The 72,089-nt window shown below is 38.7% G+C and overlaps 1 protein-coding gene and 2 pseudogenes across 1 annotated transcript; all 3 read right to left on the minus strand.

Moving 5' to 3' along the window:
* Positions 1-10,337: 10,337 nt before the first annotated feature.
* LOC142554649 (uncharacterized) lies at positions 10,338-15,389 on the minus strand (annotated as a pseudogene).
* A 4,927-nt stretch (positions 15,390-20,316) lies between these two features.
* Positions 20,317-20,913, minus strand: LOC142554650 (putative mitochondrial protein AtMg01110). Its single transcript, XM_075665316.1, has 2 exons — positions 20,604-20,913; positions 20,317-20,372 (listed from the first exon to the last, which is right to left on the minus strand). Exons 1-2 carry the CDS (start codon positions 20,911-20,913, stop codon positions 20,317-20,319), a joined length of 366 nt encoding a protein of 121 aa, XP_075521431.1.
* A 5,132-nt stretch (positions 20,914-26,045) lies between these two features.
* On the minus strand, positions 26,046-56,553 carry LOC142554651 (uncharacterized; annotated as a pseudogene).
* Between the last annotated feature and the right edge of the window lie 15,536 nt (positions 56,554-72,089).

The following is a 72,089-nucleotide window of genomic DNA, read 5'->3' on the forward strand; positions in this document are numbered from 1 at the left end:
GGCTTGTTTCGGGTAATTCATGCAAGTCTACGTGCCTTGTGCTGTAGGCGTGGGTTTGGTTGGTCCAGGAGTGAGTCCATGGTCTGATCTTGGTCCTAGGTAGCAATGGTTCAAGGCTGGTTCGGGTTGGTTAGGCCTAGGATCGATGATACGAAGGTTTAGCGCACTAGGGTTTTCGGTGCTTGCGTGCTGAATTAATTCCAGCAACTGTTCGGTCTATCCCGAGGGCCCTAGGTGGTCTGAATTAAGTGTTTTAAGGGCTGGTCATGTAGGTTTAAGTCATGGTGTAAGTTGGGAAAAAATTGGTTGAGTTTCGGGTTGATTTAGGTTAAAATCGGGACCCGGTCCAAGTTTTAAAACGAATCGTATAAGTTTTGAAACAAACTTGAGATTACGTCTAAGAAATGCTTATTATTATGTTTTTATGCGTTTTAAGGAATTTGGCTCAAGTTTTTAGCACTGGCAGCTCCCTAAACATGTTTTGAAGTATTTTAAATATTTATGTTATCATGAATATGACTTTTTATGAAAATATGAAAAATACGCTGCATGCTTGAGTTTAAAAAAAATTTACGTATATGCATGATTTTATTAATTGATGAATATGATGACATGTTTTGAAGGATGAGATTTGGTTGTGACTAATACGATGACACGATGACATGTAAGGCCAATGCTCAGTGAACGGGTAATGTTGTTGCTGATGTCCCCGTCGCCGGGTACCACAGTTACACGTAAATGGATCCATCGACTGACACGATGATACGAAAGTCACAACTAATTAACATAATTAAAATTAAGAAAAAAAAACGTATATGCTGATATGATGTGATTTGTTATGAAAATATTTATGCTTTGACAGGTTATGATTATGCATGCGACTTTTATGATCATGAAATGTTTTTTCATTACATTACTTTTCACTGTTGCTTGTTATGTATATTTACTTGCTATAACGTTACATGTGTGTTGAGTATTTAGGCTCCCTAGGTGTGATTGATGCAGGTGAGCATATCGATGAGAAAACTGAAGGCGCCGAAGACTGAGTAGGCGGGGCTGGATCTGCGCAAGCTAACCCGAGGACCTTATTCCTTTCGCACATCATGTTTATGAGATATGAATGAATTGGATATTTAATTTTATACGCTCTCATTTTTATGTGTTGATGGTTGGCAGAAACTTTACACATATTTCATATTTGAAACATTTTTAAAAAGTAAGCTTGGGGATGATGTTTTGTTATGGATTTTTAACCGCAGTATTTTACTTGCTAGTTGATTACTAATAGTTTAAAAAAGTGAATTTTCAGCAGTATTGCATGCATGCATTTAAATATAAATTACGAGTAATAGATTTTTTTAAAAAAAGTAGCATATTTTAAACAACAGACGTTTTAGTTGGTATCAGAGCAAGGGTCCTGTATATGTGTAGCGCCCTTACCCGAGCCACTACTAAACAGACTAATATACATACAACATTAAAGCTTAATAACAACAATTAAACAGCGGAAACCAATTACTTAATCATCTTACATCCCAAACGAAAACAGAACAATAACATCAGTCTTAAACATTATTACAACCATAACGAAAACATAATTCTGAACGAGAAAACGATAAACCACAGAAAATATCCACTGGATCACCACTGAAACCCAACTGCTCTAGCCACTGCCCTGGTTGTCCGAACCGTCCAACCTAAGACCTGCCCTGTGGAATGGGGTGCCCAAGATGAAAACAAGGACGTGACCGACAATCGCCCAATACGAGAATGTACGAGTATACAAACTGATATGATGCATGCAAAATGCAATATGCTCGGATATCAAGGATCAAGTCAAGAATCTCATGCTCAGTCTAGAGGCGCCTGAGTGTGTAGTCTCTGATATGCCCTAGGCATGTTTTGGCTCCCACACTCATCATCAAGACGTGGACCTGCAATGTCCAGATCATCAGAGCCCGCGGGTTCCGTCGGACACTGTAGCTATCGATACCCCATCGTCCACAATACATAATAGGGCTGAGCGGCCCCAACAAACGAGGTATATCTCAAAAGATATCAGGCTCAACATGATGTGTCATGCATAATATGCCAAAGCAGTAAAACATGTATCATGCAACAGATAAATATGCAGCATATAAGTGTGTATACTACGCTTGGATATCTTAGTCAGTACATCACGTACCTCACTAAAACAATCTGACATAAAGCTCTGAACCTAGACAATACCAACATAATGAAATCACTATCAAACCAGATCAAACATGCTACAAGTTCTCCCTAATGATCCTTAAATCACTATTTAAGGCTTTAGGATTATACCTGCGTCCGTCGTCAGCCCGCTGATGATGTCTCGATCTCAGATCACTGACCCTTCCTCGAGTCGACACTAACTCCGAAACTTCCCGACACCAAAGTGCCCTAGAAACTAGCTAGAAAACCTAATATAACTAGAACTCTCTCTGAAGAATGCGGTGAAGGAAACAAAAGAATTCGGCTTCCATTTATAGGCTGCATCCGCACTATTTCAGAAATCCGAATCAATCTTGTCTGCCACGTGTCAGAATCTCATTGGTCTAGTTGGATTTCTCGAGATAATGAAATCTGAAGTAGATTGGGTTATCTATTTAAAATTCAGTGGATACCAATAGCTTAATCTCGATTTATAAATTCCTTAATAATACTTAATTAAAAACTCATTAATTATCTCTTAATTAATACTTAATTCAAAACAAGGATTCTGGTCATTACAATATGGTTGTGCCACCGCCAGCTTCTGCAGCTAAGTCTTTAAGCCTCAACTCTGTAAGATTTTATGTTTTAAATGGTTTATTACTATCACCTGCATGATTGCATGTTATACGTTTTACAGCGATTTATAGTACATGTTTAGCTGCTTTCATGGTTTAAAGATTAAATGTTTTGAAAACTAGATTTCATAAAAAAAAAAGGTTATGCCAGTATTGATGCTACCACTGGTGCTTTGCCTCCCCCACTACAGGAGGTACCCCAGATAAGCTGTTGGAGCCACTACTCATGCTAGTTAATCCATAATGAAAGCACGAGTGCTAAAGCATTTGCCGCTAGCTCTATTAATGATGCTATAGGTTACAGATCTAGTACGATATGCCGTTACCCCGATAACATAAGGGATTTGAAACCCTTTTTCTCATGTCTAAGCTCACGTGCACAACAATTCTTATGTTCCAATCATCTTTTCCTCCTAGGTTTGGTCAACCATAGGAGACATGATGAATTCAGTCCCACCTCTTCCTCCCAAGATCCACCTTTCAATTTGGATCATAGTTTTATCATCCAACACATAGGGAGGACAATAACCCTGTGATGTGACCAGAGTCCCGCACCTATATCATAGCACTTCCATACAAGGCAATACAACATGAATTGGTAAAATGGCCTCTTCTAGGTTGTGGTACAAATAGGCACAGTGAATAATTCGGCGAAACTCGGGTCCGGCTTACATGCTATGGTGAAGTACTAGGTATTCCACTTGAGCCACTGCTTGAGCCAATTATAGATCAATGTGCATTCCAAGATTTCCCGTTCTCCATCAAACACCAACTCATCGGGGATCAGCCTTAGTTCTTTAGGTTTGAGTTCCCGTCTAAGTGTAAGGTCCAAAAATTTAGACGATGTAAATCTAGGAAATATGAAAAATTGTTAATTAAATTATTTTAATTGCTTAATTGATTATATGACATGTAGGATTATATGTTAAATAGGATTTTATTGTCATTATGCATTAAAATGTATTTTTAAAGGGTATTCGAGTTGCGATCGAGGAACGGAGACCAATGGCTGAAAAATAGAAAATATTTTTATTGGTTAATTGTTTTTAATTATTTAAAATAAGGGTGATGATTTTTTTTATTTTTGAAAATATGGAGTTTTGAGGTGATTTTATACGCCGGGACGTAAATTTTATCGGTGTTGTTTTTCAACAAAAATACAAACGTTTTGGCAACCCGACTAATAAATTCACAAACTTATTTAAGCAAAATTATTTTTAATATTTTAATTAATTCTAATTAAGCACTAATGTGCCTAATTTGTATGCTTAATGGGCCTAAGCTTAATTAAAGATTAATTAACTATATAATATGCAATTAACCTACACCAAAACCTTTACACTACATGCCTCTCTCCTAAAAAATAAAAAATTCTCTCCGCCAGCATCACGGCACACACCACAATTAGAAAAGGTAAAGCTTCGGTCTTTTGGAAGGAAATTCAGCCTAGGTGCCTACGTCGTCGTTCTTTGCATCGTCGCTTTGTTTTCGTGCGTAAAATACACAAAGGCACGCCATAATCTCCTTTTACTCATCATCACACCATATTAAGATTTTATGCATGAAAATTTTGGAAATCAAGTGTCACTTTGTTTTATTTTCGAAATTCATCATATGTCAATCTTTTTGCTTGTATACTCCTTCAAAAATCATGTTTTTGTATTGTTTAAGGGCTGCCATGACTAGGACACGTTCAAGTATGGTTTTACACGATTTTTAGAGTCCTAAGACCACACTACACACGCTGGAAATCACGAAACAACAAGCTGGTAAAGCGGGTTGCGGTTTTGGGAAGATAAGGGTTCGGTCTTGGTCCTTGATGGCTCGGCTGGGCGTTGGCTAGGTCCAGGGGCTAGCCAAGGTCGTGGGGGAGTCAAGGGAAGAGTCCTAGCCATGTTAGGACTCGAGCTAAAGGGCTTGGGAGGAGCTTCGTGCATGGATTAGGGGCTCGGGGCTAGTCTGGGTCGAGTCTGTGCATGGTCCAGGGTCACTGAGGGTCCGAGGTGGTCGCTGGTTAAGGGGCTAAAAGAGTTCTAGTGGCACTAGGAAGCTATAGGCGCGAGGATCTCCATGAGCGCAGGTTCTGTGGTTGGGTTCCAGGTGAGTTTGAGCGAGCCAAGGCTAGGTTCAGGGGCTTGGGCTTGGTCAAGAGGGTGCCTAGGTGGGTTGGCTATGGTTTGGCTCGAGTTGGCTCGGGCGTGGCTCGAGTAAATTGGGAGATGGCTCGGTAGGTTCACTAATGTGTCAATTTCAAAAATTAAACAACCAAAATTGAATCCATGGGTCCACGGGTGTGGCTCATGACTTGGAAGGGTATAATAAATAATAAAAATTCTATGTTTAAAATTGGGATCAAAATAATGAGTTTTGGATTTATCTGGGATTTAAACGCCTTCAAAACGTCTAATTACGAATTAATTAAAAAGTCTAGTTTTTAAGCTAAATAAAATTATGGGAATTTTAATTAAAGCCTAAATAATTATTTGGGACATGTTAGAGACAACTGAATTAAAAAAATGTCAAAAATGTAAAATTATACGTCCAGGGGTAAAACAGTCATTTTACACCTAGAAGTTAGTAAACGTCATGGCAGTGCGCTGAATGCTGTTTTATGTGCTAATATGATTAATTCAAATGTTTATGAATTTTTATGATGTTGATTTTAAAAATTTTATGGCTTTATATGATTTTTATATGTTTAAAAGTTTATTTTAAATGTTTACGGATTTTAAGATGTTAAAATGTTTATTTATGTTTATGATTTTAACATGTTAAATTTGACATTTAAAAGATATGTTGCATGCTTGGTTTAAAAGAAAAAAACGATATTATATGCATGTTTTTATTAAGTGATGGAAATATGAAATGTTGAAGGACGTGAAGGGATTGTGACTAAATATGTTGGAGATATCGTGAGGGTTATGTTCCCAGTGGGAGCCCGACGATCGTGTTTCCGTTGATATGAATACGAATACGAATACGATGATATGTTAATATGTAAGACCAAGACCCAGTTGACCGGTGAGAGTGTTGCTGGTGTCTCCGCCGCCCAGTACTGTGGTTATGTAGAAGGATCCATTGCCCAATACGATTAAGAATACGAGTCACAATCACGATCTGAATTCAACAAACACGAATATGAACACGAATATGAATATGAATATGAATATGAATATGTATATGTTTATGTTGATATGAAAATGTTTATGAAAAATTTTATGGACATGTTTATGTTTAAAGTGATGCATCATTATGAAACTGTTTTTATTTAAAGTTTATGCATCATGAAAATGTTTATGAAAATGGTTTTGTTTAAAGTTTATGCATCTTCACGAAAACGATATTTTAAAGTACAAGTATTTTTCACTGTCGTATGTGATCTGTATATGTAGTACTTGTTATCAAGAATATGAGGTGTTGAGTCTTTAGACTCACTATGTGTGATTGATGCAGGTGATATTGATTATGAATATGATAATGGAGGTCTTGATGGTTGACTTTGCTAGACTGAAGGTGCACATGACCCGAGGACCGACGCTAGTTTTCCGCACTAGTTATGATTTATGATTTTAAGTTATGTTAAAGATATTTTTACGAATTTTTATTTATGATATGAGAGGTTTTTGAGATATTATAATATGAGCTATATTTTTCAAATAATGTTTTTGGGTTTGGTAAAACGTTGAACGATTTTATGATTCAAACTATTTTTCTTTAAATTTTTAAATGTTAGTTGATTGTTTTATTTTAAAAAGGGTGTCAAGGTATTTTAAAGTATTTATAAATATTTATTTTTTGAATTATGAAGATTATAAAAAAAAATTTCTAGCGCGTTTTAAAAAAAGAATAGCTGACGTTTCACTAAGCCTCTCAAATAATAGTCCCTTAAGATAGGGATTGATGGGTCGTCCCCGACCAATCCACCATTCAATAGGTAACTGATAGGTGTGGTTTTTACGTGTTTTATTGCATTAGTTTGTGTGTGTTTGCATTGTGCATGCGTACATTTCGTTCACATTGTGTTCGTTTTAGAGTAAGCATATGCATTTGATCATTTCTCACTTGTGCGTGACGAATTTGCAGGAAAAATGGCCGGAAAACTAAAATCGGAGCCAAGTGCCAAGCGAAGAAGGTAATGTGAAGAAGAGGCGGCGCTTGGGTGGTGAAATTGTACCGCCCGGGCGCGAGAGAAATCACGCAAAGAGATGAAGTCCAGAGAGGTCGGCGCTTGAGCGGTAGTTTTCTACCGCTCGGGCGCGAGAAGTGATCCAAGAAGAGAAAATTTACAGAAGATGTGGCGCTCAAGCGATAATATTCCACCGCCCGAGCACCACTTATTCAAGAACGTCTTTGCGATTTTCGCCACGCCTAGTATTTCTGATCTAGTTTCTCTTCTTTAAACTTTGTTTTGTTTAGTTTTACTATGAATTCTAGTAGCTAATTTTATTATTTGTTGGGATTTAAGGGGATCCTACCCCAAAATTTTGATATAATTAATTTACACCTCGATTTCTGATTTATTCTTGATTATACTATTGTGTTTATCGTGTTGTTAGAACGTAGCTAACTTTAACAACGTCTTTATATTGCGAGTGAGTTCGAGAGAATAACTTGTGATAGGAACGAGTAGTATAATCCGTGGATCTATAATTTGCATAGATATATGAAATTGGATACGCACCGATAGTCATAGTCCTGAGGGTCGAAAACTAGGGGATTTCATAAATCGACATGCAATTCACTCTTGATAAATAATTAAACACATTTAATTACTTCATTGAGTAGAATTAGTTTGGCATAGCTCGAAAGAGTGTGTTCAATTGAATAGGAAATCCTTTCGGAAGCATAAAATTAATATCGAACGAATTAATTTATTAACGAGGGGTAGGTGAACCGAAATTCCCAACAAATTCATTTCTTATTGAATTTTAATCAACTATTTTAGATATTATATTTCATTATCTAATTTTTGACTCATTTTGTTTGCATGTTTAATTAAGTATAGTAGTAATAATCAACCAATCAACTTTCGTTGCTAAAGATTTAATAACTGAAAATAATAATTGTTAAATATAGTCTTCAGTGGAACGATACTCGTACTTACGTACATTATACTATTACTTGACATTGTGCACTTGCGATTAATTTTTGAGCATACAAAACCATATTGTATTAAGGATTCCAAAGTGCAAGTTTTGCTCGATCAAGTTTTTGGCGCCGTTGCCGGGGACTGTTAATCTACAATTTTATTTTTAATTATTTACTTTAGCATTCTCTATTTCACTTTGTTTGGCACCTTCGATTTCTTCGCAGGTATCTCTCTTGTGCATGCCAAGGTCTCTAGAGTCTGAACTAGAGATATTCGATCCCGAGATTGAAAGAACCTTACGCAGGAGACGACAACAGTAGAGGCTTAATGACATAATGAACAGGAACGAGCATGAGGAGGAGCATCATGAAGATCTAAGGGTCGAAGAGCCAAGGCGCATACCCATGCTTGAGTATGCGCAACCGTCACTTGATGGAGCACGTCCAAGCATAGTGCGACCAACTGTCAGGGCAAATCAGTTTGAGGTCAAGCCAGCCATAATTCAAATGATCCAAAACACTGTCCAATTCGGGGGGAATGCGCTGGATGATCCGAACACTCACATTGCCGACTTCTTAGAAATTTGCGATACTTTTAAATTTAATGGAGTTTCGGATGATGCTGTTAGACTACGTTTATTTCCATTCTCTTTGCGTGATAAAGATAAATCTTGGTTGAATTGTTTGCCTGTAGGGTCAATTACAACTTGGGAAGACATGGCTAAGGCATTCCTCTTGAAATATTTTCCTCCATCGAAAATCATGAAGCTGCGAGCGGACATAACCACCTTCTCTCAGTTTGAGCAGGAGTCACTCTACGAGGCTTGGGAGCGCTACAAAGACTTATTGCGAAGATGCCCACATCATGAGTTGCCTCTTGGGTTAGTTGTCCAAACTTTTTACTATGGTTTAATTTCATCTAACCGAACCATGATAAATGCTGCGGCCTGTGGAAATCTGTTGAGAAAAACGGCTGAGGAAGGATATGAGTTACTGGAGGAGATGGCTGCTAGCAGCTATCATCCTCAATCTGAAAGGAACAACCAGCGAAGAAGTGCAGGAGTTCACCAGGTAACTGACCTTTCTGCTATTACTGCACAACTTGATGTCTTGAATAGGAAACTGGACGGGTTGAATATGGGTGGCACGGTTATGCGTCTTCAAGAGATATTCTGTGAAAAATGCGGAGGAGAACATTATGTTAAGGACTGTCAAGATGGAAATCCCTTTTATGTGCCAGAAGAGGCACCTGTGAATCAAGTGGGAGTCCAAAACCGTCGAAGGAATGATCCATATTCGAACACATATAACCCTGGATGGAGACAACATCCCAACTTCTCATGGGGTGGTCAAGGCAGTCAGACTCGACCACAAGGAGGACAGCAGTATAGTAAGCAACCGATGTATCGACATGAGCTTCGAGATGAGAAATCTAGTTTGGAGCAAATGATGTCTAAGTTCATGTCAGCCACCGAGACTAGACTGCAAAACCAGGATGCATCAATAAAAGGCCTGGAGAATCAAATAGGTAAGTTGGCTAAAATGATCACGAGCAGAGAACCAGGAACCTTGCCAAGCAAAACGAAAACTAACCCAAAAAAGCAAGTGAAAGCCATAGCGTTGAGGAGCGGAAAAGTGCTTGAACAAGAAGAGAGAGAAAAAGAAGATCAACGAGAGGGAGCTGTTGACACATCTACAGGTAAATCTTCTAAATCTACACCCGCACCCACTGCACAATCTACAATTGCAATTCCCCCACCTTTCCCTGCAGCATTAAAAAAGGCGAAATTGGATGCGCAATTCGGTAAGTTTTTAGAGATATTCAAAAAATTGCACATTAATATTCCTTTTGTTGATGCTCTGATGCAAATGCCGAGTTATGCTAAATTTCTGAAATGCATCTTAGCTAATAAGAGGAAGTTGGAGGATCACAGGACGGTAAAATTGACTGAGAATTTCTCTGCATTGGTACAAAACCAGATCCCACCAAAGCTAAAGGATCTAGGGAGTTTTTCTATCCCTTGCATGATTGGTGATGTTGTTTTTCCTAAAGCTTTATGTGATCTTGGTGCGAGCATTAATCTTATGCCTTTATCTGTATTCAGGAAACTTGGATTGGGCGAACCTAAACCGACACAGATGTCCTTGCAACTAGCTGATGGATCCGTCAAACATCCACGAGGAGTCAAAGAAGATGTGTTAGTAAAAGTGGGAAAGTTTACATTTTCTACAGATTTTGTGGTGCTTGACATGGAAGAGGATAGGGAGATGCCTTTGATTTTAGGGAGACCGTTCCTTGCAACTGGCAAGGCCGTGATTGAAGTGCAAGAAGGAAAGTTGAGATTGAGAGTGGGAAAGGAAGAAATCACTTTTAATGTTTTTAACGCTCTTAAGCACAAACTGCACACTAATGATTGTTTTATAGTTGATTCATCGGATTCACTTGTATGTCAATTTGTGCAGGATGCTATGAAGGACCCAATGGAAGCCACGCACGCTCACCACTGAATTGAAGGAGGATGAACTTGATGAAGAAAAATCTGCAAGAGTGGCGTACTGTAATGCCAACCATCAATGGAAGAAGCCAGAAAGGATGAAATTGGAGGACACGGGGTGATACGAATCCTCGTACGAATGAAAAGCAAGCACGAATATCGAAATCGCAGCCTCAATTCAATAACAAACAAGGATCGATTATGTTGTCCCGATCTTTTGAAACAAGTAACGATTTTGTGATATTCACCTCTAAGCGATTATAACATAGCAACAAATATCAACGATAAAACAATTGAATTTCAAACGAACCTTCAAAGAACTTGTTTTGACAATCCGTGCGAAGAACAATCGACAAACGCCACAAAGATGAAAATCTTTGATAAGTTTGATTTGGTTTTCTTCTTGTGAAGAACAAACCTAAAAGCTTTGAAAATTGAGAGAACCTCAAATTTTTCTTATATCAATCAATTATTTCGTTCATCCCCCTTACAATACATTATATAAACAATAAAAATAAGAAAAGTTGTGTGAAAAGGCTTAAATAAGATAACTAGCAACTTTGACACGGAAGTGCGCCAAAAGACCGCGGGTGCAGTGCTTGTTTGACCGCGGGTGCGGTGTAGCTTCGGCAACAGACCGCAGGTGCGCTAATGATTTGACCGCGGATGCGGTGCAGCTTCGGGAAATTTTCTTAAATTTGATTATCATGGACCGCGGGTGCGGTCCCTGCTTTAGCGCGGGTGCGCTGGACCTTCGGCAATTGCACTTGAATAACATTCCAATGACCTCCAATATTATTCCCATGATTCCCAACCTCTTCTAATTTAGTCATCCAATTTGTAGATCCTCCTTGGTAGTTCATCATGAGTTCTTGAAGTGCTTCTTTAAACTTCTTGCTACGTCCCTCGTTATAGGTCCTTCCGGCAATACCATCGAATCCCATGTTTTCTTTGGTGCTTGATCAACCACGTTTGCATCATTCTCCCCTTCTTGAAAAGGATTTGTCCTCAAATCTTGATCATCTCCTACATAACACAACGAAAGATCACTAACATTAAAAGTAGAACTGACATTGTACTCACCTGGTAGGTCTAATTTGTAGTCATTGTCGTTAATCTTTTCAAGCACTTGAAATGGTCCATCACCCCTAGGTAAGAGCTTCAAACGTCGTTTTTCTGGAAATCTTTCCTTTCTTAAGTGCAACCATACCCAATCTCCCTTTTCAAAAACCATCTTTTTCCTCCCCTTGTTGGCTTGCTTCGTATATTGTAAATTCTTCTTCTCGATGTTATTCTTGACCTTCTCATGCAAACTTCTAACGAATTCAGCTTTCTTCTTGCCATCCATGTTCAATCTTTCACTCACAGGCAAAGACATCAAATCCAAAGGAGTTAAAGGATTAAAACCATAAACAATTTCAAATGGTGAATAATTCGTAGTAGAATGCACGCTACGGTTATAAGCAAACTCAACAAATGACAAACATTCTTCCCAATTTTTCAAGTTATTTTTGAGTATACCACGCAAAAGTGTTCCTAGAGTTCTATTAACAACTTCAGTTTGTCCATCCGTTTGAGGATGACATGTAGTAGAAAACAACAGTTTAGTGCCAAGCTTAGCCCACAAAGTTTTCCAAAAGTAACTCAAAAATTTAACATCACGGTCAGATACAATAGTCCTAGGCATACCATGCAACCTAACGACTTCCTTAAAGAACAAATATGCAATGTTGGATGCATCATCGGTTTTATGACAAGCAATAAAATGTGCCATTTTAGAGAATCTATCAAAAAAAAACAAATATTGAATCCCTCCCCTTCTTAGTCCTTGGCAAACCTAAAACAAAATCCATAGAAATATCAATCCAAGGTTCACTAGGAACAGAAAGTGGTGTACACAATCCATGTGGTTGTGTTATAGACTTAGCTTGTCTACAAGTAATGCACTTTTCACAAACACGCTCAACATCACATTTCATATGTGGCCAATAAAAATGCTCATGCAAACAACTCAAAGTTTTAGCCACACCAAAGTGCCCCATCAAACCACCACCATGTGCCTCTCTCACAAGTAACTCACGAATTGATGACTTAGGAATGCACAATCTATCTTCTCTAAATAAATACCCATTATGCAAATAAAATTTGTCATGTGGACCATGCATACATGTTTCAAATATCTCCTTAAAATCCTCATCCAACAAATACAACTCTTTCATATGTTCAAATCCCAAGATTTTCGATTCCAAGATAGAGATTAATACGTACCTCCGTGATAGTGCGTCAGCCACTACATTATCCTTACCTTGTTTGTATTTGATTATGTAGGGAAATGTACCTATGAATGCCACCCACTTAGCATGCCGCTTGTTCAGTTTCTGTTGTCCCTTAAGGTAATTTAGAGACTCATGATCGGTATGGATTACAAACTCCTTAGGCCTCAAGTAGTGTTGCCACATCTCCAAGGTCCTCACAAGCGCGTACAACTCCTTGTCATACGTTGGATAGTTTAGTGCTGCTCCATTGAGTTTCTCACTAAAGTATGCCACTGGTCGTCCTCCTTGCATCAAAACCCCACCAATACCTACACCTGAAGCATCACATTCAATTTCAAAAGTATTAGAAAAATCAGGCAAAACAAGTAAAGGCGCATTAATTAATTTTTGTTTAATAATATGAAAAGACTTCTCTTGCTCCTCGCCCCAGTGGAATGGAACGTTCTTCTTAATCACTGCCGTCATCGGTGCTGCCAGTGTGCTAAAATCTTTTACAAAGCTCCTATATAAGCTTGCAAGACCATGAAAGCTTCGAACTTGACTAACATTAGCAGGCGTTGGCCAATCTCGAATAGCACTTACCTTGTCCTCATCCACTTGTATCCCCTGTGAACTTACCACAAAACCAAGAAAAACAAGTTTGCTTGTACAAAAATCACATTTCTTAAGAATAGCATATAAATGTTCAGCCCTAAGTGTTGTCAGTACAAGTCTCAAATGCTCAACATGTTCTTCTAAATCTTTACTATACACAAGAATATCATCAAAATAAACCACAACGAAATTTCCCTATGTAAGCACGCAAGACATGATTCATCAACCTCATAAAGGTACTAGGAGCATTTGTTAAACCAAAAGGCATTACCATCCACTCATATAACCCATATTTGGTTTTAAATGCTGTTTTCCACTCATCACCTTCCTTCATCCTAATCTGATGATAACCACTCTTCAAGTCAATTTTACTAAAAATACATGCACCATGCAACTCATCTAACATATCATCTAATCTAGGTATGGGATGCCTATACTTGATGGTTATGTTATTAATTGCCCTACAATCCACACACATACGCCATGAGCCATCTTTCTTAGGAACTAGTAAAACAGGTACAACACAAGGGGACATGGACTCACGCACAAAACTCCTACCTAACAACTCACTTACCTGTAGTTGTAGCTCCTTAGTCTCCTCCGGATTGCTTCTGTAAGCTGGACGATTTGGCAATACACTTCCGGGTACCAAATCAATTTGGTGCTCAATCCCCCTCAATGGTGGTAATCCTTGAGGTAGCTCCTCCGGAAATACATCTTCAAATTCTTGCAAAAGTGAAACAACAATGCTCGGAAGGGATCCGGCTATATCACTTGTGTTAAAGAGAATCTCTTTGTAAAAAATCAACATAAGTGGATCATGTGTGTGCAACAATTGTTTCAACTCACTCTTTTGGGCCATATATGTTTTCTTTTTGACCTCTTTCCTCTCATTTTCTTTTCCCTCATTTTTCGTTTGTATGGCTATCTCACTTTTTCTTTTAGCCATGTCATTTTTGTTTTCAAATGTCATCTCACTTTTTAATTCACTCTTTTTTTCGGCCTCATCTCTCTTTTTTTTTCAATTGGTCCTCCAACACTTGCTTTGGGGACAAAGGAAGTAAAACAATGGGTTCTTTCTTGAGTACAAAAGAATATTTATTTCTAAACCCATCATGTGTCACTTGCCTATCATATTGCCATGGTCTTCCTAACAAAATATGACAAGCATGCATTGGCACCACATCACACAATACCTCATCAATATACTTCCCACTCGAAAACGCAACCAAAACTTGTTTGTTCACCTTCACTTCGGCACAATCATTCAACCACTGTAGCCTATATGGTTGAGGATGTTTCAAAGTAGGCAAGCTCAATTTTTCCACCATCTCAAGACTAGCAACATTGGTACAACTCCCTCCATCTATAATAATGTTGCAAACTTTGCCACTGGCAAAACATCTAGTATGGAACAAGTTTTCCCGCTGATTCGTCTCCTCTTCTTTGACTTGGGCACTCATGATACGCCTAGTCACTAATGCCTCACCCACAACTGCTTCATATCCCTCATCAAGATCCTCTAATGCAGGCATCTCATCTTCATCCTCTCCATCATCTCCCTCACTATGAGATTCATACTCCCCATAATTATTCAACATCATCACCCTTTTATTGGGACATTGGCTAGCAATATGTCCAACTCCTTGACACCTAAAACATTTAATATCTCTAGAACGATTAATAGGAGTTTCAGGTTTACCTTGCACTCCCTGCTTAGGCGCCTCCTGTTTAATGTCAACTTTGGGCTTGACCACTACCTTGCTTTCTTCACGTTTAACAACGTTGGAACGCCAAGATGTTGATGTATTACCAGATTGTGTGGTACGACCAAATCCTCTCCTCTTCAGTTGTTGCTCCACTTTTATCGCCATCTGCACCATTTCATCTAGATCCAAGTAATGTCTAAGTTCCACTTGGTCTTGAATTTCCCTGTTCAAACCACACAGAAAACGAGCCATAGTAGCCTCACTATCCTAATCTATGTTTGCTCTAATCATGACTACTTCCAATTCTTTATAGTAGTCCTCAACACTCTTCACACCCTGTCTCAAAGTTTGTAACTTCTTAAACATTTCTCTATAGTAGTGATTTGGTACAAACCTCTTTCTCATTACGCTTTTCATCTCAGCCCAAGTTTCTATAGGCCTCTCATTGCATCTTCTCTTAGTGTTCACTAATTGATCCCACCAAATAAGTGCATAATCAACAAATTCAACCACGGCCAACCTAACCTTCTTTTGTTCGGAATAATGGTCACAATCAAACACGAATTCAACTCGCTTTTCCAATTCTAAATAAGCCTCTGGATCCGACTTACCATGGAACGACATAATTTTCATCTTAATGCTACCTATGTTATTATCTTCCTTATTCCCATCATCGTACCTACCACGTAAGGCTTCTCTTCTTCCCTTACCAAATCCTCTACCTCTTCTGCTCCTACCCCAGTTCTCGTTTTGACTCTCCTCTTCTACTCCAATTCATAATCATCCTTTTCTTCTTCGACTGTACCCAAACCTTTAGGCTTAGATTTATTTTCACTAGTGCTAACTTCAAGCCTATCCAACCTCTCATATAAAGGATCCAACTCGGCCCTCATCATTCTACTAAAATGCCCAAATAACGCATCCATTTGAACCTTAGACAACCCTTGATTCGAACTCTCTCCTACTTCCCTCTCCATTTTAATTTCAGATTTTGTACCTGCAATAAAATGTTAGTAGAAATAAAAGATTTTCCTCACCCAAATTCTCACGATCACTCCAAAGAAATAACACTCGCACTCAAATGTTTTTCACTCGAATTTGATAGTTCTCTCAAAGGTGTGCTCAATCTTTATATTTTCTTTTTATCAAACTAACAAAATTCAACTTGTAACACTTGCAACTGTCTCACTTGGATTGCACAAATCCAAGAACACTAGAATAACACAGATTTGAAAACAGAACAAAGGATTACATAGATCTAAAACAGAACGAATTTTTTTGTTTTTGTTTTTGATAGATATGACAATAGAAACAAAAGTATAATACAGATCTGACGAATTTTTAAACAGATCTGAAAATGATAACTTACTTGAATCAAACAGAACCAGAAGCTCTGATACCAAATGATACGAATCCTCGTACGAATGAAAAGCAAGCACGAATATCGAACTCGCACCCTCAGTTCAATAACAAACAAGGATCGATTATGTTGTCCCGATCTTTTGAAACAAGTAACGATTTTGTGATATTCACCTCTAAGCGATTATAACTTAGCAACAAATATCAACGATAAAACAATTGAATTTCAAACGAACCTTCAAAGAACTTGTTTTGACAATCCGTGCGAAGAACAATCGACAAACGCCACAAAGATGAAAATCTTTGATAAGTTTGATTTGGTTTTCTTCTTGTGAAGAACAAAGCTAAAAGCTTTGAAAATTGAGAGAACCTCAAATTTTTCTTATATCAATAAATTATTTCGTTCATCCCCCTTACAATACATTATATAAAAAATAAAAATAAGAAAAGTTGTGTGAAAAGGCTTAAATAAGATAACTAGCAACTTTGACACGGAAGTGCGCCAACAGACCGCGGGTGCGGTGCAGCTTCGGCAACAGACCGCGGGTCCGTTAATGATTTGACCGCGGGTGCGGTGCAGCTTCGGGAAATTTTCTTAAATTTGATTATCGCGGGTGCGCTGGACCTTCGGCAATTGCACTTGAATAACATTCCAAAGGCCTCCAATATTATTCCCATGATTCCCAACCTCTTCTAATTTAGTCATCCAATTTGTAGATCCTCCTTGGTAGTTCATCATGAGTCCTTGAAGTGCTTCTTTAAACTTCTTGCTACGTTCCCTCGTTATAGGTCCTTCGGGCAATACCAACGAATCCCATGTTTTCTTTGGTGCTTGATCAACCACGTTTGCATCAAGTCAAGGTGGACGGGGCCTTACATGATCACCAAGGTGTTCCCCTCGGGAGACATAACTGTGAGAGATGGAAAAAATGAGCCATTCACAGTCAATGCTCAACGACTGAAGAAATATTTAGGTGGCACAGTGGAACGACAAATTGGAGTCACTCTATTCCAAAACAATCAGAACTGAGGGGAACCTGCAGTCTAGTTCTCGACTATAAATTGAGAACTAATTTCTTTCCCTCCCTACTCGTTTTAATTTTCTTTCTTGTACTTTTGTTGAGTTTTACAATTTCAGTTTGACTATCTTCAGCAGGGGGATGCAGTCGGAGTGCCACCACCAGAGCACGACAAAGAAGAACCTTGATCAGGGGAGTTCACTGTTTCTCCTTCTTTGCATTTCCATTTTCTACTGCTTTATGTTTTATTTCTAATTGTTGTTTCATTTGGGCATTTATTTTGCATTTGTTTCTGTGTCTGCATTAATGTGTGCATTTATGTGTTTGCGTCTTTGGTGCAATGGGGACATTGCACACATTTAGTATGAGGGGGTCGGTTAGTATGTGTCTCGCATGTGAGTCAGTTGATGGTGAAACAAGTAAATTGGTAGCCAATGATGATTTTGGGCTAAATGAACTGCATGTTGCTTAGTCTTATCACTCGTTATGAATCCCTCGGTGAATTGAAATTTTTTATATATATGCACATATAGTGGATTTTGATAGTGGTGTCAATGACAGTTAAATTCAAAATAATCTATGAGAGGAACTGGAGAAACATAAGATGCGAGTAGAACTTGAATGATTACATGTTGAAATGAATGACTAACCAGTAGCATGAAATCAAGTAGAAAATCAAAAATATCCCTCAAACATCCTTCATCCCAATCGTGCATAAGACCTAAAAATTCATCACTATGCTAGATAAATAAACATACCCTATATCCAAAGTCTAGGGAGTACGCATGAGAAAACTATGCGCAAAAAAAAAAATGGAATAAAAAAAAGGGGATGTAAGGTGAGAGGGAGCCAAAATGGGATGAAATCCTATCCCAAGGCAAAAAAGATGGAGATGTAAGGCATTGAGGAATGTCAGAGAAAATTTCTGACAAGTGCATAGTGAAAATGATCTACGTACTCCCCATCTTTCTAAACCACTTGAGCACGTTGGCTATTGACTCCCTACATTTTGTTGTTCAACTATGAAACTCTACCACTGTATGTGTTTACTGGTTGGTCCCAAACAGAAACAAGACTCAGAAAAGAGAAACTTGCGTTGACTGGTTGATTCGGCAACCCGCATGATTTGCGAATAAAACAGTCTGAAACACAAACTAGAAAGATCCACAGCACACACGACCACACCTTTTGGAAAAATACAATTGTGTTGCGATGTACTGAAAAGGGGTAGTAATGTATGTTGTGATTTGACTAAGTGGATGTGGTTCACAAACCCGCTGAGGCAGGAGATGCCAGTTTGCTATTTCACCATCAGTTTAGTTACTTTAATACTCTCCCTTTTGTGTTTGTTTCATGTTTTAATTGTAGTCTGTAACCTATTTTGCCTGAGGGCAAGCAAAAGGTTAGTATGAGGGGGTTGATAGGTGTGGTTTTTACGTGTTTTATTGCATTAGTTTGTGTGTGTTTGCATTGTGCATGCGTACATTTCGTTCACATTTTGTTCGTTTTAGAGTAAGCATATGCATTTGATCATTTCTCACTTGTGCGTGACGAATTTGCAGGAAAAATGGCCGGAAAACTAAAATCGGAGCCAAGTGCCAAGCTAAGAAGGTAATGTGCAGAAGAGGCGGCGCTTGGGCGGTGAAATTGTACCGCCCGGGCGCGAGAGAAATCACGCAAAGAGCTGAAGTCCAGAGAGGTCGGCGCTCGAGCGGTAGTTTTCTACCGCTCGGGCGCGAGAAGGGATCCAAGAAGAGAAAATTTACAGAAGATGTGGCGCTCAAGCGGTAATTCTCTACCGCCCGAGCGCGAGAAGCCGCATTCCCCAAGTGGCTTTACAGAGAGTGTGGCGCTCGAGCGGTAATATTCCACCGCCCGAGCGCCACTTATTTTTAGGAAGATTTCTTGTCCGATTCCCTACCTTATTTTGGAGGAGAGGATGATATGGAAAGAGGGGGAGGACGTTTTTGAGGAGACTGAGACATAATTTCAGAGCCGCAAAAAAAAGCTTTGGAGATTTTTCGCGCCAGACGTTGAAGATTTGAAGATTTTCGAGCGTCGTCTTTGCGATTTTCGTCACGCCTAGTATTTCTTATCTAGTTTCTCTTCTTTAAACTTTTTTTGTTTAGTTTTACCATGAATTCTAGTAGCTAATTTTATTATTTGTTGGGATTTAAGGGGATCCTACCCCAAAAATTTGATATAATTAATTTACACCTCGATTTCTGATTTATTCTTGATTATACTATTGTGTTTATCGTGTTGTTAGAGCGTAGCTAACTTTAACAACATCTTTATATTGCGAGTGAGTTCGAGAGAATAACTTGTGATAGGAACGGGTAGTATAATCCGTGGATCTACAATTTGCATAGATATATGAAATTGGATACGCACCGATAGTCATAGTCCTGAGGGTCGAAAACTAGGGGATTTCATAAATCGACATGCAATTCACTCTTGATAAATAATTAAAGACATTTAATTACTTCATTGAGTAGAATTAGTTTGGCATAGCTCGAGAGAGTGTGTTCAATTGAATAGGAAATCCTGTCGGAAGCACAAAATCAATATCGAACGAATTAATTTATTAACGAAGGGTAGGTGAACCGAAATTCCCAACAAATTCATTTCTTATTGAATTTTAATCAACTATTTTAGATATTATATTTCATTATCTAATTTTTGACTCATTTTATTTGCATGTTTAATTAAGTATAGTAGTAATAATCAACCAATCAACTTTCATTGCTAAAGATTTAATAACTGAAAATAATAATTTTTAAATACAGTCTCCAGTGGAACGATACTCGTACTTACGTACATTATACTATTACTTGACATCGTGCACTTGCGATTAATTTTTGAGCATAAAAAACCATATTGTATTAAGGATTCCACAGTGCAAGTTTTGCTCGATCAGTAACTGATACCGGGGGCTTCGTAGCGGCAATCCATAATCTCTCCCATCACGGAGAACGACGAGGAGAGTATAGACGATATCTCAATCGGTAACCTGCACCAGCTAACCAAAATAAGACATTCAGATTATATATCTTATATAGATCCCTTAGCTGCGTGAGGCCAAGTGTCGATCTAACTGTGAGTAGATCCCGTATTGATATCGAGGAGTGATCCTTTTGGATTCCTCTCACCCCATACTTCTTAGCGAACTCTAAGGGTCCGTTAGGGGAAATTAATGATTTTCCCACTGAAATAGAAACTCTTTATCATCCCAACATTTCCTTATACTTACCTGCCACCTTCGGGTGGACAATGACTATGTCATCACCGAGCATCGCATAACGGGTGAAAGGCCGGTTCTGAGGAAGAGTTAACTCCATCGCCAACCACAATAAATAGTGGTGTGACAGTGAGAAAAGAGCCCGAAAGCCGTAATAACCCAAAGGTTGACCAGCCACAAAACTCACAAGGGAAGGTCTCCTAACTATAGCCCAAAATGAGTTGAGGCCCAAGGTCCCATTAACAATAGGCGAAGTAATGTAAATGATCACCAAAGGCCACCGATCCGTCGCTGACTTAAGGTCCAAGGAATAAATATCCATTGGCCTATAAACAGAGACGGATAATGGGAGCTTGTTGGTTAAATATGTCGTCTTGTGATATGCGGTGTAATACATCCATACCCGAATCATGTATTGGGCTGAGGAGTCTTAAGGTAATTACCAATGGCAAAGATCCTCCCTCTTACCCGCTCCTTCAACAACTGACACCAACCTACCAGACGAGAGATAGGCATACGTCCTAGCCACGCTCGAGAAACCGAGTCCGAGGCATCTCTCGTAAGTGTCTATGTCTTCATTAGAAGCTTGTGTGGTATACCAGGTTATCAAGAGGATATAAAGTAATCTTGACAAACTGTAACCCTGGAGAGAATGAATAAAATTGACATTCTCAGTGAAGGAAGACCCTTTCTGTTTCAGAATCGGATTATACTGTTAAACCGTCCACATTGATGATCAACCTTCTTTCCTAGAATCGAATGTTCTTCTTGTTGTGTTGGGCCGATTGGTATCACGTCACGGGAGACCAAAACATAACTAGAGAGTAGCTGTTGGACCTGGTCTTCGGTACTCTGGCTTGCGCGTTTGTATATGAAGATCATAACCTTTGCGGCTATACTAAAACCTTTGACAAAGTAGAAGCCAGTATGTACTCAAGTGATAACTGAGCGCCATTCCTCGCTGGGAAATAAAGAATCATTGGTGAATCTCTGTTCCAATTAGATTTTCAAAATGTCATTTCTGCTCGGGCTCTTGCTTAGGAGAGCTCCGTCACTTCTTAACATAACAGGAAGGGAGGGTTAAAATACTAACTAATGCTAAAGAAAGAGCTTGCAAACAACAACTTCTCTTCCTATTCTATGTCTATGGATGTAACTATTGATTCAATTGCACATTGTCTTCTTCATTCTAAACTAAAGTGCTGACTTGATCATGGCCAAGTGTGGCATATACCTAGGCAAGCTCGAAAAGAGCCTCAGTCAGCTTAAATAAATGCTTTTCTTACATAGGACGAAGATGAAAAGGAAAACAGAAAATAAGCGAGGCTAGCTGACTGGGGAGTAGCTTAAAGAGACCTAGCTGATAAGGTTTTTTTCCCTTTCGGTTGAGCTCTTGAAGCACCTAAAGGCTTACTCGATAGAGTAAGAAGTTGTTTAATTCAAATCACACCTATACGAGTATCAAAGGACATATCAGAGAGTCTATCAATAGTGAGATAGCGATTGATTCATTGTCCAGCTATAGGGATCATGCCATGTGAAAAAGCCATTTCGAGAGTCGTCAAGTGATAAACCTCATTGCCTATTTATATACGGACCTCTCTGTACGAACTTCAACTCTTTCAGACCTTTGTTCGCTTGTTAGCTCGTCTACCTTCGTATATAAAAAGAAAAGTGGGAAAGAATGAATAGGTATTTCGTATGGTTAAGCCACCTCAACTGTTCCCCTCACTCTATACTGGTCCTTACCTCCGTCCCATAGTTTCAACTCAACAAATTTCCGTCCCTTCTATACGAAACTCACCTTTGGTCAGTAGATGAAAGAATGTATGGAATAGGAGTAGCAAGCCAAATTCACTTCCGTCTCTTTCTCTTAAAGCCTTTAATCAAGCCTAGCAGCTAGACATCTCTCGTACTCCCGAAACTGGCAGGCATACGAGGCGGACTCGAAATAGAAACCTCCAAAAGAATACTATCTTGGAACATGCAATCAGCACAAGAAAAGACAAAGGAATGAGAAGAAAGTGAAATCACTTTCACAAAATGAAGGGAAATTGCTTACAACTCAAAAGGAGAGGATTGATCTTAAGGCACCTCTCATCACAGCACGTCGAAAGCATGCCATACAATTCATATTGAAAGCCTTAGAACAGTAGCACGCACATGGATAATCTTCCTTATGATCCCAAGGAATGCACGTCTTGTGGTCTCGTGGTCATATAGTTGAGAATTCTTGCTTTTAGGAGTGAGATTTTCCTCTAACTAAAAAGAAATATCTTAAGGGAAGAAGAAAACGCTTCTGGTTTACTATCTTTGTTCGTCAGATAGTTGATTGATAAAAGGTCCCCTACCATTATTTCCCATGCTTTCTGTTGGTCAACAACCAACCAAACCTTTAGTTTTTCACTATACTCGTACAAGAAGCACTCTCTTTCTGTCTGGAGGGAATCATCGGTTCTCAATCAAAAATGCCTCAACTAGATAAATTCATCTATTTATCACAATTCTTATTGTCATGCCATTTTTGGAGGGAATCATCGTTTCTCATCAGTCTTAATTTGTTTGAAATATGTTTTTTAGGCGCTGGTATGGTGTAATTTAGTAGTGGTTAAAAATTGAGAAAGTTTGGTTAAGTTTTGGTTTATTCAGGTTGAAACCGGGACCCAGTCCAAGTTTTAAAACGAATCGTGTAAGTTACAGGACGAGCTCAAGTTTACGTCTAGGAAATGATTATAATATGTTTTGAGGCGTTTAAGAAGTTTGGTTGGCTTCGGGTCGAAATTTTGAGGTCCAGGGGTAAAATGGTCAATTAGGATTTCAAGGGGCAAAATGGTCATTTGCACCCGGGTCGAGTTAGCAGTCCTGGCAGCGCCCTGATCACCAATTGACATTTTTTAAATGTATATGTTATCATGAACATGATGTTTTATGAAAATATGAAAAATACGTTGCATGCTTGATTTTAAGAAAAATTTACGTTTGGCATTATTTTTATAAGTGATGAATATGATGCTATGTTTTGAAGAATGAGAATTGGTTGTGACTAATACAAACACGAACATGAACATGAAATGCCAAGGCTCAGTGGATGGATAAAACTATCGCTGATGTCCCCGTCGCAGGGTATTATGGTTAATATGTAGATAGATCCATTGACTAGAGCTAATACGAAAGTCACAACTAATGATCTGAATTCAAATAAAGAAAATGAACACGTATATGTTGATATGATGAGACATGTTTTTGACATTTTATGCTTTGACACGATATGTTTTAGTTCATGTTTTTAAGATCATGAAATATATGTTAATTACAATACTTTTCACTGTTGCATGTTATGTATATGTACTTGTTAGAACGATTCAGGTGTCTTGAGTCTTTAGACTAACTAGATATGAATGATGGAGGTGAGCATATTGACGAGAAAACTGGAGGTGTCGAATACTGAGTAGGCGGAGCTGGATGTGCGCACGATAACCCGAGGACCATACTTTTTTCCGCACATTATGTTTATGAGTTAGGAAGGAGCATGAATATTCTTTTCACTCTTCATTTTTATATGTTGATGGTTTGACAGGATTTTTGCATGTTTATTATTTGAACCATTTTGAACAACAATCAAGGGTTTTGATGATTTGACACATTTTTCACTGCAATATTTTTTTACCAGTAGTATTATCCTTTTATTTTAAAAACGTGTGATTGACAGCTGTTATTGCAAGCATGCATTTGAAAGTGTTTTTTCGAGTTTTAGTACAAAAAAAATTTCTAGTAGTATTTTTAGTAGTAGACGTCTCAGTTGGTATCAGAGCAAGAGTCCTGTATAGGGTTGTGCCACCGCCAGTTTCAGCAGATCAGTCTTCAAGCCTCAAGTATGTAAGTTCCCATGTTTTGAATGGTTTAATGCTATCACCTTGACGTTTATATGATACATGTTTTTCAGTGATTTGCAGTATATGTTTAGCTATTTACATGATTTAACGATTAAATGTTTTGAAAACTAGATTAGATTGCATGATGGGTTACGTTTAGAATTTGGACTATATTCAGATACTATGCCTCCTAAACGCGCCCCCAGAACTGGCAGACAGGATGAAACTTCTGGCGATAGAGGATGATACCGGAGTCCTTGAGGGTATTGCGAGTCTAATGGAACAGGCGCAGTAGGCTCCCAGGCACCAGACACACATTTATGAGCAGTTTAGATGGCTCAGCCCGAAGAAGTTCGGCCGGCCCATTCTTAGAAGAGGGTTGGATCCGATCTCTAGAGCTTCACTTTCAGTATCTAGACATGAGGGACAGAGATCGGGTCAGGTGCGCCACGTACATGATGAGGGACAATGCATCCCTATGGTGGGAGGGGGCAGCTCACGGGGTAAACTAGGCTACCCTCACATGTGATTAATTCGAGGACATATTCTACGACAAATACTTTCCAGCAGACATCAGGGGATGCTCGACAAGAGAGTTTATGAGGCTCTGATAGGGGGACTTGTCCGTGGCAGAGTTTATCAGGGGCTGTCACTTTGAGACCCTTATTGCGAGGGATGCCGCTCAGAAGCTGAGGCATTTCATGGATGGCCTCAGACCCACTTTGCGCCGGGATGTTATGCTGATGAGACAGGCGAGTTATGAGGAGGCCTGAGAGATATTGACGACGAGATGCACCTGTAATGCCCGAGATTATATCTTTTTAATCCGAGATTATTTAATTGATGAATTGATGTGATCATGAAAGGACAAACTCCGAGGAAGACTTGGGAAAAACATGCAATGCATGTGGAGGCAGAAGACCTCGCGCATATGCGCGAGACGAGGCACGCATATGCGCGAGCAAGTGAAAGTTGGTCCAGAAGATCTCACGCACATGCACGGATACGAGGCGCGCATATGCGCGAGCAGCAAATGCCGAGACAGAAAGTCTCGTGCATATGCGCGAGATGAGGCGAGCATATGCGCGAGCAAATGGATTTCCAAGTGCCGAGACAGAGAGTCTCGCGCATATGCGCGAGCATTGGACGCGCATATGCGCGAGCAGTGATGTATGAAAATTTGACACTTGTCTTGCCATGCATATTAACATGTAAACTTCTCCATTTCATTCAGTTCAGAGAAGCAAGAACCGAGACTCCATGGAAATCCTCAAGCTTTTCATATTTTAGAATTTTGATTGTGCAAGATCGGCCGTCCGATTTTTAATCTGAGGTTAGTTCCGTGCTTCTCTCGTCAAGAGCTTCGAAGGGATGTAGGTTTTATTACTTTCCTGCATGGTTCGAAAATTTGGTATTGGAGAAATCATAATTTGATTGATATTATGTGTTCTTGATATTATGATAAGCCTATAATCGAAACCAGATCGAAGAACGGACAGTGTATGCAATTGTTATCATTTTTCAGCCTATGTTTGAATGAGATTGTACAGAGTTTGAAATTATGGGCTGTAATTGTTATTGATTATGAGTTGTGGTTTGTATCTATTGATGAATGCATAGATAGCAAAGCTCATTCAAGAACATATAAATCAACTGCTTTGTCTTCCGGAAGGGTTGACATGAAGCTCAAACCAAAATCAATGAGTACCTTTGCAAAGATAAATCTACTTTTAGTAACTTGCCAATGGCATTGCCAATCTGTGTTGCAATATCATTCAACCGTTTTTCAACAACGCCTTTGTAAGGTCCAAAATTAAGAAGGCGTAATCCAACTGCATGCAAATCTAATAAATATGAAGAACGACGAATTAATTGATTTTAATTACTAATTGATTATGTGACATACATGCTTATATGTTGATTAGGATTTTATTATCATCATGCATATGAATGTATTTTTAAGGATTATTCAAGTGACGATCAAGGAATGGGGACCAAGGGCTGAAAAATGTAAAATATTTTTATGAAATAATTCAATTATTGTATGCATGAAGAACATGAATTTATTTTTCTGTATTTTCGGATTTATGGCATGCACAAGAGGTAAACTCATGATTCTATGATTTAAATTCATGTTTTATATTGTAAAGAGGCTGCCATGATCTTACGTGATGAACAAGTGATGTTTATACATGATTTTAAAAGGTCCTAACTCACACAAACGCTGCACCACAAGCCACGCACAGAAATCGTTATTTTTTTCCTGTCATGAAGCTTTGGGGTTCGGTTTTCATGTTCTAAGGTGAGGTCTGGCCTTCGCTTTGGTTCAGGGTTGGCCTAGGGTCTGGTGAAGTTGAGGGGGGAGTCCTAGCCAAGCTAGGATTCGGGTTAGAAGGGTTGGGAGGAGTCCTTAAAATCAAGGACTCCTATTCGAGAAGTTGTGCAGGTTTGCGCAGGAAGTTGCGCGGCTTGCAGGGAAGTGAAGGCTCGGTCCAGGGCTCATGGGCTGGGCTAGAGTGACTCATTATGGTCCTATGAAGGTGCACTAGGGGTTGGTTTGGGTGCTGGGTAGACGGCTAGATCCCTAGGTGCACAAAGCTAGAGTCCACACAAAGTGCAACTCTCGGCCACTGCATAGATTGGTTTGGGGGGTCACGTTTTTGGGTTTGGGGATGGTTTCTAAGTTATCTAAGGGTTCCGTAGGGTACTCTAGTGTGTTGGTCAAGTTTTGGATCAACATGGTTCGGGGTTGACTCGATAAAATCGAAAGATGACTCGGGGTCGAAGTTTATGTGTCATAATAGGATTTCTAAACTAAAATAAATTGAAAAACAGCTCACGGGGGTCGAGTCGTGGTTCATAAGGGCTAAAATAACATAAAAAGACTAAATTTTGGATTTTGGAATTTTATATTAAAGTTTGGGATTTTTTGGGATTAAAACACCGTCAAAACAATTAATAAAAGATAAATGAAAAAGTTTAATGTTTAAGCTAAATAAAATTATGGGAAAATTAATTTAGGCTTAAATAATTATTTGGGACATGTTAGATTGAATGAATTAAAGAAAAAGTCATAATCGAGGATTTTACGTTCAGTGATAAAACGGTCTTTTTACATTTAAAAATTAGTAAACGACATGACAGTGCTCTAAATGATGTTTTTATGATATTATGATTATGTTCAAATGTTTATGAAATGTTCATGATTAAATTATGATTTTTAAATGTCTAAGGGATTTTTATGATTTAAAGAAGACATTTAAAACACATGTTGCATGCTTGGTTTCAAAAACAAAAAAATGTTATGTTATGCATGATTTTACAAAGTGTTGAGAATGTATAACGTTGAAGGAAGTGAAGTAATTGTGACTAATTCGATAAAGTTGGAGATATCGTGAGGGCGACGGTCCCAGTGGGAGCCCGACGATCGTATTTCCATTATTACGGATATGAGGATATGAGGTTGAGGTAAGAATAAGAATATCGTGAGGGGAAAAGGCCCCAGAGGGAGCCCATTTATGGGAAAAGGCCCCAGAGGGAGCCCCGACGATCGTATTCTATTCGAAAGAGGATAGGCCAGAGCCCAGTTGACCAGTGAGAGTGTTGCTTGAAAGGGATCGATTTTAGGTGTTCTAATGTGCAACGGAAGTTCAAAATTTTATTTTCAAGAAGAGAAAACCGAACACCTCTACTAAGATGTGTAGCAAATACAAAAACACCAAGATGTCATACATAGGGTGTTTAGAAAATATACCTATCAATCTTAAAAGATTGATGTTGGCTCCAACTTAGTTGATATACAACTAAGCTCTTCAATGGCAAGACAATCTTCAAGCTTCCCTTTGAGCCCACCTTGCTCAAATATTAAGCCCACCACCAACTAGCTAGAACCCATCATATTTTGCACTTGAAAAATATGAGGATTTTTCTTTGAGAAGTATTTTCTTTCTTCAACAATTGAAGAACAAAATGGAGAGAAAAATGAGGGAGAAGAACCTCCAAAATTTCGGCCATGAGCATGTAATGGGAGAGTGGAAGACTTGTCTTGGTGTGTGAAAAAGTAGTGTCCAACTTTTGCATGCCATGCCTTGGTTAAACAAAAAGTTGTCTCCCAACTCTTCACCTCCCATTCATGCATTTTTATTTGATTTTTAAAATTAAAAATCCATGGACTTAATTTAATTATCTCAAACAAATTTGAGACTAATTAAACATTACTTGAATTTACTGAAGTCACTAGTTGAATAATTATTTTACTATTGGGCTCTACAAGACCCAATATGATTTAATTAATTCAACACTTGAATTAATTTAATTATTTGGACTCTACTAGGCCCACTAGTGTTTAATTAATTCAACACTTGAATTAATTTAATTTAGTCCATAATAATGTTTATGAAAATCACAATTTTCAAATACATTATTTATTTGGCCAACTTTTAATTTAGGAACACATTCATAAATTAAAAGTCACATTTCTCTCATAGAAGTCATACTTCTATTTTTCTTTACGCTTATAAACTCATTTATAAGCCGTTCAACACATTGAACTATTTTACTTCTCAACGGGATCTAGAAAGCTAGTACGAGCCGTGGGTTCACATCTCCATGTGATTCGGACTAAACATGTCCTTATACCGAGCATACCCCAATTGTTCCATTCTTACTTATCAACTCATTGATAACAAGAACGTCAGAACTCAAGTCTGATAGTACCCAACCAACCATGTTAAAAGCCTAGCAGCATCGCTTACATGATTCCCTAGGTATCAAATGATAGTGCCTGCAAGAACCATTCAGTTATGGTAAGCGTACAATACGGTCCCTTCAACTCATATATCCCGACCGATTCGACAACCATTGGTATATTGAGAGTTGTCAATTAATCGATACTATGTGTCATGTCGTAGTTGCATCGATGGTGTAATCTATGAAACCCCTTTCATAATTACCACCATACTCTGATCAGAGATTTCAACCTACATACACATGAGAACACATAGGATATTCATACCCGAAGGTAAGCGGTGAATCCCCGACTACAATGCATCGACTCCTATATGTTTCGACAGAACACCCAACCTTGCCACCTGATGACCCCATGAGAGTCGGTAAACAAGTCAAAGTGTAATTCTAGCACATAGAGTCTCAATGTTGTCCCGGGTCATAAGGACTAATGGTGTACAACCATAAACTAGGACGTTTCCACTCGATAAGTGAGAACCACTTGGAAAGTCCTTTATGGAGGGTTGTTCAGTGCACTCTTCAAGGAGTACCTATCTGCATGCTCGGACATCACAATGTCCCCTACCAATGAAACATGGTACTGACATCGCAGATACTAGTCTCGAACTCGAGCGGCCTATATCCTTCTTAGCGGCGGCTGAATCGACTAGGAACTGTTTAGAATATACAGTATTCCAAATATGAGTTTCATGATACTCATCATATGAGCATCTCATATTCTTTCTACTATTTGTAAATTCAAGGGCTTTATCTATGCAACTAGCTTGGGTATTCAGATAAAGATGTGCCAATAATAATTTCAAATATTATTAAAATAAAGATTGTTTATACATAGAGTTTCATTGTGAACACTCGGCCAACACTTGGCTCGACGGGCACCTACTCTAACAATCTCCCACTTGCACTAGAGCCAACTACCCATATGCTTCAAACCCATTGATTCGCGATGCATCTCGAATAATTGTCCAGGTAAAGGCTTAGTTAGTGGATCAGCAACATTATCTGCGGAGCCGACTTTGTCATCGAGACATCTCCTCTTTCCACAATCTCTCGGAGGATGTGGTACTTTCTCAATACATGTTTGGACTTCTGATGAGACCTTGGTTCCTTTGCTTGAGCTATAGCTCCCGTGTTGTCACACAACACCGGGAAAGGAGCAACTCTATTAGGAATGACGTCCAAATCTTGGACGAAATTATTTATCCAAACAGCCTCCTTTTCTGCATCTAATGCAGCAATATATTCGGCCTCAGTGGTAGAATCCGTTGTACTGTCTTGCTTGGAACTCTTCCAAGAGACAATAGCACCATTGAGCATGAATATGAATCTAGAGGTTGACTTCGAGTCATCGATATCACTTTGGAAGCTAGAGTCGGTATAGCCTTCCAATTTCTGTTCTCCACCCCATAGACCAAGAGCAACTTATTGGTCCTTCTCAAATACTTGAGGATGTCTTTCACAGCTTTCCAATGTGGAAGACCAGGGTTCGATTGTTATCTACTCACTACACTTAGTGCGAAAGCCACGTCAGGACGTGCAGATATCATCCCATACATGATGCTACCAATTGCAGATGCATAAGAAATGCTTGTCATCGCCGCTATCTCTGCATCAGTCTTGGGAGACATAGACTTGGATAGGGACACGCCATGACACATTGGTAGATGTCCTCTCTTGGACTCATCCATCGAGAACCGCTTCACGATGGTATCAATGTATGTGGACTGGGTGAGACCAAGCAATCTTTTCGATCTATCTCTATAGATCTGTATTCCCAATACAAAAGATTCTTCACCCAAGTCCTGCATCGAGAACTTACTCGCTAACCATATCTTAGTTGATTGCAACATTCCTACATCATTCCCAATGAGTAGAATGTCAACAACATACAACACCAGGAATGTCACAGCACTCCCACTGACCTTCTTATACACACAGGGTTCCTCAGGATTCTTAGTAAAACCAAACTCTTTGATTGTACTATCGAATCTAAGGTTCCAACTCCTAGATGTCTGCTTTAGACCATAAATAGATCTATGAAGTTTGCATACCATATGCTCACTTCCGACAGATGTAAACCCTTCAGGTTGAGACATGTAAATCTCTTCCTTAATATCCCCATTAAGAAAGACTGTCTTGACATCCATCTACCATATCTCATAGTCATACCATGCAGCTATGGCTAGCAATATCCTTATGGACTTGAACATTGCAACTGGAGAAAAGGTTTCCTCAAAGTCAACTCCTTGTCTTTGAGTATATCATTTTGCCACCAATCGCGCCTTGAAGGTCAATACCTTCCCATCCGCCCCAAGTTTCCTCTTGTAAATCTATTTACACCCTATAGGAACAATTCCCTCAGGTGGATCCACGAGATTCCACACTTGGTTCGAATGCAAGGAATTCATCTCAGATTCCATCGCTTCAAGCCACTTGGATGAATCGGCATCAGATAAGGCTTTCTTGAAGGTCCTTGGATCACATCCATGGTTAGGCTCATCATGGCCCTCTTCAAGAAGCAGACCATACCTCATAGGTGGTCTCGAGACTCTCTCGGATCTTCTAGGAGCTTGTATCTCCTCTCTTGGCTCTTCGGGTGTGAGTTCTATAATTGTGGGTGTCTCTCGAACCTCTTCGAGTTCTATCATCTCCCCTTTTCTATCCAATAGAAATTCCCTTTCCAAAAAGGTTGCATTCCTAGAAACAAACACTTTTGTTTCTTGGGGATGATAGAAGTAGTATCCAACCGAATTCTTTGGATATCCCACAAAGTAACATAAAATGGATTGAATATCCAATTTATCTCCCACTACCTGCTTCACATAAGCAGGGCACCCCCATATTCTAAGATAAGAATATTTGGGAGGCTTACCCATCCATATCTAATATGGTGTCGGCCTTTGAATGGACATTTAGTGGAATATCTTTCAATTTTAAGTTATAGAGATCGTTTTCAAGTTCTCCAGTACCAATTAAACATTCATTCTTGTAAATGTTGCAAACACCATTGCTAAATAAACAAGAATATCCATCTTCATCTAGCATAGAAATAGAAACAATGTTTTTCACCAATTCAGGTACAAACAAAACATCTCATAAAATTAACTTAAAACTATTGTTCTACAATAAGTAAACATCTTCAACAGCCTTGGCAGCAACTCTTGCTCCATTGCCCATCCTCAAGAAGGTCATACCTTTCCTAAGCTTCCTACTTCTTCCCATCACCTGTAACTCATTACAGAGATGTGAGCCACAACCGGTATCTAATACCCAAGAAGTAGAGTTAATTGAAATATTTACTTCAATTTAGAACATACCGTTTTCAGAACTTTTCTGAGCAATATATTCTTTGCAATTACGCCTCCAATGTCCAGGCTTCTTGCAGTGATGACAAACATCACTAGTCTTGTCAGCCTTAACTGGTGTGGCTGCCACGACGGGATTCGGAGATTGCCTCAACAAGGGCACGTTCTTCTTGGGACGTTGGAAAGAACGCTTCTTTCCCTTTTCATGTGGATCAATCTTCGTACCAGATGAAGAACCCACATAAAGAACCAGCTTCTCTTTCTTAATAGTGGACTCAAAGGTCACAAGCATGTTCACCAACTCCTCAAGGGTCGGCTCCATCTTGTTCATGTTGAAGTTCACCACAAAAGGATCAAATGAGCTAGGCAGCGATAAGAGCAACACGTCGGTGGTGAACTCCGAAGGCAACATCAGATCCATGCCAACGAGCTTGTCTACGAGCCCAATCAACTTCAGGCCATGCTCATGGACCGAGGCCCCATCTCGCATGCGCAAAGTGATCAGCTCCTTGACGGTAGCATGCCTAAGAGGCCGTGTTTGCTCACCAAACAGCTCCTTGAGATGCAAATGAATGTCAGCAGCACTCTTTGCATCCTCAAAACGCCTCTGCAGCTCATCATTCATAGAAGCCTTCATATAACACCTGGCTTTCAAGTCATGGTCACACCATTCCTTGTAAGTCTGCAATTCCTCAGGAGTGCAGTCAGTCGGAGCCTCAACAGGGGGCGACTCAGTCAGTGTATAGGCTATCCTTTCCGAATTCAAGACAATTTTTAGGTTTTTTAGCCAATTGAGGTAGTTAGGTCCAGTTAATACGTGTTTGTCGAGTATTGCAGATAGCGGATTGCGAATCGAAGACATTGTCAAAAATTGTACTGAAAAGTATAACAGATAAATGTTTATGACTATTTTAAAATATTTAGTAAGATATAAAGTATGGACTTTTACTTTATAAATGTTTACTCCCACTGTTTTGACATCTTTCACTACCCTCTAGTGAAAACGGGAAACTCCTTTCCGCAGTAGGTACGCAAGGTCCAATTAGCGAATCATGATCCCGAATAATATCAGCCAATCACAATTTCTAAAAGGTAGTTTCCAATTGCATCACAATGCAACCCTCTACGTAAAATTTTTTCTCACGTTTGATTAGGACTCAATAATATGACGTCGTTCATCTTCACGTGTCAAGCTTTACCCATCGATGTTGAACCTTAATTGACGGTCGCCATGAGTTCCCCCAATAATATGAGCCGAAATCATGGGAGTTCCACGTAGTTCATATCACCATGTCAATGGATGTCACAGCTTTCCGGCACCCAGGGCCCCCCCATAATACGAGCCGAGCCCCGAGCACGGGTAGCGTTCATCATGCACCTATTGTCGATGGAAGACATGGAAATTATAAACAAATTTATAATTCCCCTTTTCGGGCTTGATATTAATTTTGAATCTTATTCAAAATGAGGGTTTTAAATTTTGAAAGGTCCCATCATTAATTTTATTTAAAAGCTCGCCATGTTTGATCGTATGTTTGCCGGATTCATGCAACTTTGTTATTATCATAATAATAACGTACATACTCATTATTTATAACATATCATGCCTATATTATAAACAGTAAACAAACAAGGATGATCAATCGCCCCAACACTAATGGCCCGTGTGAGCTAAACACGGGCCTAGGTCCAATCCTAGGGAAATGCATGGGATGCAAATGCAACTATTACATAAGCTTTCAATATTTACATGTCTTCGATCTTCATAATCATCAAGGCCACCATCTTCCAATCTTGATCATCCACTATACTAATATTTACAAATAAATATCCATGGCAAACAGGGATACATCTCATGGGGTGGGAACGGGTCATAAACCAAGCTCACTTGAAATTTGATAATTATTACAATCATTCAACACAAAATATCCTAGCATACACCTAGCAAATTGGGCTTGGGCTCTTGATCATCCTTCATGCATAATATCACATATCATACACCATCAATTAATTATCACAATAATTAATTGATCCAATATTATATATCTTGATCCAATCACTAACCGCCACGATTATAAACTAAATTAACAAAGTATACAAACACATTTGTCTACTTTCTAATTAATTTATTTATAACCGAATTTCTTGTAAATCACCATTTATTATAAATAACTAAAGTCCAACTTCAATTATTTATTTTATGAGAAAATATTTGCAACTTTTGTAAATTTAAACTTAAGGGCCCAAAAAATCATTTTTCACCAAAAACATTTTGGCCCATTTAAAATTCACAAATATGTTAGTCATCCAATAGCCCAACAACTCAAGGCTCATGACACTTTGATATTTCAAAACACCTTTTGAAAACCCTAGTCGTCATCACCGTCGCCGGATTCCGGCCAACTTTGCAGAAATTTTTTTTTTTTATTAAAATAGGGGGGCTGCACGTTTCGGGCAGCCCCTCGGGCAGCCCAAGCTGCACGAAATGGGCAGCAACTTGCTGCCCAAAAGCCGCCCCAAATCCGGCCTTGAATTGTTGCAACAAATCATCTCATGCGGTTAGAAATCGACCTCAATATAATATCTTGTATAAGCTACACAAAATAGTATCCATAGCTCATGATACCACTTGAAAGAGATCGATTTTTGGTGTTCTAATGCGCAACGGAAGTTCAAAATTTTATTTTCAAGAAGAGAAAACCGAACATCTCTACTAAGATGTGTAGCAAATACAAAAACACCAAGATGTCATACATAGGGTGTTTAGAAAATATACCTATCAATCTTAAAAGATTGATGTTGGCTCCAACTTAGTTGATATACAACTAAGCTCTTCAATGGCAAGACAATCTTCAAGCTTCCCTTTGAGCCCACCTTGCTCAAATATTAAGCCCACCACCAACTAGCTAGAACCCCTCATATTTTGCACTAGAAAAATATGAGGATTTTTCTTTGAGAAGTATTTTCTTTCTTCAACAATTGAAGAACAAAATGGAGAGAAAAATGAGGGAGAAGAACCTCCAAAATTTTGGCCATGAGCATGTAATGGGAAAGTGGAAGACTTGTCTTGGTGTGTGAAAAAGTAGTGTCCAACTTTTGCATGCCATGCCTTGGTTAAACAAAAAGTTGTCTCCCAACTCTTCACCTCCCATTCATGCATTTTTATTTGATTTTTAACAATTAAAAATCCATGGACTTAATTTAATTATCTCAAACAAATTTGAGACTAATTAAAAATTACTTGAATTTACTCAAGTCACTAGTTCAATAATTATTTTACTATTGGGCTCTACAAAACCCAATATGATTTAATTAATTCAACACTTGAATTAATTTAATTATTTGGACTCTACTAGGCCCACTAGTGTTTAATTAATTAAACACTTGAATTAATTTAATTTAGTCCATAATAATGTTTATGAAAATCACAATTTTCAAATACATTATTTATTTGGCCAACTTTTAATTTAGGAACACATTCATAAATTAAAAGTCACATTTCTCTCATAGAAGTCATACTTCTATTTTTCTTTACGCTTATAAACTCATTTATAAGCCGTTCAACACATTGAACTATTTTACTTCTCAACGGGATCTAGAAAGCTAGTACTTGTGTGGCCCTCAATGGTTCATTGATACAACTAGCCGTGGGTTCACATCTCCATGTAATTCGGACTAAACATGTCCTTATACGAGCATACCCTAATTGCTCCATTCTTACTTATCAACTCCTTGATAACAAGAACGTCATAACTCAAGTCTGATAGTACCCAACCAACCATGTTAAACGCCTAGCAGCATCGCTTACATGATTCCCTAGGTATCAAATGATAGTGCCTGCAAGAACCATTCAATTATGGTTAGCGTAAAGTACAGTCCCTTCAACTCATATATCCCGACCGATTCGACAACCATTGGTATATCGAGAGTTGTCAATGAATCGATACTATGTGTCATGTCGTAGTTGCATCGATGGTGTAATCTATGAAACCCCTTTCATAATTACCACCATACTATGATTAGAGATTTCAACCTACATACACATGAGAACACATAGGATATCCATACCCGAAGGTAAGCGGTGAATCCCCGACTACAATGCATCGACTCCTATATGTTTCGACAGAACACCCAACCTTGCCACCTGATGACCTTATGAGAGTCGGTAAACAAGTCAAAGTGTAATTCTAGCACATAGAGTCTCAATATTGTCCCGGGTCATAAGGGCTAATGGTGTACAATCATAAACTAGGACGTTTCCACTCGATAAGTGAGAACCACTTGGAAAGTCCTTTATAGAGGGTTGTTCAGTGCACTCTTCAAGGAGCACCTATCTGCATGCTCAGACATCACAATGTCCCCTACCAATGAAACATGGTACTCATATCGTAGATACTAGTCTCGAACTCGAGCGGCCTATATCCTTCTTAGCGGCGGCTGAATCGACTAGGAACTGTTTAGAATATACAGTATTCCAAATATGAGTTTCATGATACTCATCATATGAGCATCTCATATTCTTTCTACTATTTGTATATTCAAGGGCTTTATCTATGCAACTAGCATGGGTATTCAGATAAAGATGTGCCAATAATAATTTCAAATATTATTAAAATAAAAATTATTTATACATAGAGTTTCATTGTGAACACTCGGCCAACACTTGGATCGACGGGCACCTACTCTAACATTGCTGGTGTCCCCCGCCGCCCAGTACTGTGGTTACATGTTGATGGATCCATCGACTTTTGAGGTTCAAGGAAAATCACAATTAACGATCTAAATTTAACAAAGGAAAACGGAAAGAAAAATGTTTATGATCAAGATAAAATGTTTTATGCTATGTTAAGGAAAAAGGAATAAGTTAAGATTTATTCATGCATTTCATGAAAATGTTATTTTTACGTAAAAGTATTTTCACTGTTGCATGTGATTTTATACGTATTATTTGGTATAAAGATTATGGTGTGTTGAGTCTTTAGACTCACCAGGTGTGATGGATGCAGGTGAGTTTGAGGGAGGACTTGATGGGTGATTTTGCTGGACTGTCGGTGCACACAACCCGAGGACCAGCGCTTCTACTTCTTTCGCATTTACGATTTATGATTACGTTAAAGATTTTAAGACTATTTATTTATGCTTTTGAGAGATTTTTGAGAGGTTTAGTATGGGCAATACTTTTCAAATTTATTACTTTTTAGGTTTGGTAAAACATGCGACGATTTCATTTTTATGACTATTTCACTTGATTTTTAAACTAGTTGGTTGATGTTTTATTTAAAGGGTAATGTATATGGCCAAAAATTGAGTGTTTAACAAAAATTTATAGTACTTTTAAAGCAATAAAAAGGGCAGAAGTTTCAGTTGGTGTCAGAGCAAAGGTCCTGTAAAGGGTTGTGCCACCATTAGCGCCGAGAAGATCAGTAGTCAAGACTCAAAGTTGTAAGTTTTACATGTTTTATATGATTCAGTATGATGTTACCTGCATGACGATATGAATATTATGTTTACGTTACATGTCTATTAGCTTTTCGAGTACTTATACTTTGCATGCTTAAAGTGATAAATGAGTTAGGATATGTCACATGATTAGAGAACTTAGATTTAAATGCATGTTGGTTACGTTAGAATTTGGAAAACATTCAGATGAAATGCCTCCTAGACGTGCTCCCGTTATTGAGAATCAGGAAGAGAAAAGCGTGAATCACCAAGCGAACAATCAAGGAAATGCACCACCACCACCACCACCAGGGGATGCTGCTACTCGTGCCTTAGAGGGGATGGCTCGTCTCTTCGAGCAGCAGTTACAACAGCCGCAGCAACAGTTGCAACAGGCACTTAGGCCACAATATTACATTTATGATCAGTTCCGGAGGCTAGGGCCAAAGGAATTTTCTGGCACCACCGATCCCTCTGCTGCTGAGAGTTGGATCTGTGCACTGGAGGTACACTTTTGTTATCTGGATATGGGGGATGCGGATCGAGTAAGGTGTACTACTTATCTATTCAGGGATGACGCTTATTTATGGTGGGATGGAGCCGAGCACAGTATTAATCTTGCTACTATCACTTGGGCTCGTTTCAAGGAAATATTCTATGAAAATACTTTACTGTCGATGTTAGAGGGCGACTGATGAGATAGTTTATGACCCTCCGCTAGGGAGACTAGACTGTTGCCAAGTTTGTGAAGAAGTTTGATAGGGGTTGTCATTTCGTACCCCTTATTGCTAGGGATCCTGCAATGAAGCTGTCACGCCCCGTGTTCGAAGCGTCGGTGACATCCGGCATTGTTTAGCAATTATATTGAAAACAATAAAGCCTCGTATCAAATCAAACCAGTCTTTTTCATAAATAGAATATTGTCTTACAATGACAAAAGAATAAGCTTTTACATCAGAGTTTACAGAAGCTTAATCAAAAGAAAAGGAGTACAATTCTCGATTTTTCATATCTCGAAATCTGATCACCATCCCCAGAACACTTCTTGCTCTTCTTCATTTACTTGCTCTTCACTTTTATCTGAAATTTGTAAGGGGTGAGTGTTTTTGAAAACACTCAGCAAGTGGGGGTCGATCGATTCCAAAGATACATATAGAACTTAGTTTTCTTAAAACGTCTTTTTAACAAACTTTCAAAACTTAATATTCTTAACTTATCATGAAAGAAGCGAATCGAATAAATGACATAATTTATCAGAGGATTCAGAGCAATTCAGAAACAGATCAAATCAAACGGACACAACACTGTTACTCATCTCATTTTCATGGTCAAATTGTCCCCAATATGTTAGTCCTCTAAGGGGTGAGGCCAAAACATGGTTTTATACCCACCAATGAAGGTCAGAACAGAACATGATTTTATACCCACCAATGGGGACCAGAACAGAACTACAATTCTCGTCTCATTTCAAATTCGAATCGTAACAGTGTAACATAATTCTGAAATAACAGACAGAACTTTTCAGAGTTTCGGATTTCAGAGTTTTCATACAGACACAGCGGAACCAAAGATTTCGAAGCATAGAAGAGAACACATAATCGATCGAAATTTTAAACAGAACATACTAATATTTTCGAAAAAAAGGACACACCAACATGCATGTCTCATTTTGTATATCAAAGTTTAAAAATACAACAAAATATTTAACAAAAGCCCACTTACCGTAATTTGAAGGTAGGTTCGAACGTTGCAGATTTTGGCACAAAGTTTCCTTCCGAAAATTTGGCAGCACTTCGACGTAACTTTTACAAATGACGTCTTTAATTCACCAGCACTTCGACACCGGTCTTTAGCACTTCCTTCTTGTTGAATTGGCCGAGAGGTTTTATGGTGGGGGAGAGGGAGCCAAATTTTTAAGGCTTTTTGAGTGTGTTCTTCTATCATCTTTGAGGTTCTATTTATAGGAAAATTTGTTGCCTCCTCATCTCCTTCATGGCCGAATTCTTGGCCTCCAAGAATGGAGTTAAATGTGCTCATAAAGATAGTCAAAGGTAATCCAAGCACCAAAGGTCTTTTCCTGCATCATTAATTCGTCCTGGTCTCTCAACTTCTCCCTTAGCTCCTCAAAGGTCATCTCTTGCATATTAAGTTTGTCCTATCCTTTAGCTCTTCCTTTAGTTCCTTCCTTGGTTATCTCAAAGGTGGCTTCTTGCATAATAAATTTGTCCCATTTCTTTGGCTCATCTTCTAACTCCCTTTTTGGTCTTGTTAGGACAAGCTTGGTTGAGCTTCTTCGAGCTGAAGGATGGAGTCCTTGAGCTGGGGTTTTACTCCTCCCGTGACAATACTTCGATTGATGCGGTTATTTGCAGCTCGGCCTCCTGTTGAGCTAATCCCCGAGCTTTGAAGTTACTTCCTCGAGTTAAATTTGATGAAATATAAGTTCATATTTAAGTTCTATAGTTAAAATGAAAGTTGTTAAGCTTAGTTTGAGTTAAATTTCAAGTTCAAATTTCTTACATGATTTGCTTCGGATCGGAAAAATTCTGGGTTCTCACATCCCTCCCTCCTTATTGAAAGTTTCGTCCTCGAAACTTGGATCAGCTGGGGCTTGTGAACAAATAAGGGTATTGTGAGCGCATTTTCTCTTCAAACTCCCAAGTGGCCTCCCTCTCGGTATGATTTGACCACTGCACTTTGACGTATGGGATTGTTCGATGCCTCAACACTTGGTCTTTTGTGTCCACTATTCGGATAGGGACTTCTTCGTATTTGAGTTCTTCATTGAGGTTTCCTTTAATCATCAATGGTGCAACTTTGAGTACATGACTCGGATCTGGGACATACTTTCTCAGTTGCGAGATGTGGAATACGTTATGTATCCTGGACATATCAGGTGGTAAAGCCAGTTGGTAGGCTAATGTTCCCACCTTCTCGAGTATCTCGAACGGTCCCACATACCTTGGGTTTAACTTTCCGAACTTACTGAACCGAACTACTCCCTTCATAGAAGAGACCTTGACATAAGCCTTTTCACCAATCTCCAATTCTAACGGTCTTCTCTTCAAATCAACCCAGCTCTTTTGTCTATCTAGGGCAGGTCTTAAGCCTTTCTTTGATTATAGCGACCTTTTCAATGGTTAATTGAACAAGCTCTGGTCCAGTAACGGCCTTTTCTCCGACTTCGTCCCAATATAGAGGCGGCCTACATTTTCTACCATACAAAGCTTCATACGGAGCCATCTCGATGCTACTGTGATAGCTGTTGTTATAGGCGAATTCTATCCGGGGTAACTGTTCACTCCAATTTCCAGAAAAATCCAGTGCACATGCCCTCAGCATATCCTCGAGTGTTTGAATTGTCCTTTCGGTTTGGCCATCAGTCTGAGGATGAAAGGCCGTGCTGAGATTAACCTTGGTCCCCATAGCCTTTTGGAAACTTTTCCAAAATCTTGATACAAATCTTGGATCTCTGTCAGACAGTATACCTGTCGGGACTCCGTGTAGCCTCACTATGTTGTCCATATACAAGGTAGCGAGCTTATCCAGGTTGTAAGTCATCCGCACCAGTAAGAAATGTGCCGACTTAGTCAATCTATCAACGATTACCCAGATTCCATCATCACCTTGTCTTGATTTTGGTAGCCCGACTACAAAGTCCATGGAGATATTATCCCACTTCCATGTTGGTATTTCCAATGGCTGTAATAGTCCTCCAGGCCGTTGATGCTCTGCCTTGACTTGTTGATAGGTTAGGCACTTGGAAACAAAGACAGCCACGTCTTTCTTCATTCTGTTCCACCAGTAATTATTTTTTAAGTCTCTGTACATTTTAGTACTCCCTGGATGTACCAAAAATCTCGATTTATGTGCCTCGGCCATTACCTCTTCTCGAATTCCATCGTCGTTTGGCACATACAATCGTCCTTTCATCCAGAGTATCCCATTTTCATCAATTTGAAATTCTAGAACTTTTCCTTCTTGGATTTGTTCTTTAATTTTAAGGATGGAGGTGTCTTGACTCTACTTCAATTTAAAGGTCTCTCGGAGACCTGGTTGTACTGATAGTGAAGATAAGTTAACCTTCCCAGGGTTCCTCCGGCTCAACGCATCTGCCACTTTATTTGCCTTACCCGGATGGTAATTGATTGACAAATCATAGTCCTTGAGAAGTTCCATCTACCGTCTTTGCCTCATGTTTAATTCTTTTTGGGTGAAAATGTACTTGAGGCTCTTGGTTATCAGTAAAAACTTCGCATTTTACTCCATAAAGGTAGTGCCTCCAGATTTTAAGCGCAAATACTACTGCGGCTAACTCCAAGTCATGAGTGGGGTAATTCTGCTCATATGGTTTTAGTTGCTGTGAGGCATAAGCGATTACATGACCATCTTGCATAAGCACACACCCTAATCCTCCCTTTGAAGCGTCACTGTTTATAGTGAAATTCTTACCATCCTCGGGAAGAATTAGTACTGGTGTGGATGCGAGTTTTGTCTTCAGGATTTGAAAACTTCTTTCACACGCTTCATCCCAAATAAATTTCGAATTTTTCTGAGTAAGTTTGGTGAGTGGAATGGCTATCGAAGAAATCCTTCCACAAATTTTCTATAGTAGCCAGCTAAACCCAGAAAACTTCTTACTTCAGTCACTGTCTTTGGTTGTGGCCAATCCTTGATTGCCTCCACCTTCTTCGGGTCTACTGACACTCCTAATTCAGAAATTATATGGCCTAGGAACGCCACACTTTTTAACCAAAATTCACATTTCTTGAATTTGGCGTATAGTTCTTTCTCTCGCAGTATCTGCAAAGTGAGACGTAGGTGTTCTCTATGTTCTTCTTCACTTGGTGAGTGCACAAGGATATCATCTATGAAAACAACCACAAATTTGTCGAGGTATGGCTTGAACACTCGATTCATCAGGTCCATGAAAGCTGCAGGAGCATTTGTTAGGCCAAAAGGCATTACTGTGAATTCGTAATGTCCGTACCTTGTCCTAAAAGCAGTTTTAGAGATATCCTCAGTTTTGACTTTCAGCTGGTGATAGCCAGATCTTAAATCGAGTTTTGAGAAAACTTTGGCTCCTTTTAACTGGTCAAAAAGATCGTCAATTCTCGGGAGTGGATACTTATTCTTTATGGTTATCTTGTTTAACTCCCGGTAATCAATACATAGCCTCATGCTTCTGTCCTTTTTCTTTACAAAGAGTACTGGTGCTCCCCACGGGAATGCACTAGGGCGAACCTGCTTCTTATCCAGTAATTTCTGAAGTTGCTCCTTTAATTCCTTTAATTCAGCTGGAGCCATTCGGTATGGTGCCTTTGAGATTGGTGCAGCACCAGGGACCAAATTGATTTCAAATTCGACTTCTCTATCGGGTATCTCTCCAGGTAATTCCTCGGGGAAAACATCTGGAAATTCCTGAACAATTGGAATATCTTCCAACTTTGGGGTTTTTTCCTCTTTGACTTCATTGATTACCGCCAGATAAATCTCTTCACCTCCTTTTATGGCCTTTCAGGCTTGTGAGGCAGATAGTAGAGATTTTCGTTTTTTGGATTTCCCGTAGTATATGACTTCCTCCATAGTTGGAGTATGAAGTCTGATGTCTTTCCTTTGGCAATCTACTATGGCGTGGTTTTTAGCTAACCAGTCCATTCCAATAATGACGTCAAACTCAATCATGTTGAGTTGGATTAGTTCTACTTCAAAATCCTATTTACTGTTGCAAATTTGACAATTTCGATACACTTTGCGGGTTTCAATTATTTTACTGGCAGGTGTTGCTACTCTTAACGGTTCACTAAGTATATCATGCTCAAGTTTAAGCTTCTTATCAAATCTTCTAGACACAAATGAATGTGTGGCACCACAATCAAACAAAGCATATGCAGGCATTTTATTGAGTAAGATGGTACCTGCCACCACTTCGTTGGTGTTATCAGCTTCCTCTTGGGTTATTGCATAAACCCGAGCATTAGTCTTGTTTTCATGTTGTTTACTGAACCCCGACCCTTTGTCCTTGTTGTCTAGACAGTCTTTAATTCTATGACCCACCTTTCCGCACTTAAAACAAGCGCTTGTCTTCCGATAACATTCTCCAACATGCTTCTGTCGACATGTATCGCAACACTTTCCTTCGGCGTTGCCTACACTGTTAAAATTTCCTCTTGGAGGTCCACTTGAATTATTCGGCTTCTTAAATTTGGGACCATTTTGAGTAGTTTGGTTGACCAAGGGTCTCTTATTCCTGTTCTCATCTTCACGGCGCTTAATATCTGTTTCCGCGCTCATTGCCGCGCTCATCAAATCAGCAAAGTTGTTTGGTTTGAACACCGCCAAAGCCGATTGAATCCGGCTGTTCAGTCCTCTCTTAAAACGATGCATCTTCAAGGTTTCATCAGACATAATTGTTGGGACGTAAGTTCCCAGATCATTAAACCTTGAGGTATATTCCAGTACTGTCATATCCGGTGTCTGCCTGAAATTTTCAAATTCATTCAGCTTCTGCAGATGAAATTTGGCTGGGTAGTATTGTTTCAGAAACTCTCTCTTAAAAATCTGCCATGTGATATCTTCCACTTCAGCTAGAGATGGTGACACGGTTTCCCACCATTTTCGTGCTCTGTCCTCCAGAAACGGTGTTACAACCTCTGCTCTCAATTCTTCAGGCACTTCAAGTAGGTGTAATTGCGATTCGACATTTTTGAGCCAGTTGTGGCTGACTTCTGGGTCTGGGTTCCCATCGAAAGTTGGAACTCGATTTCTTCGGAGGGATTCATAATGGTATCCCATGCGGTTGTGGTTCTTGAGGTGGTTGAATAGCGTTAGCCAATGGGTTCACGAATCCTTGCAACGTTGCTGCTACGATAGTAGCTATCGCCATCATATCTTCTTGACTGAGATTTACTCTCGGAGGTGGTGGTGGGTTTTCATCTTGGTTGGCGCCACGAGGGTTACGGTTATTTCGGGGTGGTCTGCCTGCCATATCCTATAAACATGTATTTTATTAATTTATTCACCATAATGTAAAATCAAAATAATTTCATTAAATTTTGAAATTCATACAATCAAAAGTTTCAAAACAAATGATTAATTAGATAATTCTGAATACAACCAATGCCTAATCTAGAGTCCTCTCTCTACTCGTTTATAACTTCTCCATCTCCTACGGCCTCGGTAACTTCTTCTTCCATCGGGTTTTCTTCTAGTTGTCCCATGAGTTCTTCCATGTTGACCATTTCATTTTGTAGGTGCTCAATGTAATTCTGCAGTTGTGTGTTGTGATGATCAAGGTTGTTTACTTGATCCTGTAGTTCTTGTATTGTTGATTGGCTTACTTTTTCATCGATTTCTTGCTCCCCGATTCGTTCTTCAAGACGGCGCTGCGTTTTAAGGAGACTATTACCCCGGATTTCGACCGTAAAAATTCTATCTTGCGCTTTCTTCAACTCTTGCTTGGTGATCTCGTGTTGACGCTACGACTCTAGATGATAAGCAGCAAAATGTCTAACGTCTTCACGTAGTTTCTTATCTTCCACTCTGGCCTCACGAAGATCCTCCATCATACATACATTATTCCCATCCAACTGGTAGTTATCTCTTTCGAGTTTTTCATTTTTTTCTTTTAGTGTTTTAATTTCTGACTCCTTTTCCTGAAGTTTTTTCTGCAGTTCATTTATAATGCTTTGAAAGTCCATGTTGGCTTCCTATAAGATAAAAACATTTTTATAAATAAGATACTCATCAAATTTTAAATATGCAATAGAAAGATAATAGCAAGTTTCAAAATAATTTGGCACACATAATATTTTTTCAGTCACAAGTTTACTACAATCCAGACACTTTATTATAATGCTAATCTAATCGAACATTTCTCCGCCGTCGCTGTCACTGGCATTGTCGTCTCCGGCCACTTCCATCGGTGCTATCTCCTCTTCCTCCATGTTCTCTATCACTAAATGTAGGTAGTTGTTCTGCTCTTGAAGTCTGTCCATAGTGCCGTGAAGCTTCGAAATGTACCGGTCCTGTTTGGCGTTGAACTCCTCTTGACGTTTACGGGCCTACGTAGCACGTCCTTGTTCTATCTCTACTCTCTCCAGTAACTCCCTGTTGAGTGAAGCTAATCGCGCGATGCGAGCTGAATCAGTCGGTATATGTAGAAGTTGGCTCTCAGCCAAGTCCAAATGATGAGTAAGTCGCTGCACGTCGGTCTCCAGTATGTGCCTAATCTCACTAAGCTCCTGTTTTTCCAAATTCTCCCTAGCCAGTTGTGCCTTCAGAGTCGCAATCTCCCTAGCTTGTTTATCTATGGTAAGCTGACACATACGAAGAGCAGCTTGAGCGCGAGTACGTGGAGCAGCCATTTCCTAGGATAAAAATGGAAGTAAAGCATCAGAATCGTATAAAGGATAGAGAGGCACAAAAATAGAAACAAAGTTGTCGTGGAAAGTTTTCGATGCTAAGGATTTTCGGAACGATTGAAGGGCTAGATTTTTGAATTTCTCAAGGAAAATTTTCGGAAAGGATGAATGTTGGATTTACATAGGATTGCACTAGGCTTTTGCCAAATTCGTCAAATTTTGTCTGTCAAAATCCCAGCGGGATTATGAACATGGCGGCTCTGATACACTTAAATGTCACATCCCATGTTCGAAGCGTCGGTGACATCCGGCATTGTTTAACAATTATATTGAAAACAATAAAGCCTCGTATCAAATCAAACCAGTCTTTTTCATAAATAGAATATTGTCTTACAATGACAAAAGAATAAGCTTTTATATCAGAGTTTACAGAAGCTTAATCAAAAGAAAAGGAGTACAATTCTCGATTTTTCATATCTCGAAATCTGATCACCATCCCCAGAACACTTCTTGCTCTTCTTCACTTACTTGCTCTTCACTTTTATCTGAAATTTGTAAGGGGTGAGTGTTTTTGAAAACACTCAGCAAGTGGGGGTCGATCAATTCCAAAGATACATATAGAACTTAGTTTTCTTAAAACGTCTTTTTAACAAACTTTCAAAACTTAATATTCTTAACTTATCATGACAGAAGCGAATCGAATAAATGACATAATTTATCAGAGGATTCAGAGAAATTCAGAAACAGATCAAATCAAACGGACACAACACTGTTACTCATCTTATTTTCATGGTCAAATTGTCCCCAATATGTTAGTCCTCTAAGGGGTGAGGCCAAAACATGGTTTTATACCCACCAATGGGGGTCAGAACAGAACATGATTTTATACCCACCAATGGGGGCCAGAACAGAACTACAATTCTCGTCTCATTTCAAATTCGAATCGTAACAGTGTAACATAATTCAGAAGTAACAGACAGAACTTTTCAGAGTTTCGGATTTCAGAGTTTTCATACAGACACAGAGGAACCAAAGATATCGAAGCATAGAAGAGAACACATAATCGATCGAAATTTTAAACAGAACATACTAATATTTTCGAAAAAAGGGACACACCAACAGTGCATGTCTCATTATGTATATCAAAGTTTAAAAATACAACAAAATATTTAACAAAAGCCCACTTACTGTAATTTGAATGTAGGTTCGAACGTTGCAGATCTTGGCACAAAGTTTCCTTCCGAAAATTTGGCAGCACTTCGACGTAACTTTTACAGATGACGTCTTTAATTCAGCAGCACTTCGACACCGATCTTTAGCACTTGAACCTCACGAGCAGCACTTCCTTCTTGTTGACTTGGCCGAGAGGTTTTATGGTGGGGGAAAGGGAGCCGAATTTTTAAGGATTTTTGAATGTGTTCTTCTATCATCTTTGAGTACCTATTTATAGGAAAATTTTTGGCCTCCTCATCTCCTTCATGGCCGAATTCTTGGCCTCTAAGAATGGAGTTAAATGTGCTCATAAAGATGGTCAAAGGTAATCCAAGCACCAAAGGTCTTTTCCTGCATCATTAATGCGTCCTGGTCTCTCAGCTTCTCCCTTAGCTCCTCAAAGGTCATCTCTTGCATATTAAGTTTGTCCTATCCTTTAGCTCTTCCTTTAGCTCCTTCCTTAATTATCTCAAAGGTGGCTTTTTGCATAATAAATTTTTCCCATTTCTTTGGCTCATCTTCTAGCTCCCTTTTTGGTCTTGTTAGGACAAGCTTAGTTGAGCTTCTTCGAGCTGAAGGATGGAGTTATTGAGCTGGGGTTTTACTCCTCCCGTGACAATACTTCGATTGATGCGGTTATTTGCAGCTCGGCCTCCAGTTGAACTAATCCCCGAGCTTTGAAGTTACTTCCTCGAGTTAAATTTGATGAAATATAAGTTCATATTTAAGTTCTATAGTTAAAATGAAAGTTGTTAAGCTTAGTTTGAGTTAAATTTCAAGTTCAAATTTCTTACATGATTTGCTTCGGATCGGAAAAATTCTGGGTTCTCACAGAAGCTTAGACATTTCATGGATGGCTTACGACCTACCCTTCGAAACAATGTTATGATGATGCGTCCATTGGATTATGCTACTGCTACTGCTTATGCTTTCCAGTCTGAGTAGTCTTTGAGGGACATTTATATTGAGATTCAGCGCAAAAGGCAGCACTTTCAGAATAATAATCAGCCGAATAAAAAGCCATATACGAGTCCTCCTAGACCTCAAGGGCCTCAAAAGCCCCAAGGTCCAGTCAAGAAGCCAGCATCACCAAAGCCACAAAATCCTGGAGCACCAAAGCCTGCTGAGAGGAAACCATGCAAGGAGTGCAACCGTCTATATCTTGGCAAATGTGAATGGGGATCATTTACATGTTTCTATTGCAAGGAGGCTGGACACAAAGCTACCGATTGCCCAAAGAGAAAAGCAGCTAATACGGCACGAGCTTATGTTATGAATGCTAAAGAAGCCGAGGAAGAGGCAGATACTACACTCATTACGGGTAACCTAGTCATTTAACATTTTTATATTGCTTATTATTGCATAAAATGTTAAATTGGTTATTAGAATTGAATTGAGATCAAGATTTAACCTAGTGGAAATTAGGTTGCATGTTCTACTTAGTTGGATCTAAGTTATGATTTTAGAAACCATAGAAAATTATGTTAATTTTGTGCCTTATTTTATGTAAAGGATGATTCGATTCCAAATAAAAGGTTTGAGGGCCAAAATTTAAAGAAAATCATAACTAAGGGATTTCAAAATGTTTCGAAAATTTTGGGGTCTAATGTGCAACTTTCGAGAATTTGCGGGCTAAAAAGTAATTTTCGATAACTAAGGGACCATAGTGCAATTAACCAAAAGATAAGGGGCTTTAATGCAATTGCCAAATTCTTAAGGACCATGATGTAACTTTCAAAATTTTAAAGGACTAAAATGAAAATTTTCGAAAATATAAGGGCCAAATTGAAATTATCCAAAAATTTGGGGACTAGAATGTAAATTTCGAAAAATTGGAGGACTAAAATGTAATTTTTTCAAGAAATGCTTAAGTTCAACGCGTAATCTTCATATAACTTTGGGAATTAGTGATAGTAAATCTTTAAGCATCAATATGAAAAGATTTAAAAGACATTTTTCGCAGCAGGGAGGATCATCATTCTAGGTGTAGCTACCTATGCATTGCAAGATTCAGGAGCTACACATTCTTTCATATCTGAAACCTTCATCAAAAGACTGAATATTACTCCTCAAGATATGGGTTTGGGTTTCAAAGTTTCTATTACATCCGGTGATCAAATGCTCACGTCTAAGATTGTCAAGAATCTGGAGCTTCGTTTATTCAAGGATGTTGTGCGGGCAGATCTTATTGTGCTTCCTATGCCCGAATTCGATATTATACTCGGCATGAATTGGTTATCAGCGAATGGAGCTTCGATTGATTTTCGTCAGCGAACAGTGTTTATTCGACCGCCTAGTTGTAAATCTTTTGTCTTTGAGGCGGGGAGAAACAAACAAATGCCGCAAATTATCTCTTTTCTATGTGCGAGGAAGCTTATTAAGCGTGGATGCCAATCTTATCTAGCATGTGTCACTACTGCACATGCATCTATCAGTCAGAAGATAGAAGATGTTTATATTGTCAGATATTTTCCTAGCGTCTTTCCCGAGGACGTTTCTGGCATTCCACCAGATCGTGAAGTGGAATTCTCTATTGATCTAATGCCGGGCACAGTTCCTATATCAAAAGCACCTTATCGTCTAGCACCGGCTGAAATGAAAGAACTAAAAGATCAAATCCAAGAATTGTTAGACAAGGGTTTTATTCGCCCTAGTTATTCTCCATAGGGCGCACCGGTATTATTTGTGAAAAAGAAAGATGGTAGTATGCGTCTTTGCATCGATTATCGAGAGCTTAATAGGGTCACTATCAAAAAAAAGTATCCACTGCCAAGAATTGAAAATTTATTTGATCAGTTGCAAGGAGCATCGATATTTTCTAAGATTGATCTGCAATCTGGATACCATCAATTGAAAGTGAAAGAGTCATATGTCCATAAGACAGCATTTCGCACGAGATATGGGCACTATGAGTTTATGGTCATGCCATTCGGGTTGACCAAAGTGCCAGCGATCTTCATGGATCTCATGAATCGCGTATTTCAGCCGTATTTAGTTCAGTTTGTTATAGTCTTTATTGATGATATATTGATTTATTCCAAGAGCAGAGAGGAGCATAGTCGTCATTTGAGGACAACACTGCAAGTTCTTCAAGATAGGAAGCTTTATGCTAAATTCAGCAAGTGGGAGTTCTGGCTTGACAGAGTGGCATTCTTAGGGCACATAATTTCTAGTAGTGGATTGGAAGTTGATCCAAGTATGATTGAGGCAGTGAAAGAGTGGCCAGTACCGAAAAGTGTTACCGAGATTCGTAGTTTCTTGTGACTAGCTGGCTATTATCGCAAGTTTATTCAATGGTTTTCATCTATAGCGGTACCCATGACCGCCTTGACAAAGAAAAATGCTAAGTTTATTTTGGGACCCAAGTGCCAAGACAGTTTTGACAAGTTGAAGCAAGCCTTGATATCAGCACCAGTGTTATCTATGCCATCGGGGCAAGGGGAGTATGTTATTTATACCGACGCTTCTAAACTTGGTTTGGGCGCAGTTCTGATGCAAAACGACCGAGTTATCGCCTATGCGTCAAGATAGCTGAAAATTCACGAAAAGAACTACATTACTCATGATCTTGAGCTTACAGCAGTAGTATTTGCACTAAAAATTTTGAGACACTACCTTTATGGGGAGAAGTGCAAAATATTCACCGACCATAAAAGTTTGAAATACTTCTTCACCCAAAAGGAGTTGAATATGAGACAGCACAGATGGCTTGAATTAGTAAAGGATTATGATTGTGACATTAGCTACCATCCGGGAAAAGCTAATGTAGTTGCAGACGCGTTGAGCAGAAAAGCAGCATTTATCACTCATCTATCACTCCAAAGACCGTTGCAGTACGAGATAAAGCGGTTTGAGCTTACAGTGTATGCTAGGGGCGAGGCCCCTAATCTTGCCACACTATCAGTACAGTCGACTTTGAAAGATAGAATTCGTGATGGACAGTCCACTGATGAGCAGTTGCAAAAGTGGAGAGCTAGAAATGAAGCCAAGGGCCGGAATTTATATTCAGTGGTGGATGGTTTAGTTCGTTATCGAGATCGTCTATGGGTTCCTAGTGACAATTCTTTGAGAGATCATATTATGAAGGAAGCCCATGACACACTGTACTCCATTCATCCGGGAATTACGAAGATGTACAAAGATTTGCAGTTGTTATATTGGTGGCCAGGCATGAAGAGGGACATATTGAGATTTGTATCCGAGTGTTTGACTTGTCAGCAAGTTAAAGCAGAGCATCAAAGACCAGCGGGGAAATTGAAGCCACTCCTTATTCCCGAGTGGAAATGGGAAAATATCACTATGGACTTTGTAGTGGGATTGCCAAAGACTGTTAAGGGATTAAATGCCATTTGGGTGATAGTGGATCGTCTTACAAAATCAGCACATTTCCTACCTATTAAGACGACATTCACCATGATTCAGTATGCAGAGTTATATATTCAGGAGATAGTTCGTCTGCATGGTATTCCAGTGTCTATTGTTTCTGACCAAGATCCTAGATTTACGTCATCATTTTTGGAAGAGTCTGCATGCAGCGATGGGGACCAAATTGTTATTTAGTACAGCATTCCATCCTCAAACTGATGGTCAGTCAAAAAGAGTTATTCAAATTTTGGAAGATCTACTGCGAGCATGGGTTATCGATTTCCAAGACAGTTGGAAACCAAAATTACCTCTAGTGGAGTTCACCTACAACAATAGTTTCAAATCATCTATCGGGATGGCTCCTTTCGAGGAACTTTATGGAAGGAAATGTAGATCTCCTATTCATTGGGACAAGGTTGGGGAAAGAAGAGATATTGGTCCGAATATGATTGAGGAGACTGCCGAGCTTGTAGTCAAAATTCGTGAGAGAATGAAGACTGCACAAAGCCGACAAAAGAGTTATGCGGACAAAAGACGAAGGGACTTAGAGTTTGCAGTGGGCGACCATGTATTTGTGAAAATAGCACCTATGAAGGGTGTTATGCGTTTTGGCAAGAAAGGCAAACTTAGTCCAAGATTTATTGGTCCGTTTGAGATATTGAAGAGGATTGGGACACTAGCTTATCGAGTGACATTGCCACCGACGCTTTCGGGAGTTCACAATGTGTTCCATGTTTCAATGCTGTGGAAGTACATGTCGAACCCGTCACATATGCTTAATTATGAACCACTTCAATTAACTCCAAATATGGCATATGAAGAAAGACCTGTCCAGATCTTAGCAAGGCAAGAAAGAATATTGCGGAACAAAGTCATTTCAATGGTCAAGGTCAAGTGGCCGAATCACTCGGAGGAGGAAGCTACTTGGGAAACCGATGACGAAATCACTCGGAGGAAGCTACTTGGGAAACCGGTAAGCTCTAATTTCGATGACGAAATTTTATTTAAGGGGGGGAGGAATTGTAAAGTCCAAAATTAAAAAGGCATAATCCAACTGCATACAAATCTAGGAAATATGAAGAATGACGAATTAATTGATTTAATTACTAATTGATTATGTGACATACATGCTTATATGTTGATTAGGATTTTATTATCATCATGCATAAAAATATATTTTTAAGGATTATTCAAGTGACGATCGAGGAACGGGGACCGAGGGCTGAAAAACGTAAAATATTTTTATGAAATAATTTTTTTAATTATTTAATATATGAGTGTTGCTTTTTCATATTTTATGAAATTATGGGGTTTTTGAGGTGATTTTATACTCCGGGACGTAAATTTTATCGGTGTTGGTTTTTCAACAAAAATGCGAACTTTTTAGTAACCCGGCTATTAAATTCACAAACTTATTTTATCAAAACTATTTTTATGATTTAATTAAATCCTAATTAAGACTAATGGACCTAATTTGATTGGCTTAATAGGCCTAAGCCTAGTTAGTAAATTAATTAGTATTTAAAATGTTAAAAACCCTACACTTGCAACACAACTCACGGCCGCACACACAAGAAATTCTGAAACACTCCCCACCACCCCCACTTTACACGATACACACTGCACACCACAAAGTAGAAGGGTTTTCGAGAGGCTCAAGGGGATTCAAAGCCAAGGTTCTTGCCCGTTCTTCATCGTCAACGTTAATTCGTGCGTATAAAACGCAAAGGCACGCCATAAATTTCCTTTTCTCATCCATCATATCATAATATTGTTTCAAATATTTTCTGCATGAAGAACATGAACTTATTTTTCTGTATTTTCGGATTTATGGCATGCACAAGAGGTAAACTCATGATTCTATGATTTAAATTCATGTTTTATATTGTAAAGAGGCTGCCATGATCTTAGGTGGTAAACAAGTGATGTTTATACATGATTTTAAAAGGTTCTAACTCACACGAACGCTGCACCACAAGCCACGCACAGAAATCGTTATTTTTTTTCCTGTCATGAAGCTTTGGGGTTCGGCTTTCATGTTCTAAGGGGAGGGCTGGCCTTGGCTTTGGTTCAGGGCTGGCCTAGGGTCTGGTTGAGTTGAGGGGGGAGTCCTAGCCAAGCTAGGACTCGGGTACCTAAGAAGTTGCGCAGGTTTGCGCAGGAAGTTGCGCGGCTTGTAGGGGAGTGAAGGCTCGGTCCAGGGCTCATGGGCTGGGCTAGGGTGACTCATTAGGTTCCTATGAGGTGCACTAGGGGTTGGTTCGGGTGCTGGGTTGACTGCTAGGTCCCTAGGTGCGCAAAGCTAGAGTCCACACAAAGTGCAACTCTCGTCCACTTCATAGGTTGGTTTGGGGTTCACGTTTTTGGGTTTGGAATGGTTTCTAAGTGATCTAACGGTTCAGTGGGGTACTCTAGTGTGTTGGTCAGGTTTTGGATCAACATGGTTTGGGGGTGACTCGAGAAAATCGAAAGATGGCTCGGGGTCGAAGTTTATGTGTCATAATAGGATTTCTAAACTAAAATAAATTGAAAAACGGCTCACGGGGGTCGAGTCGTGGTTCATAAGGGCTAAAATAATATAAAAAGACTAAATTTTGGATTTAGGAATTTTATATTAAAGTTTGGGATTTTTCGGGATTAAAACACCGTCAAAACAATTAAAAAAAGATAAATGAAAAGTTTAATGTTTAAGCTAATAAAATTATGGGAAAATTAATTTAGGTTTAAATAATTATTTGGGACATGTTAGAGTCAATGAATTCAAGAAAAAGTCATAATCGAGGAATTTTACGTTCAGGGGTAAAACGGTTTTTTTACACCTAAAAATTAGTAAACGTCATGGCAGTGCTCTAAATGCTGTTTTTATGATATTATGATTATGTTCAAATGTTTATGAAATGTTAATGATTAAATTATGATTTTTAAATGTCTATGGGATTTTTATGATTTAAGGAAGACATTTAAAAGACATGTTGCATGCTTGGTTTCAAAAACAAAAATGTTATGTTATGCATGATTTTATAAAGTGATGAGAATGTATAACGTTGAAGGAAGTGAAGTAATTGTGACTAATTCGATAATGTTGGAGATATTGTGAGGGAGACGATCCAGTGGGAGCCCGACGATCGTATTTCCATTATTACGAATATGAGGATATGAGGTTGAGGTAAGAATGAGAATATCGTGAGGGAAAAGGCCCCAGAGGGAGCCCATTTATGGGAAAAGGCCCCAAAGGGAGCCCCGACGATCGTAATCTATTCGAAAGAGGATAGGCCAGGGCTCAGTTGACCGGTGAGAGTGTTGCTGGTGTCCCCCGCCGCCCAGTGTTGTGGTTACATTCCATCGATTTTTGAGGTTTAAGGAAAGTCACAATTAACGATCTAAATTCAACAAAGGAAAAGGAAAAGAAAAATGTTTATGATCAAGATAAAATGTTTTATGTTATGTCAAGGAAAAAGGAATAAGTTGAGGTTTATTTATGCATGTCATGAAAATGTTATTTTTACGTAAAAGTATTTTCACTGTTGCATGTGATTTTATACGTATTATTTTTTATAAAGATTATGGTGTGTTGAGTCTTTAAACTCACTAGGTGTGATGGATGCAGGTGAGTTTGAGGGAGGACTTGATGGGTGATTTTGCTGGACTGTCAGTGCACACAACCCGAGGACCAGCGCTTCTACTTCTTCCGTATTTACGATTTATGATTCATGATTTACGTTAAAGATTTTAAAACTATTTATTTATGCTTTTGAGAGATTTTTGAGAGGTTTAGTATGTGCTATACTTTTCAAATTTATTGCTTTTTGAGTTTGGCAAAACATGCGACGATTTCATTTTTATGACTATTTCACTTGATTTTTATAATACTAGTTGGTTGATGTTTTATTTAAGGGGTAAAATATTTTATAAAAATATTTTCATGTGGGATATGTATATGACCGAAAATTGAGTGTTTAAAAAAAATATTTCTAATACTTTTAAAGCAATAAAAAGGGCAGACGTTTCAGCCTCACCCAAAGTCAAGCATTATGTCTTTCACGGAGGGTCCCTCGGAAAACCCAAATGTTATAGCGTTCAACATTGGATCAACTGCATAGAGCACTAGGTTCGAAACCTATAGCTTTTTATCTTTTGTCATGAAACCTAGCTTCCTGCTTTGGCATTTTCAGAGAGTCAAGTGAACAACAAAAATCTTCAATACCTCTGTTTATAAGCATTCGCCGCATTCAAGCGTTTGAGAGTGAGTCTCAAGTCCAGAGATGGATCCCTGTATTTCTTTGAAAAACGTTCCTTAACAATAGACCTTCTGACAACAAAAGATGACTCAAATACTCTATGTGTAAAACAAATGAAATTTCCATGAGTAACAAGTATATTCACCATCATCATAAAAATAGCAAATGATTATGAAATTCCTCAGCAGAGTAAATTTTCTGGTGCCTTAAATTAATAGCCAGTAAGTTGTTACGATATCAGTAGCTAAGGATATGGGAATATTAAACTGATACAAAAGTAAAAATGCAGGAAGCCTTCAAAACAACTCAAGGAAGCTCTATTATGCATCAAGCCTTGGAAAGAGCATATTTCAACTTACAGCCTCAGCTCCTTGATTAATTAAGATCAAGAAACCTTCAACTCCATCGAACGTTATCTCCATAGTGAAAAGCCCACTCAAATTCAAAGGTAAACTTGAAACTGACATCATAACATGGAGAGTTAGAAAAAAGCAAAAAAATTATTACAAGAACTACGAACAAGTAAAGCAAAACAACTCCCTAAACCTTGCCAATAATATAATCAAAAACAACAGCCTTTCACAAGCCTTAAATGATCGCTCAGAATTTAGTCTAATAGTCAGGGTCAGAGTCTCGTCTACTTGTAAGACATATTACACAAGAAGTGTCAGAGTAGATGCTCTATAATCTAACGGTTGGCTAAGAAATTTATCGAATCAGTTGTAATTAACAATCTTTGTTTCAATATAATTTACGTTTCATGGTCTTGTTTTACTTTATTTTTATACTAATGCAATTGACATAGATAAAGTTCTTGATTATACATTAATACAAATGACTCGTATTTCGATCTTGAAACTCATTTGTAAACACTGTATATTCTAAATTTGTTCATAGTCGGTTCAGTCGCCTAAAAACAAGAATAGAGACCGCTTGAGCTTGAGACTAACATCTGTAATGTTGTGTATCGTGTTTCATGGTAAGAGCACAGAGATGTCCAATAATGCAGATGTGTAATCATATGATGATTGTACCGAACAACCCTCCCTCGGACTTTTTAAGTGGTTATCATTCATCAAGAAGAAAAGTCAATGGTTGTGATTGTATATCATTAGTCCTTACGACCCGGGACAACACTGAAGCTCTACATACTAGGATTGTGCTTTGACTCGTTTACCGACTCTGCGATGGTCACAAGGTGGCAAGGTTGAGTGCAATTGCGTCATGTGTAGGAGCAGTGCATTGCAGTATGAGATTCACTGCTCAGCTACGGGTGTTGATATCCTCTGTGATTTAACGAAATAGTAGTGCATGAAATCTCTAGCCAAAGTGTAAGATGTACATTAGAGACAAGGGTTCTCTAGTTTTGCATGCGATGACACTATGAATATTTCATGATTGTATCACATAGCTATCTAATCTAATATGCAACTCTCGATGAACTAATGATTGCAGATTCGATCGGGAATATCAGATGAAAGGACCGCACTGTACGTTAATCATAAGCGATTGGTTCTTGCAGGTATTATCAGTGATACCTAAGGAATCATAGGATGATGCTATTAGATGCTCTTACTATAATTCGATGGATTTAATCAGAAAATGATTTATGACATTCTCATTATCAAATATTGGTACATGGAATGAGACAAATTAGAGTAAGTTTGAATAAAGGAAAATGTTCTGAATCATAATGAGTTGTGAACCCATGACTAGCTGTATCCCTGAACCATTGAGGGTCACACAAACACTGGATAATTTATTTCCGTTGAGAGAATAAATTCAAGAAGTTGAATTTATTTAAATTACGAGATATTGTTGGAATTTTTCAAATTCGCAATCTTAATTTTGATGCTAACAAAACTTGTTATTTTGTTTTACTAATGATTTACCTTAAGCGTTCAGAAGCTTGTATCAGTTTTGAGGAATCTAAATCGTAAACTGAAGACACAACTGTTCGCACAAACTGAATCAGGCGAACTGATATGTCTATTGAGCAGTTCAGCTAATCGTCTAGTTGATAAGTGGTTTAGCAGGAGAACCTCAGAAGCCTGGCCAACCAAAAGAGTGTTCAACTGATGAAGAAGCCTACCTGATCAGTTCAATTGAACAAGAGTGAAATCAGTCCAACTGACGAGTCAACTGATTTTACCAGCCCAACTGAAGATCAGTTCAGCTTACTAGTTCGTAGCGTCGGTTAAGAATCTTTCAGTTGTAGATGAAGACAAACTCGTTCAGTGGATTCCAGATATCACAAAAGTACATAGTATTTGTCCAGTCAAAGGACAATAATGTCCTATGCATCAGAGCATTAAAGACAAACGTTTAAGAAGGGCAGTCGAAAAGTCGAGACACAGAGTCCAAGAAACAAATTTAAGATGCAACAAATACAATAAATGAGTCTCATTGTACGATCAGTTTCATGCCTATATAAAGAGGAGATCAGTGAAGAAGAAACAGAGAGAGAGACCAACACAACCCTAGAAAAGAAAGGGCACGCTAAATGCTTACCAGCTTTTAAGAAGCAAATCAACCCAGAGGGACACTTCAACATGTTATCAGCTTAGTTTCGAAGCTCATTTCCCCCAGTATGTGGGAACATCCTTGTTCAGTTCTCACACACATACACTCTCACCACCAGTCAAATACAGTCTTGCACAAAGATGTTAAACTTGTGTATGTAGTCTTTCACACATAGAAGTTAAAGAAGTGTTGGCTGGAAGGTGCTACCTTCAGTCTAAACTAGGAGTTCAGTTAGACAGTGGGTAAGTCCTAAGCTGGGTGGGTTTGTACAAGTAATTGTATAAATCAAAGTCTTCTAGTGGATTCTACCCGAGGTGGTAGAAGGGGTGACGTAGGAGCAATTGAAGTCTCCGAACATCCATAAACATATCTTGTGTATTTAACTGATTAACTGATGTTTTCAAACTGACTTGATCAGTTAGAGCATCCGTCGGTTCAGTTCTTGCCATAACTGAACTGATATATGGGACAACTGATCCCCTGCTTTTCAGTTATTCAGTTTACATAAGTTAAAATATTTTCTAATTTAACAGTCTTCTTCACGAAGGATCACTTCGAGTTTCTTCCGCTTGGTTTTAACCAAACTCGATTTAATTCATCGGTGTTAACATTCTTAGAACACGAGCTATTGCAGCTCATTGGAGAATATTGTGTTTGAAGCATCTTCGAAGGTGCTAGCACACACGATCCTTCAATTGGTATTAAAGCGGGTTGTTCTAAGAAGAACATTTGAAGAAAAATGTGTTTTAAGATTTGTTACTTTAAAATAGTGTTAAAAGCTATTTAAAAGTATTTCATACTATTTTCAAAATTATTTGAAAATGTTTATCTATCACTCATTGTGAAGGGTTGAAAGGATTGTTTCAGCAACTCATGTTGTCGCCACTTTTCTCGACTCCTAGCTTTGGGGCTTTAATCAGCTTGCAGGGCCCTGAGCTTCATCTATCAAGATGCACGGCTAAATTGTTCGATGAACAAGATTTCAGTTGCAAGCCTACCAGGTCAGCTGTTCTTCAGACGAAACTCATCCATGTTGGAATGTTTGTCGATTTTATCACCAGCTGAATTCCACTTGAGCCTAGCCTAGTTAGAGTCTGCTCGACCAGTTGGGTAAGAACTGAGATCAAGTTCAAGGAAAATTAACTCGTTTCTCTAGCAAATTGAACTCACGACCGATGCAGCATTTCAAGCAGTCAAGGAAACCAGTTGATGGTATATCTAGTTCTGTCACATAAACCGACTAATATCTGATGTTGTTTAAAATATGTTATTGTTGTAGCATTTTTTATTTCAACTGATGTATGTACTCAAATGTAAATACAAGAAAATTTATTTAAATAAACATCATGTTTATCCAGTTGTGTTTCGTTGTGACTGAATTCCAGATCTCTTGTCTACGTTGCTTGAATCATTATAACCTCTAAATGAATGATTAGATAAGTACTTTTCAAATACGAGCTTTTATTCAGTTTCTGAGGGGGAGCTTGTCTTTACCCTCAAACTGAAAAAATGTTTTTCAATCAGTTTTTAAAATTCAGTTGTTAAGGAGGAGACTTCTTTTCTTCAACTGAAGGTGTTCTCTTAACCATGTTCTTCAAAGAGGTTTTCAATTCAGCGTTTGAGGGGGAGTTTTTCTTTTACTCTCAATCCTTAAATTGTCTTTCAAAATCGTCATTAATTCAGTTCTTGAGGGGGAGCTTTTAACGATGTTTAAATGGACTAACCCTTGAACTGAATATATTGTTCTTTTACTACTCAAGTTTTGTGATCATCAAAAAGGGGAAGATTGTTGGAACTTTTCAAATTTGCAATCTTAATTTTGATGTTAACAAAACTTGTTATTTTGTTTTACTAATGATTTACCTTAAGTGTGCAGAAGCTTGGATCAGTTTTGAGGAATCTAAATCGCAAACTGAAGATCCAATTGTTCGCACAAACTGAATCAGGCGAACTGATATGTCAATTGAGCAGTTCAGCTAATCGTCCAGTTGATAAGTGGTTCAGCAGGAGAACCTCAGAAGCATGGCCAGCCGAAGGAGTGTTCAACTGATGAATAAGCCCATCTGATCAGTTCAACTGAACAAGAGTGAAATCAGTCCAACTGACGAGTCAACTGATTTCACCAGTCCAACAGAAGATCAGTTCGGCTGACTAGTTTAGAGCGTCAGTTAAGAATCTTTCACTTGTAGATGAAGACAAACTCATTCAGTGGATTCCAGCTATACACAAAGGTAAATAGTATTTGTCCAGTCAAAGGACAATAATGGACTTTGCATCAGAGCATTAAAGACAAACGTTTCAGAAAGGCAGTCGAAAAGTCGAGACAAAGAGTCAAAGAAACGAATTCAAGATGCAACAAATACAATAAATGAGTCTCACTGTACGATCAGTTTCGCACCTATATAAAGAGGAGATCAGTGAAGAAGAAACAGAGAGAGAGACCAACACAACCCTAGAAAAGAAAGGGCACGCTAAATGCTTATCAGCTTTCAAGAAGAAAATTAGCCCAGAGGGACACTTCAACGTGCTATCAGCTTAGTTTAGAAGCTCATTTCTCTCAGTGTGTGAGAACTGAATCATTGTTCAGTTCTCACACACATACACTCTCACCACCACTCAAATACAGTCTTGCACAAAGAGTTTAAACTTGTGTATGTAGTCTTTGACACATAGACGTTAAAGAAGTGTTGGCTGGAAGGTGCTGCCTTTAGTCTAGACTAGGAGTTCAGTTAGGCAGTGGGTAAGTCCTAAGCTGGGTGGGTTTGTACAATTAGTTGTACAAATCAAAGTCTTTTAATGGATCCTACCCGAGGTGGTAGAAGGGGTGACGTAGGAGCAGTTGAAGTCTCCGAACATCCATAAACATATCTTATGTATTTAACTGATTAACTGATGTTTTCAAACTGACTTGATCCATTAGAGCATCCGTCGGTTCAGTTCTTGCCATAACTGAACTGATATATGCGACAACTGATCCCCTTGCTTTTCAGTTATTCAGTTTACATAAGTTAAAATGTTTTCTAATTTAACAGTCTTCTTCACGAAGGATCACTTCGAGTTTCTTCCGCTTGGTTTTTAACCAAACTTGATTTAATTCATCGGTGTTAACATTCTTAGAACACGAGCTATTGCAGCTCATTAGAGAATATTTTGTTTGAAGCATCTTCGAAGGTGCTAGCACACACGATCCTTCATATAGTAAATTCAAGGAGTTCCTTTATGATAATTAAAATTTGTAGATAATAAATTCAAGGAGTTGAATTTACAAATTTTGAGAATTTAAAATATTAAACTCAAATGTTGAGTTTATAAAATATTAAATTGAATGTAATGGGAACTATGTAAAATAAGCTTGTAGGAGTATAAGTACAACATGCTAAATAATTAAAGTTCTTATTGGACATTGATAATTAACTAAAATAGTTGGATTAGACCAATTAATTAACTACGTCCATTAATTTTATTAAGTGACCCTTAACCCATAATTAAGGTAATTAGGTTAAGGATTCATATTAATGTAGGTGGCCACAAACCCTACCCTCCACAAGCCTTATTTTTCGAAAATTCTCTCCTCCCCTCAAGCCCCAAATTTCGGCCACCCTAAGAAAAATAAAGGTTTGAGCCACCTCTCGAATTTTGATCTCTAACGAAAAGTCTCATCTGAATTTCTAGTGCAATTTAAAAGAGGAACAATCAATCCAATCTTGGACCAGATTAGGAGAATTGAAGAAAGGTTTTCAAGAAAATTGTTCGTAGAAAATACTACAAGAGCTATATTTGCTAACCCCGAAATAGTTGGTGACGAGTTATTTATTCACTAAATGTATGATTACTAACATCTTATGAATGATTTTATTGTTTAAACCATACGAGTGTCCAAATGTATTTTTTGAATGTCAAATAATTTTTTTAAAATTTCTGCCGTGTTTGGACATAAGAAAACCAATTACCCAACAAGAAGAGTAACAATAAAGTGGACGTAACATGGAAAGTTACACATCGGGTTAGATAACATCAGAACAAGCCTATATATCTATGTTTGAGCAATAAGAATGCGTGATACAAAAATGTGAGACATAACTAAAGCAACCACCACATTTATTTGGTATAGTTAGCAAAATAACATTGATCAACTTTTATTTTGAATGATAACCTACTAAAGTGTGTGTTAAGCATATAACTGGGAGAGTTATTGTAACGTCCGAAAAATAAATCTACGTAAACCACATGCATGCAAAATTAAGTTAATTGTTTAATTGTTTTATTTAATTGATTTTAATGCTAGCATGATCTTTATTATATGATTATATCGCATGATTAAATGATAATATGACATGATTTCATGAAATTAAGGATTTTGCCCGAATATTCGATAATAGGCAGGGGAAAGGAGACCGGGGACGACCAAGACAAGAATATTTATTTTTAATTAAATAATGGCAAGGCTTCCTTACATGATTAAAAATGATTTAATTTTTCTAAAAATGTTGGAGTTCGAATTATTTTAGGAGTCGAGCTCGATTTTTCCCGGGAAGCCGGTTTTGGGCAAACAAGGAGTTTTAAAAGATCAAAAATATTATTTTATGGAAACTAATTTTATAAAATTTTATTATTTAATTAATTAAGTGTTATTGGACCCAATTTAATTAAATTAAGTGGGCCTAATTATCCTTAAGCATGCAAGCCCAAAACCAAAGCACATTTATCTTATTAATTAAATTATAAATAAGTGTCTTAGGTCTTCAAACCCTCACAATTCATCACCATCAGCCGTAAAACACAACCACACACACAACTCAGATTTTTCGAAAATTAGAAGGAGAAGAAAGCTTGTGTTCTTCGTCGCCCGTTCGTCCTTCCTCGCCGACGATTGAAAATTCGAGCGTTATAAACGCAAAGGCACGTTTTCTAAACTCTTTCAAACATCATACAAATCATATTATACATGATTTAATTGTTTATGCATGAAAAATAGGATTGTTGAATTATTTTTACGGTAGATCGTATATTTTCAAAAACGCGATGATTTTACGCTATTATGAAAAACGTTATTTAATCCGACGGACACGCTTCCAATACACTATAAAAATATGAGGGTAACATGAACAAAGCGTGATAAAAATTGTAGGAATAGCTAGCTGGAAACCATAGGCATCAGAAAAGAAGGAAACCGTGAGTTTTATTATTTTGGTTGCACAAGACTTTGTTGGCTCGTTGGGTTGCATGGGGGCTAACGGCTTGGCTAGGGCTTGGGTTGGGGCCTGGGCTAGATGTGGTTCAGGGTAAGGTAGGGTCCTAGCATCGCTAGTGCTCAAGGGGAGTGGCTAGGGAAGAGTCCACTTGAGCAAGGACTCTTCCCGAGCGTGCAAGGGGGGTGGCCGAGAATTCCAGGGGCTATGGCTCGGTTTGGGCTGGGCTAGGTAGTCTATCAGGGTCCCAGGGAGATGGTCTAGGGTTGGGGCAGGGGCAGGAGTGGTTTGGATTGCTGCTGGCTCGAACAAACATGGAGGAAGCAACTCGCGCACCAGGGAGAGCATTCTTGCGGGGCTGCTGTCTTCTGATCCAGGGGGCTCGCTGATGGGGCTGGGTGGCTCAGGGTAGGTTCATCAGGGTCCTATGCTCATGGGAAGGGGTAGGGCTAGGGGCTGTGGTTCGCTGCTGGCTCGAGCAGAAGTGGCGACCGTGAGACAGCAAGGGAATGCGCATGCAGTTTGATGATTCAGGTGCTTCGTAGCTTTGGTTCTGTTGGCTGGGCTGGGTCTGGGCGTGGTCCAAGAAGGGTTAGGGTCTTGTGGGCTCGGTGGTGGCTCGGTTGGAAGGGGTCCTAGATAGATAGGAGTCCTTTTGCACCATGGAGACTCACGTGCAGCACATGTAGGATCCTGGCCAAGTTTCAGCTGAGTTTGAGCGTGTTAGGTTCATGTTCTTTAGGCTGGACTTGGTCAGGAGGGTGCCTAGGTGGGTTGGCTAGAGTTTGGCTCAAGGTGTCTCAGGTGTGGCTCGAGTAAATTGGGAAATGGCTCGGGTGGTTCGATAAGATGTCAATTTCAAAAATTAAAGAAAAAAATTGAATCCATGGGTCCACGAGTGTGGCTCATGACTTGGAAGGATAGAATAAATCTTAAAAAATGTTATTTTTAAAATTTGTGATCAAAAGATGGAGTTTTGGAATTATCCGGGATTTTATCGCCTCACGAAACGTTAATTAAAGAATTAATTGAAAATTCTAGTTTAAGCTTCATAAAATTGTGGAAAATTATATTTAAGCTTCTTATAATTATTTAGAATAATCACATGTTATTAAAAGTGAGAAAAAGATAAATTCGAGAATTTTTACGTCCAAGGGCAAAACGGTCTTTTTACACTTAGAAAAATACGTAAACTCTTGGCAGCGTCCCGAAGGATCATAATGCTTGTAAAATGATATTATATGATTTAAAATGATGATCTGGATGATAATATGTATTTTTATGATTTATGGTAAAGCTGTGCAATTTTTACTGTTTAAAATGCTATTTTTGGAAAGTTATGCTATTTTATGATTTTTAACAGAAAAGGAAAAATATTTTGAAGGATGTAAATTGACTGTGACAAAAGATATGATTTATGATTTTGTGGGGATAACGTGAGGGAAAAAGGCCCTAGACGGAACCCATTTACGGGAAAAGGCCCCAGAGGGAACCCATGTTTGGGAAAAGACCCTCGAGAGAACCCGTCTATGGGAAAAGGCCCCCGAGAGAACCCCAACGATCGTATTTCAACGGTGGAGTCTAGTGCACAATCCCATGGACCATGTGGAGCTAAGACTGCAGTCGACCAAAGGATAAAAGCTAGTCACTTTCAATGATCAAACTTCACCCAAAATGATATGATTGAAAGTTTTATGATTTTAATGATTTTATGATATATGATTCATGATGATGATTAAAGCTATTTTTAAATGATTTTTTAAAGGATTTATTTATGCTTAAATTTATTTTAAAATGATTTTACTATTTATGATTTAATTATACTTAGATGATTTTTAATGGTTTATTTATGTTTAAACGATTATTTTAAATAAAAATATGATTTTTAAATGCATGTGGATGTATATATATTATTTGTTATCAATGTTTAGAACGTGTTGAGTCTTTAGACTCACTAGGTTTGTGTGATGCAGGATTTGATGATTTTTGGAGGCGGTGACGATTGAATCGATCGAGTGCAGCAGTACACACCCGAGGACCTTTATGTTTCCGCACTAGCTTATTAGATTAAGGATTTAAAGATTATGTTAATGATTTTTATTAGAGATATTTTATGCTTTATGTTGGGTGCAATAATTGTCCCTGTTTGGTAGAGCGATCGAACCGTAGTGTAATGCCCGAATTTTGATATAATATGACAGGTAGTTGTGATGGTTCTTGTCTTTACGTTATGGTATGAATGATAATGATGTTATAGAATGGAATAGATAATGGATAATTAGAATCAAAGTTAGAATTTGAGCTAAATAGGTAATGGAAGTGCAGAAACGGTATGAAAAATATGGCACAAGTTGTGGTTTTTAGAATAATATTTTGTATATTGATCCAATTGATGTGAGGCCACTTTCATTAGAAAGATAAGACATAAGGATATAACTTTCCAGTTTTGAGTTTTGTTCAAATCATTAGGGAAGACGAGCCAAAAGCGCCCCGAAGTGTGTCGTGCATATCGTCGTTTCTACAATGACACATGTTGGGAGAATGGGCATAACGTTTTACTCAGACCTCCAAATGACCTGAAATTTGGGAAGATTTAAGAAAAGACATAGGGCTACAACTTTGTAGTTTAGAACTTTTCCTAATTCCGAAGGTAAGAGGCGTTTCTGAAGCATATCTTTGAAGTGGCTGTGCGCAAAGTGGCGCCCGAGCGGTAATCTTTAACCGCCCGAGCGCGCCCCGTTCTGAAATTTTGAGTTTTGGGCAGTAAGTTCGGCGCTAGGGCGGTAATATGTGACCGCTCGAGCGCCCAGCAAGTTGAAAAACGTGTTTTGGTGTTAGGGAAGGCATGAAATCGAATGGGATCCTCTTTTTACTCATTTTCCTTCTCCTTCTCTTCTCTCTATAGGTTAGAAGCTAGGGTTCTCTCCTTCCTTCCATTTTCTAAATTATTCTTAAATCTATTGGAGATTTGTTCAAGAAAAATATGAAATAAGTATAGATTTGTGATCCTCTCATCAAGATCTTCAAGATGTGGTAAGTATTTCTCATTTCTATTCAAGTTTGGATATGGGTTGAAGTTAGAATTGATATTTGAGATATTGGGATGTTGGAGATGTTGTAATTGTGTTGGTTTGAATTTAAAATGGAATTGAAGCCAATGGCAAAGTAAAGGAACTAACTCTTTGGCACGTACGTCACGTGTTTGACAAAATGATTCAATGAATGTTTTTATGGCATATTAAGGTTAAGAAATTTACGGATCTTGATTCGAAGCAGTATTGAATTAATTATGAATTTTGTACAGAAACAGCTCTGTTTTGATAAGTGATCCGAGTCCTTGAGTTATAGTAGATTTCAGAGGTTCAAGACTTCTCACCTAGACATTTCGATCTTCCTTTGGTAGCCGCTTTTGATTCAGATTTGATATGGCGGAGGTCGCCTTGATTTACTGATTTGTTGGACGTATGGGGCTATAGTTGAGTTGGCATAGTGTATACGGAGGTCGCTGCTATGACCTGAACACTCTCTATGGGCGCACCATAGTCTTGAGATTGTAGAACACAACACACCACCTCGAGCGGATGAGTCGGTGGATGTTGTTGGGGGATTCTCTATCCTTGGGTACCCTATGACCAGATGATTCACTTGATCTTGAGATTTATTGATAGCCCACAGCTTCTGATCATTCATTGCATTATATTGCATCTTTATGAGTTTATATGAACTTTGTGAAATTTTCATTCTCATATGTTATTGATTGTATCATACTGGGTTTATACTCACCGGCACGTCGGCTACCTCTTGTTTTCATGTGCTTGACGGTAGGTGAGGCGAGGCTTGGGATGCCAGAGTCCAGTTCCAGGCGAGGAGATACGAGTTAGAGTGGGATTCTCGGGTCTTAGGAGCTATGTGATGATGTTTGGATTTCTTTGGTTCACTACTTTATTTTGGCATGTTGAAAATTATATTTCAAACATTGGAGACAATTAAATTATATTGACGATATTTGTGTGGATTTGTGAACTACAAATTATGTATTTTATTAAATCATTTGGTTTGTTACATTTAAAATTATTAGTATTAGATATCGGACCCGGGGCCCCACATTAGGTGGTATCAGAGCGTAAGATATTTGGGAACAGGGTAGATCGAGTCAGTTTGAATTGCTTGATCATGTGATATATTTGTTAGCATTTTCATTGTGCTATGATGTGAAATACATGATTTAAATTGAGATATTATATTGTTGAGCTTTATTCGAGATTTTTGAGATTGTTGAGTCTCGAGAGCCAGAGATGATTGGTACAAGATTGAGATGATTATGATATTGTGATTTTATATGTGTTTGATCTATTTTATATCAGACATGGCTACTCGAGGTAGGGGTCGTGGTAGACCTAGACAGGACATACCAGTGGCACAAGATCAGGGCAGTGCTACTCATACTCAGATGGATATAACTCCGACTCCGATGGAGATACTGTTAGCCAGATTTCAGTCTTTGCACCCACCGATGATGAAGGGTACCGAGAATGCATTAGAGTGTGAGAACTGGTTGGAGAATATGGATCAATTATTTGAATCTCTTGAGTATCCAGATGATCGTAGAATCAAATTAGTTGTTCATCAGTTATTGGATGTTGCTAAGAGTTGGTGGATCATGACCAAGAAAGCTTTAGAGGGTCGAGGTACGATTGTTACCTGGGATATTTTTAAATCTGAATTTTATCAACGTTTCTTTCCTACATCTTACAGGAAAGATAGGGGAGCCGAGTTTGAAATTTAAAGCAGGAAAATCTGAATATTGAGGATTATGTTGCTAAGTTCTCGAATTTACTGAGATTTGCTCCTCATGTAATATCCGATGAAGAAGCTAAGGCCGATCATTTCATAAATGGTCTTAATCCTGATATATTTACCCTGGTTAATACTGGAAGACCTAACACTTTTGCTGAGGCTCTTGATAGAGCAAAGGGAGCTGAAACTGGAATCATTAGGCAGAGAGGTTCTCAGTATTCGCAACGACCCTAACAGCCACAGTTCCGACAGCAGTTCAGACAGGGTAATAGTGGCAACATAAGAGAGCAGTTTAGGGCTAGAGGGAAGCAATTTAAGAAGCATGGCAGTAATTTTTCGAATTCTAGTGGATCGAAACAGTCTGGTTCAGTTCAGAGCACTGGTTATTCAGGCACAACTTGTGGTCAGTGTGGTGGTAGACATTATACCGATCAGTGTAGAGGAATCTCAGGAGCTTGCCACTTGTGTAACCAGGTGGGACACTATGCTCGAGTGTGTCCTAATCGTGGCAGTGAAATATCCCAGAGTGGGGGATCATCGAGACAGACACCTCACCAGAATCGTCAGACCCCTACAGTTTATTCTTATCAGCAATCAAACCGGTCAGATCAGAACAAACTGAGTGGTGGCCACATGGCAGGACATCCACCTAGACAGCAGGTTCGAGTTTTTGCACTCACTGAGGATGAGGCACATAATGCTCCAGATAATGTCATTGTAGGTAATTGTTTTCTCTCAGGTTATCCTGCTTATGTTTTGATTGATACGGGTACATCACATACTTTCATATCTGAGCACTTTGTCACATTGCATTCGTTGCATTCTATACCATTATCATCTACCTTATCTATTTCTACTCCACTGGGCAAAGTGATGAGGTCAGCTGAAATGATAAGTGTTTGTGAATTTCGTTATGAGGATAATGTCATTGAGCTTGATTGTATTGTGTTGGAGATGTCTGATTTTGACTGCATAGTTGGTATTGACATGTTGACAAGATACAGGGCTACTGTAGATTGTTTTCAGAAGGTTGTTAAGTTTAGACCTGATATGACAGATCACTGGACATTCTATGGTAAGGGTTCTCGAGCTAAGATTCCTTTGATATCTGTTTTGTCCATGACTCGTCTGTTGCAGAAAGGAGCAGAATGTTTCTTGGTTTATTCAATTGATATTTCAAGGTCAGTACCTAAATTGGCAGATATTCCAATTGTTAGTGAATTTTCAGATGTATTTCCAGATGAGATTCCAGGATTTCCTCCTGTTCGAGAGATTGATTTCAACATTGAGTTGATGCCAGGCACACAACCTATTTCTAGAGCTCATTATAGGATGGCGCCAATTGAACTAAAGGAACTAAAGGAACAACTTGAGGATCTATTGGCTAAAGGATATATAAGACCAAGCGTTTCACCTTGGGGTGCTCCGGTTTTATTTGTGAAGAAGAAAGACGGGTCTATGAGGCTTTGTGCTGATTATAGACAGTTGAATAAAGCCACAGTAAAGAATAAGTATCCTTTGCCAAGGATTGATGATCTCTTTGACCAGTTGCAGGGTTCTTCAGTATATTCTAAGATTGATTTAAGATCCGGATATCATCAGTTAAGAGTTAGAGAGGCAGATGTGCCTAAGAATGCTTTTCGTACCAGGTATGGGCATTTTGAATTTTTGGTTATGCCTTTTGGGTTGACCAATGCACCTGCGGTATTTATGGATTTGATGAACCGTGTGTTTCAACGGTATATTGATCAATTTGTTGTGATCTTCATTGATGATATTCTTATTTATTCAAAATCTAAAATTGAGCATGCCGAGCACTTGAGAGTTGTACTGCAAATTTTGAGAACTGAAAAGTTGTATGCTAAATTATCGAAATGCGAGTTTTAGTTGGATAGAGTGTTATTCCTTGGACATATGATTTCGAGTGCTGGTATATCAGTTGATCTGAGTAAAGTTGAGGCAGTCATCAATTGGTCTAGACCGACATCAGTTCCTGAGGTACGTAGTTTTATGGGTTTGGCAGGCTATTATCGCAGATTTATTGAAGTATTCTCACATATTGCGAGGCCAATTACCCAGCTGACACAAAAGAATGCACCATTTATTTGGTCGCAAGCATGTGAGGCTAGTTTTGTTGAACTTAAGAAGAGATTGACTACTGCTCCAGTTCTGACTATTCCATCAGGTGTAGGAGGATTTACAGTGCACACTGATGCTTCACAACAAGGACTGGGTTGTGTATTAATGTAGCATGGTCGTGTGGTTGCCTATGCTTCACGACAGTTGAAGCCACATGAGTCTAGATACCCAGTGCATGACTTGGAACTAGCAGCAGTGGTTTTTGCGCTAAAGATTTGGCGTCACTACTTGTATGGGGAGACATTTGAGATATTCACTGATCATAAGAGTTTGAAATACCTCTTTTCACAAGCAGAGTTGAACATGAGACAGAGGCGTTGGTTAGACTTGTTGAAAGACTATGATTGCGAGATAAAATATTATCCAGGCAATTCGAATGCAGCAGCTGATGCTTTGAGCAGAAAAGTATGTAATATGTTCTTGATCACTAGCAGTGTATCTGATTTAGTAGAAGAATGTTGTCTTTCTGGTTTGGATTTTGTGGTAGATACTCAACCTGTAAGAGTATTTATGATTCAAGCAGAGCCCGAGTTGTTTGTAAAAATTAAAGAGGCCCAAAAGTTGGATCAAAGCATTCAGAAATCAGTTGAACTTGTCAGATCAGGACATCGATCATAATTTCAGGTCAATAATGAGGGTATTTTGTTTGTGAATGATCGTATTGTAGTTCCTAATATTTCAGAGTTGAGGATACAGATTTTGCGTGATGCTCATTGCAGTAAGTTCAGTGTACACCCTGGAAGTAAAAAGATGTACAATGATTTGAAGAAACAATTTTGGTGGAAAAGAATGAAATCTGACATAGAAGAATTTGTATCTCGTTGTTTAAATTGTCAACAAGTGAAAGCAGAAAGGAAGCGACCAGGAGGTCTTTTGCATAGCCTTTAAGTTCCAGAATGGAAGTGGGATCATATAACCATGGACTTTGTCACGAAATTGCCGAGGTCGTCGAGGGGTTGCGATGCAATTTGGGTTATCGTTGACAGATTAACTAAGTCTTCGTGTTTCATTCCTTATCAGATGACATATAGGCATGATCAGATGGCCAGATTGTACATCAGAGAAGTTTTGAGATTGCATGGTGTGCCTAAGTCAATTGTATCAGATCGTGATCCCAGATTTTCTTCTCATTTTTGGCAGAGTTTACAAGAGGCCCTTGGTACTCGTTTGCAATTGAGTACAGCATATCATCCTCAGACAGACGGACAGTCAGAACGTACTATTCAGACATTAGAGGATATGCTGAGAGCTGTAGTGATGGATTTTGGTATTGGTTGGCAGGATTCGTTACCACTTGTCGAGTTTTCTTA

This window comes from Primulina tabacum, chromosome 8 (assembly GCF_025594145.1).
Source record: "Primulina tabacum isolate GXHZ01 chromosome 8, ASM2559414v2, whole genome shotgun sequence".
Lineage (NCBI taxonomy): Eukaryota > Viridiplantae > Streptophyta > Magnoliopsida > Lamiales > Gesneriaceae > Primulina > Primulina tabacum.

Coding starts and splice junctions, on each gene's coding strand:
- LOC142554650 (XM_075665316.1), bottom strand. CDS start 20,913: ATGGATATTTATTCCTTGGACCTTAAGTCAGCGACGGATCGGTGGCCT. Junction 20,373..20,603: donor TGTCCACCCGAAGGTGGCAG/GTAAGTATAAGG, acceptor TATTTTGGTTAG/CTGGTGCAGGTTACCGATTG.